General features: G+C 32.0%; 1 protein-coding gene across 1 annotated transcript; it reads left to right on the top strand.

Annotated features, from left to right (window-relative positions):
- The first annotated feature begins 12,555 nt into the window (after positions 1 to 12,555).
- Positions 12,556 to 13,995, top strand: LOC110654971 (probable membrane-associated kinase regulator 4). Its single transcript, XM_021811115.2, has one exon. It carries the CDS (start codon positions 12,690 to 12,692, stop codon positions 13,779 to 13,781), a length of 1,092 nt encoding a protein of 363 aa, XP_021666807.2. The 5' UTR covers positions 12,556 to 12,689; the 3' UTR covers positions 13,782 to 13,995.
- The last annotated feature ends 37,527 nt before the right edge of the window (positions 13,996 to 51,522 follow it).

Below are 51,522 nucleotides of genomic sequence, written 5' to 3' on the forward strand. Positions count from 1 at the left end.
AAAGTCAAAATGGGCTAAAACTTCCCGGGCAAAAATTGGACAAACCGCTCAATGGATTTCGGTGTTCTTGGTGTCTATGGAAAGCTCTCGACGAGTAGATGATTTTAGACACAAGACCTAGTCCGATTGGTGGCCGGATTGGTCGGATTTTGGTCGGGAAGTCGAGGAGTCGCGCCGGCTGCGTCATTCTGAGCCGTTTCGGCGTTCAGTGGCCGGCCGTGGGGAGGCGAGGTGGCGCCGGAGTGGTGGAGAGGCAGGGGAGGTAGCGGGGCGGCAAGGGGAGGAGGGAGGAGAGAGAAAAGAGAGAGAGAAGGGGAGGAGGTCGGACGCGTGCGGGGAAGTGAAGAAGAAAAAGGAAAGGCCAGTCCGATTCGACTGGTCCGATCCGGTCCGGTTTGATTCGGCCGGTTCGATTCAGGACACAAAATTTTGAATTTTTACTCTGCCTCGGGATCGAAAACGAGGTCCAAAAATTCCGAAAAAATTCCAGAAAACTCAGAAAAATTCGTAGACTCCAAATATATTTTTAGTTTTGCCATGTGGTCTTTAAATTAATTTTTAAAAATCATCAAAGTTTATATTTTCGGAAAATCGAACCCGATTTTTTAAATTCTGAAAAATCTCAAAAAAATTTCTAAAATTTAAATAAAATTAAAATACCAAAAATGCTCATAAAATATTAAAATTTAAAATTTTGGGGTGTTACATTTTCTGCATAACTTTCAAAACTATAAAACTTTACACCAAATCATAGTCAAATACTTTTAGGCCAATATAGATATTTAAAAGAAAATCTTTTGAGGGATTGAAAATAAGCATCATTGACTTTTACTCCTCAATTCTTTTCACAAGTAATCATAAAAATAAAACTTAACTTCTATACTATATGTACCTTCAATTCTGATTTTCAATGCAGCCTTAGAAGGTAACATTTTCTTCTTTTATCTCTTTTGATTCGTCCTGTGTTATCCTTAGAATGTCATCCTTTCTTCAGAAGCACGAATCCATCATGAAATCCTTGTGTCTTTTCCTTTTGTTCTTTTGAGAAGCACAACACTTAAAACAATGTTAGTTTGATTCTAGTTGAGTTTTGGTATCATCAAAATCTATGCTCCTTTGAGCTTGTGGGGTCAACAATCTCCCCCTTTTTGATGATGACAAAACTCAATTGAATCACCATGTAAATGTTAATAAGTGTGAGTATATGTATGAATGTATATGTGAGAATAACTCCCCCTATGTATGTGCTTATATCAACAATTAATCACAAATAACTCCCCCTTAATAATTTCAATGAAATATTCATAAGCATTTTCTTAAGGAGTCAAGTGTGACTAAAGATACTAACTAAATATGCACAATATGCACACTAATCACAAATTGTATATCATTCACAAATTATATCAACAATATGCACACCATAAAGTTATATCAACAATATACTAATCACAAACTATATCAACCACAAGTAATCACAAACTATATCAACCACAAGTTATATAAACTATATCAACCACAAGTTATATAAACAAGATTACTCATTTATTTTCTCCCCCTTTTTGTCAGCATAAAAAAATAATGGGAGAAATCATGCATATGTGTATAAATCAAAAGTCAGTTTAAATGCAGTGAATAAATAGTCAAAAAAGTAACTGATATAGCAAGCTAATTAAAGTTCAGAATAAAACTAAAAGTAGCAAACTAAGTAGCAAATTAAGAGACAGACTGTTAGACAAAATTCAATCATGCAGAATGGTTGTTTATCCTTTTAGCCTAGAGCTTCGTTTGATTGGTTTTGGAGCAGCCATCTTCAACTTTTTTGGCTTGACAGGTTTATCACTCAAGGTTTAAAGAATTTCAGCAGCCATTTCAGTTCCTGGTGTCAAGGGAATAATAGGGCCATTGCTAACTCGATTCAGTGATAGTACCGGTCTGTTAACTTTTTGTCAGTTTTAGTCTTTTTGCCAAATGGTTTACCAGTTGCCTCTTTTTGCTTGCTTCTTTGTTCCTTTTGAGCTATTTTTGCCTTGTCTTTTGCAGGAACAGTAGGAGCAGGAGTCTGTGGTTCTGCCTCTGATTCTGAGTCACTCATATCCTTCCCATTTCCTTCTTTACTGCCTCCATTACCATTTCCATCATCAGAATCATCTTCATCTTTTTCAGTTTCATCTTCTTCCTCTTCTTCCTTTTCTTCCTCTTTCTCTTCTTCTTCTTCTGTTTCTTTTTCTTCCTCTTCTGTTTCTTCTTCTTCTTCCTCTTCTTCTTTCTCTTCCTCTTTTTCTTTTTCTTTCTCTGTTTGAGGAACTGAACCAGTAGCAGCCTTACTGGTTTCTCCAGCTTCAGTACTTGAAATACCCAGATGAACTTTGATTTTAAATAATTCTTCCACAATTTTATACATTAACATCAAAGTGCCATCAACTTTAGAATCAAGAGCATTCATAAGAACAGTTTGAAAACCTCTAAATTTCTGTAGCTCTCCAAGTTCAATTTCAACAAATTCCCTTAAGTTGTTCACTTCTTCTAGAATTCCTTCAACATTTACAATACCACTTGCACTATCCTTGGAACTAGCACCTTGTTCAAATCTAAGTTTTCTGCCATCATCATCTTTTTGCAGACTTGTAATTGGGATCATATTTGTCCTAAGTTTCTCGGTTTCCAGAGGGATCCCAAAGTCTCTAAACAGACCATTAAGAAGATGGGCATAGGGTAGCTTGTAAGGTGGTTTCCATTTCATGATTTGCTTCAGCATAAAGTAGGCAAGATTAAATTCAATTTGATTCACAATATGCCAAATTATGCAGAGATCAAGGGTACTTAAATAATTTGGATTGCCAGTTCTAGGATTCAACACATAGATGATAAAACTATGAAGAATTTTGATGTGTTGATGAGCATAGGTAATGCTAGTCTTATCCTTTACTTCCCCTTTAAATACTTCAGCCTCAAAATCTCTTTTATTAAATCCACCAACAGCAAAAACTTCTTTGTGAGAATAAATTTTATTCCCACTGTTTGGGATTCCTAGGGCTTTGGCTAATCTATCAACCATCACTTCATAGACTTTCCCTTTCATTTTTACCTTAAAAGATTCATCTCTGTCAGAATCATCAACCCTTAAATTCTTATAGAATTCTTGAACTAAGTCCACATATGCTCCTTCAGTGTCAAAGCACAATTTGTCCCATTTTTGATATTCAAACAAGGATTGTAAAGGAACAGAAACTTGAAAAGCGAGCCGGTGGATATACAGGTTCATGAATGGCCCTTTCCCTATGTATAACTGGAGCTTTTGAAGTCTTTTTCTTTTTGGTTCCTTTTTCTTGGACAGGCTCACTAGTTCTTTTCTTGGGTGTTTCTTTTGATTTTCCAATTACCAGAGGAGCATCTTTTTGCGGAGGAGGAGATGCAGGAACACTTGCATCAGTGGAATCCAAAGACGATGAATATGTGGTTATTTTTGCCTTGCCTTTTCCTTTTTCCCGCGCCATAACCAACCAGAAGAAAATTAGGCCGAAAGGACAGTGAAAACTGAGTTCACAAATTCAACGATGTGAGCAGCCAATATATAATCATTCGAAGCACATCAACATATTTCTAGCACAACTTAGCTTAATGTCATAAAAATAGAACAGACAGCAAGAGATACTCAGGTTTTTGAGAATCTATGGCAATCGATTTATGATTTAGTTATATACCATATTTTTACGAAATGCTGATATTTAAAAAAAAATAACAGCTCATAGCAAAAGCAAAACAAACAGAACAGTCCCAAAAAAAATGTAAAACACGATTCCATTTAAGTTTTAGATTCAATACCTGAGACTTATAGAGACAGAGAATACGAATCGATACCAAGTGCGTCAAAAACCAAAAAATTAATTTAACAAGAAGTGGTTTCTTTCGGCAGATTTAGACAAATAACGGGAATGAATAAAAAATTTTGGGGGTTTTCTAACTTGAAACAATCGATTTGATTCACAGCCAATGGGTTTCTGAAATATTTAAGAACGATGAAGGGAGACGATGGTTTGAAAGGTTGCGAACGAAATGGGTTTGCAAGTGGAGAGAAGATGCACTCATTCGGTTTTTGGAAGGCGATGCGACGAAGAGAGAAGGGATTTTGAATTTTAAAACTGAAAAGACATAAATGGAGACATTTGCAGAGAATGGGTACCGTGTATCAGTGGAGAAGCAGTGAGAAGATTGATGGTTCTGAAAAAAATTTTGAGTCCCGCGCTAGCTTATATGTTAAAAGTCCATTTTGCCCTTAAATCACATAAAGATGCAATGCTCTAAATAGAGGGGTATTGAAGTAATATGCTCTTTAAACATTCAGAATAGGAGCTCGAAAATAAGAATACTTTTAGAGTTTAAGTACAATCAAACCTGACTTCCAGTTTGCCAATGAAAAGTTAGGAGCAGTGGTAAAGCATTTAGCAATCACGAAAATTAGCAAACAGATTAGTATGCCACTGTGATCAAATTCTGCAGAATACTGTTCATATCTGATAAGACCCAGAATTTTTCAACTTGCACCAGAAATATCAGAATGCATTTTTAACACTACAAACCAACATATATCACTTCATTTTTATATAGAAACATGAGAATGCATCAAAACTTAATCAAGAGCATCAATCATACCAAGTTCTCTTCTTATTTTGTAGAAAATTTCCTCATTAAGTGGCTTTGTAAAAATGTCAGCAAGCTGTTTTTCAGAAGGGACAAATTCAATTTGAATATCACCATTCTGAACATGATCCCTAATAAAATGATGTCTAATTTCAATATGCTTGCTTCTAGAGTGTTGGACAGGATTTTTTGATAGGTTTATAGCACTAGTATTGTCACATCTTATGGGAATGTGATCAAATTTAATTTTAAAATCTTCAAGCTGTTGTTTCATCCACAAAATCTGTGCAACACAACTTCCAGCTGCAATATATTCAGCTTCTGCAGTAGAAAGTGCAACAGAGGTTTGCTTTTTACTGTGCCATGAAACTAATGCATGACCTAGAAATTGACAAGTTCCAGAAGTGCTTTTTCTGTCCAATCTACTACCAGCAAAATCTGAATCACTATAACCAATAAGATCAAATGATTCACATTTTGGATACCATAAGCCAATGTTGTGAGTGCCAATGAGGTACTTAAAAATTCTCTTAACTGCTACAAGATGAGATTCTTTTGGACATGATTGAAATCTTACACATAAACATACACTAAAATGAATGTCTGGTCTAGATGCTGTCAAGTAGAGTAAAGAACCAATCATACCTCTATAAAGTTTGTTATCTACCTCTTTACCTTTTTCATCTTTCTCCAATTTAACTGTTGAGCTCATGGGAGTTCCGATACTTTTCATATCTTTCATTTTGAACTTCTTTAGCATATCCTTTATGTACTTGGACTGATTTATAAAAATTCCATCTTTCATTTGCTTAATTTGCAATCCAAGGAAGAAAGTAAGTTCACCCATCATACTCATTTCAAATTCACTATTCATCATGTTTGAAAATTTTCTACAAAGAGAATGGTTAGTAGCACCAAAGATAATATCATCTACATAGATTTGCACAATAAGCATGTCTTTTCATAGTTTCTTAATGAAAAGAGTAGTATCCACTTTTCCTCTTTTAAAATCATTTTGAAGCAAAAATTTACTAAGTCTCTCATACCATGCTCTAAGAGCTTGCTTTAAACCATAGAGAGCTTTAGTAAGCTTGTAAACATGATTTGGAAAGTGAGGGTCTTCAAAACCTGGAGGTTGAGCTACATAAACTTCTTCATCAATGTATCCATTTAAAAATGCACTTTTAACATCCATTTGATAAAGCATGAAATTCTTAAAACATGCAAATGCACACAACATTCTAATAGCTTCAATTCTAGCAACCGGAGCAAAGGTTTCATCAAAATCAATACCTTCCTCTTGGTTGTATCCTTGAGCTACTAGTCTAGCTTTATTTCTAATTACATGCCCTTTTTCATCCATCTTATTCCTAAATACCCATTTAGTTCCAATAACAGAATGCTTTTTAGGTTTAGGAACAAGTGTCTACACTTTATTTCTTTCAAATTGATTTAATTCTTCTTGCATAGCAAAAAGCAAATTTTCATCATTTTGAGCATCATCATATGTTTTGGGTTCAAATTGAGAAACAAAAGCAACATTACCAAAATATCTTCTAAGTTGAGCTCTTGTCATCATTCTTTGTGATGGACTATCAAGAATGTCATCTTTGGAATGATTTCTATGGTACCTCCATTCTTGTGGAATATCTTGATGTTGAGGTTCCTCAATTTGTAGTTCTTCCACATTTGGTTGGGAGTCATCTTGAATTTCAACATTTGTGGAGCAAGGGAGTTCTTCTTCTTTGTCATTTTGATCATCCTCCACTAGTTTTTTTGAATCAAGCTCATCTTTATTTGAATTCTTTGAATTTAGAATCTGCTCAATTTCATCATTACAAGAATCTTTCCTTTGCAAGGAAGTGTTAGCATCATCAAAAAGTATATGCATTGATTCTTCCATGGTCAATGTTTTTCTATTGAAAATCCTATATGCTTTGCTATTTGTTGAATAGCTTAGAAATATTCCTTCACAAGATTTAACATCAAATTTCTTGAGATTTCTGTCTTTGTTATTCAAAATGTAACATTTGCAACCAAAGACATGAAAATATGCAATATTGGGTTTTCTTCCTTTCCATAGTTCATAAGGAGTTTTCTTTAAAATAGCTCTAATGGAAACTCTGTTCAAAATGTAGCATCTTGTATTCTGACTTACGCAGAAATATTTTGGTAAACTGTTTTCATTCAGCATTGTTCTTGCCATTTCTTGCAAAGATCTATTTTTCCTTTCAACAACTCCATTTTGTTGTGGAGTTCTAGGAGCTGAAAATGTATGATAAATACCATTTTGAGAGCAAAAATTTTCAAACAAATTATTTTCAAATTCTTTTCCATGATCACTCCTCAAAGATGTAATGCAATATCCTTTTTCATTTTGAGTTCTTTTGCAAAAAGCTTCAAATATATCAAAGGTTTCATCTTTATGAGCAAGAAAGAAAGTCCATGTGAATCTTGAAAAATCATCAACAATTACAAATGTATATGCCTTGCCTCCTAGACTTCTAGGTGTGATTGGGCCAAAAAGATCAAGATGTAATAATTCCAATGGTCTAGACGTAGTTACAACATTTTTTGATTTAAAAGATGATTTTGTATGCTTACCAATTGCACAAGCTTTGCATTGAAATTCTTTTTCAAATCTTAGCTTTGGAAGTCCTCTAACAAGGTTTCTTCTAGAGAGTTTAGCAAGTGTATTCATGCTAGCATGTCCTAATTTTCTATGCCATAATCATGCACTATCATCTGAAGTCATAAAGCATGTTTCACAATTTTCTTCAAGACTTGTTAAATCAAGTAGGTAAATATTATCTATTCTAGCACCAGTAAACATAACATTGTTTCCATGAATCTCACAATGTGTAGAAGTAAAAATGACTTTAAAACCATTATCACACAGTTGACTAACACTTAAAAGATTATACTTTAATCCTTGTACTAATGCAACATTCTCAGTGTAAGGATTTTTACCAATAGTTCCACATCCAATAATTTTAGCTTTACTTTTATCACCAAATTTGACATAACCTTCTTCTTTCAAAGTAAGAGAGGAAAACTTGCCTTTATTTCCTATCATGTGCCTAGAGTAGCCACTATCAATGTACCAATGTTCTGTTTCCAGCATACTCCTTAGGCAGACCTGAAATCAGTTAACTGTTCTTAGGTACCCAAGCAACTTTGGGTCCTTGAGTGTTAGTAATATTAGGTCGGGTTCCTTTAGGCACCCATACTTTCTTTTCCTTAAAGGTTCCTTTCCTAATAGGACAAGCATTAATCATATGACCTTTATGATTACAATAAAAGCATGTAATACTTGGTTGAGAAAAGGATGTAGCTTTAACAAAAAATTATTTGTATTTTCCATACTTTATAAATCCATCATAACCAATTCCAGATTTTTCATTTGTGGATCTTTGATTCCCAAGAAGTATATCAAGTGTTTCTTTTCCTTTTGTAAATTTAGTTAAATCTCTTGTCAAAGACTCAACTTTTGCCTCAAGAATTCTGTTTTTCTCAAGAAGTTGTTCACACACTTCTTTTGATCTTTGAAGCTCATCATTAACTTCCTTAAATAATTTCATTTGAGATTTGTAAAATTCATTTTCCTTTGAAGCCATACTCAAGGATATATTTTCTGATCTTAAAGCACAATTTTCATGAACCAAAATTTTGCATTTCTTTTTAAAAGTTCTATATTTATCATATGTCTTCACAAATGCAAGTTCTAATTCATCAATATTAGAAAGTTCAAGATTTACCTCATTTTCACTATCTTCGATGTGTGAGCTTTCACCTTTTTCTTCAGTTGCCATCATACAAGTGTTTGCAGCTTCTTTGTCACTTGTTTCATCATTTGATGAAGAGTCACTATCACTCCATGTTGCTGCCATTGCCTTTTTGCTTTTATCCTTTCTAAACTTGTTTTTCTTCTTCAATGTAGGACACTTTGCTTAATGTGGCCTGGTTTGTTACACTCATAACAAACTATTTCACTTGAATGATTTGGAGTCTTTGGAGCATATTTCTTTGTGAACTTCTTGTATTTGCTTCCACCCTTTCTAAATGCTCTTTTGAATCTTTTGACTATCATAGCCATATCTTCATCATCATCACTTGAAGCACTTGAATCATCACTTGAACTAGCTTTAAAAGCAATACTTTTCTTTTTCGCATCTACCTTTTAGGATATGAAGGCTATACCTTTCTTTTTCTTTTGATCACCTTCATTCTCATCTTTCTTATAGATCATCTCATGTACAATAAGAGAACCAATTAGCTCATCATAGGTGTATTTTCTGAAATCCTTGGTATCTTGAATAACAGTGGTCTTTGCTTCCCATGACTTTGGAAGAGATCTCAAAATTTTCTTTACTAGTTCTTGTTCCTCAAATCTCTTTCCAAGAGCTTTAAGAAGATTGACAAGATCTGTAAATTTGGTACTCATTTCAGCAATAGTTTCACCAGGTTTCATCTCAAATAACTCATAATCACGGATGAGGAGGTTTGCCTTTGACTCTTTCACCACATCAGTCCCTTCATATGTGACTTCTAGTTTGTCCCATATTTCTTTTGCAGTTTGACATCCTGAAATATGATTATACTCATTAATATCAAGAGCACAATGAAGAATGTTAATAGCCTTGGCATTTGTAGAAATTTTCTTCCAATCATTATCATCAAATTCAACTTTAGCTTTAGGAATTTGTACAGTTCCTTCACTGGTTTTATAAGGAATATAAGGACCATCTTTAATTATTCTCCAAGCATCAATGTCAACAGATTGTACAAAGTTTCTCATTCTAGTTTTCCAAAAAGAATAATTTGTGCCATTAAAAAGTGGTGGTCTAGTGATGGAATAACCTTCAGCTAAGGGGGCAGGTATACCAGCTGAGTTTCTAGATGAACTAGCCATGTGTATGGATCACTCTAAGGGGTTTAATCCTCAAGCAAGAGAGACAAGCTCTGATACCAAATTGATGTCCCAAAATATGTCCAAGAGGGGGGTGAATTGGACTTTAAAAACAATTTTCGGTTCTTGCTCAAAACCTTTGAAAATTGTAGCTAGGTTCAACTTAATTGACTAATGTGAAATATGAACAATACAGCTCTATTGACAAGTTGATTCAAAGTTAGGCTATATGCTATCAGTATACTGATCTAACAAATTATATCAGCATTCAGCAGAGATATCAGTAATCTGGATAAGTTTTTAACACAAGAACGGAGCGAGATACGGATAAACTAAGCGTGACAGATCAAACAATAAGCAGATTAAATCAGATATCAGCAGATTTAGCAGTAAACTAATTTTCTCAGTTTGCAGCAAGGTTAACAGCAAATGGCCTCAACTTTCATATCAGCAAAAGCATATCAATCATAATGTTAAAATGCATAAATGTAAAGAGCAAGGGTTGAGAAAATGAACACTGAAATTTTTATAGTGGTTCGGCTCAACTAGCCTACATCCACTCTCTCAAAGATTCCACTTTGAGTCTTCACTTCACTATTCTTCTCTTTTAAAGGCAAGAGACAAAAACTCTTTACAAATCTTCTCACCAAAGCTTTTACAAGTAGCTTCACACTTCTACCAAGTGTTATCCCAAACACTTTTCACAACCAAGCTTCAATAGGTGCTTGAATGACCTCTTATAAATGATAATAATGTGTTTAAAACTCACTCTCACTCAATACAACAGAATTTATAAAGAAGAGTTGAGTAAATAAGCCAATGATGAGCAATAAAAACACTTTGAGCACTTTGAATGAAAGCTTTTATGATTTTGAACAGTGGAGAGACTTTTATTAAGTGCAAAATGGCCAAAGGTAGGTGTATTTATAGCTTTGGAACGTTTTTGACCATTTGAGAACTCATTTGAACGTTACAGTTACGAATTTCAAGAAAATAGCTGTTATTTTATCGTTTTCTGCAATGTTGTGCAGAGTTGAGACAGTTAGCATACTGGAGAAAATAGCAAATCAGTTAGCATACTAAATAAGTAGCAAACCAGTTAGCATACCAGGAAAACTTTTCTGCATAACTTTCAAAACTATAAAACTTTACACCAAATCATAGTCAAATACTTTTAGACCAATACAGATATTTAAAAGAAAATCTTTTGAGGGATTGAAAATAAGCATCATTGACTTTTACTCCTCAATTCTTTTCACAAATAATCCTAAAAATAAAACTTAACTTCTATACTATATGTACCTTCAATTCTGATTTTCAATGCAGCCTTAGAAGGTAACATTTTCTTCTTTTATCTCCTTTGATTCGTCCTGTGTTATCCTTATAATGTCATCCTTTCTTCAGAAGCACGAATCCATCATGAAATCCTTGTGTCTTTTCCTTTTATTCTTTTGAGAAGCACAACACTTAAAACAATGTTAGTTTGATTCTAGTTGAGTTTTGGTATCATCAAAATCTATGCTCCTTTGAGCTTGTGGGGTCAACAAAAATTAAAAAAAGTAAATTATCAAATCAAATATCATGCTAAGAAAAACATTTGCCCATTGGCCCATCCTCTTGAAATTGAACTACTTACATAGTTTATGTGAGAAGAAAGTTGACTAATTATGTGTTGCACAGATGTTTGTGGTTAAGTTGATGTAGAACGACAGACCCATTGAGAAGTCCAAAGTAGATAGACAAGGTGCATAAGTCGTAATGTGAGATTGGAACCCCATCAGCACCTTGTTGATCTGTAACTGTAAGCATATTATATATCCTTGTCTTCAACACCTGAATAGAATTACGTTTGGTATGTTACACTGCATTGAAACTTTCAAGAAAAACAAGAGCTAAGCTTAGGCACTGTCAACATCTTCTCTTTGTAGTGTATTGAGATTCTCCCATTCAGAACAAGAATCCCTTTTAAATTCAAGGTATTAACACAGCCCCAGAGGATGAATATGTATAAATGACTTGAAAAACATGCATGCATATACATCTAACACCCCCTGCTCCACTCCAGCTATAAACCATATCTATTTTAACTACTCTACGTCCTTGCATTATTGAACTTTGACAAGACTGTTCAAGCTTCCTATGGGCCAGCTCACCACCTCACTGCATGTCCATAGTTTGTCACCTCCCACCAAAATACTCTTTTTAGTTCCTGGAAGTTTTGATAGGCCTGGTTACACAGTGACAAATCTCTCATTTGCTTTTTCCAATCTCATTATGCTCAATAATTTTATCATAGTGCAAGTTTGACGTTTAATTAGCAACTTTTCATCCTCTTTGTGTTCTGGAGCTTAAGAGCTTGTGCACCCAAATATCTCCCTCAACAGCAAACGAAGCCTTAGTGAATAAAAATACATAAACTTGACCACTTTGCATAAAAAATAGGTAGAAAACCAAACCTATTATGCCCGGTTCATGATGAATTGGGTTTAGGTAAAAATTTTCTTTAAATGTAAACCAGGAGCCTATCTAAAATTTTTGTGTGCATGTATTATGAGACTAAACTTTTAGTAGAATTTGCTTACATGGATTACAGTTATTATATATATGAATTCCTTATATTTGTGTTTTGCATGCCTGATGAATTAGGCAAGAATTTTCCTTAAATGTAAACCAGAAGCTTATTTAAAACTTTTGTCTGCATGTGTTATGAGACTAAACATTTGGTAGAATTCGCTTACACTGGAACTCAGAATTTGAAATGTTATACCTACACAGAGTAGGTAAATTTGAATGCTAAGATAAAAAATAAGAGAGAGGAAGCGGCTACGTGCTACAAGCCGTGTAACTTTTTGATTGCGAAGCAGGGGTATGAAATGAATGCATGAGTGTCAGTAATTGACTGCTTGGCTAAGGGAAAATCCATTAACTTTCATGACATTTTATTATTTGGAACCATTCAAGATACTCAAAATTTAGGAAAAGTTTTTTGCTTTTTCAATTTGTGACAAATTATTTAAATGAAATTATTTCTAGCTTGGTACCATCTTCACTTTAAAGGATGCTCTGCTCTTCGTCTTCATCCACGCCAAGCTCAACCCTCCATACACAGAGAGACAAAGAGTGAGAGATAGAGTACAGGTTAATGGCCGTAGACCAATCTTATTCCTGTGGCCATGCAGATGATGACTACATTGACATGGAAGTGATAAGTTCCTCTCATAATTTCTTTCACTACTCCATTAGCTCCCCACCTCAGAGCAGAGAGTTTGAGTTTCAGATGTCCTCAATTTCTAATGATAGAGAAACTACCACTTCTCCTGCTGATAAGCTCTTTTACAAGGGAAAACTTCTCCCTCTCCACCTTCCTCCTCGCCCGCAAATGGTTGAAAAGCTCCTTCAAGACTCCACAACCAATACTTTTGAACCTTTTGAAGAAAACTATTCTATTCCTTTCATTAATCCGAGCTTCTCTACCACCACCACCTCTCTGGAATCTTGCAATATCTCACCTTCAGAATCTCGCAGGGTTATTAGCGAACTAAACCCAGATGAGTATTTCTTTGAATTGTCAACTGAACTTAACAGCTTCATTGGATACCACCCAATAAAGAAGTCTTGGACCAAGAAGTTGAAGCAATCCGTACTGGGTCAAAAACTCAAGGCTTCGAGTGCCTATCTCAAGTCTTTGTTCAGTAAATCTGGCCGCACAGATAAGTCCTGCACTAAACCAGCACGCAATGTAGAACCAGAATCTGCCCCTGATGGTAAACATTGTCCAGGAAAGTACAAGGAGGTAGCCAAGAAAAACTCATTTAGTGAAATTGATAGTGAGAAATGCAAGATTTCAAATACTCTCATGAAAATCATTGACAAAGAAACGTTTAGAGATGGTTTTCATAGCCAAAGGAGGTCCTTCTCAGGGGCTATTCAACGGCATTCTGAAAACAATTCGTTATCATTTTCTTCTGGTTCTTCTTCATCTTCTTCATCCTCATCTTTTCCATTTAGTTCATCAAATGGGTTTTGTGATTTACAATTGCTCAAGAGAAGTAGCAGTGCGAATTCAGAGATAGAGAGTTCAATCGAAGGAGCTATTGCCTACTGTAAAAAATCTCATCAGCAGCTATTTGTTTCTAGGAAGACTGCAACTGAAGTTGGGGTTTGTTCATTATCAGCTGCTTCAAGAATTGCAGCTTCTGGGGATCAAGAAAGGCCTAAACTCTGCACCATATAAAGGTAAGTGAATGTTATTGATCGATCGAGATGGGATATGATTGATTTCATTCTCATTTCTGATCAAACATTTTAAACGCAGTGTGATTTTCTTGAAGATGTAGTGGTTTCATTGTATATCATCTCGAAGATTTTCTTTTGGAGTGTCCTTGTACTTTGCACAAATCATCAAGTTGTTCTAGTAAGATAAATCCAAAATCTATTTCTTGGCTGGAGATTTTTTTTATTTCTTTTTATTTAGTTCAACTCAAAGCAGGGAGAGGGGGAAGGATTCCAATTTTATATAAGACAGAAAGCCTATCATTGGGTACTCCGCGATAAAATGTATAGTTTAATAATCAAGCTCTTGCGATAGTTTTTTTTTTTTTTTATATTTATATTAAAGTTTCGTTTATTTAAAAAAATAATTTATATATAAAAAATATTTTTTTATGTAAATTATTTTCTGTAAAAATATTTTTTATAAAAATATTTTTTTTAGTTGATTGTAATAGTAAATTAATAATATGTGTTTATATGAAATATATATAAGTGGTTTTACATTTTAATAAGATTGTCCATATTTGAAAAATAATTCCTATCTTGAAGTCAGCAAATTATTTTCCTTAAAATGGCTTAATTTCCTCTTTAATTAGGAAAAATACTTTATATTAATCTATTTTCTTAGTATCTCAAACGCTAAAAATATAAAAAATATTTTTCAGAAAAATATTTTATGTAAAATAAGAAGATGCTAAGTTTATTTAAGATACTTTAAGAAATATTGTAAAAGAAAGAATAAATATAAATTAAAAATAAATATAAAAAATAAATAATAAGATCCAATTAAAATGTATATAAATAAATTTTTAGAGGATGAAGATAAAAAAAATTTGGATTTGAGAATAAAACATTGTTTATTTCATCCAAATTAAATTAAAGCAACATATCAAAATTGGAGAGACCTATTTCATTGACAGAGTATTTGGGACTAGATATCACAATATCTACCACACAATAATAAGTAACTCATTGTCATGGAGTATTATTATTATTATTATTATTATTATTATTATTATTATTATTATTATTATATTAGTGAGAAGGTCATTTAAGATTGCATAACTTGCTGGGATTGATTAGACTAGTCACATAGGATGGTAACATGCTTTGGAAGTTTTTTCTATATTTGATAATTGTCTCTCTTTCTTCTTTCGGTTTAAGCAAAGATTAAAGCAATGCCACTCCTTTATATTTATCTCTTGATATAAGAGCAATTTCGTAATCATAAATTGATTGGTTCATTTTGGATTCAAGACTTTTCTTCGATAGTTGGCATTTTTAATTTTTTTAATCTATAGTTGAAGAAAGTATGTTTCCGATAACATGGCAATTTTAAGACACCCAATTTTAGTCAATTTATTAAGGAAAATTCTTCCTTCATGATCAAGTAATGAGAGTTTGGTTTAAGGCTTTGCAACTTGAGTGTAGACAAAATATTGGGTGAGAGTATAACACTTTCTTTTTTTGAGGTGTAATAATAAAATGAAACATAGGATCTTGCTTTATATATTTGGATATGAATATGAATTGAAAGTGTGAAAATTGTTGAGTTTTTGTACAATGTACCTTATTGATACTTGTGCAAATTATTCTTTATCTTTTTTCAATGTCTTGCATTGTGCACTGCTGAAACGTGTAAACTATAAATAAATAAAGCAAACAAACCACAATAATAAGATTTATATGATTCACCCTCTCAACATAGGTTTACATTTATGGGCATGCTATCTTCTACTATCTTCAAATAATCATATTAATTACAAGCTCTAAACTATACTACCCATCAGCCCAATTACACCTACGAGAGCCCTCACTACATAACTGCTTATAGTAAATACATTAGTTAGTTTTCTTAGCCTTCTTTAGATATAACCCAATATATTTATCACTTAACTACCTTACACACCATAAAGGATGTCTGCAACTACATGGGCAAGTGCCCTCTCACCAATAGACAAGAATTCCTTTCTCTTAAATTCTGTTCTTTCTCCATTTTAGGCCGAAGTCTCTTTCTCTCTATGGGATTGCAATGGGTGAGAGCCCCCAATCAATGGGTAAAGCTACTTCTCAGTAATTAGCAAAGCCACTCACTCCATGGGCTAAAGGCCAAATAATCTTTCATCATTCTCCTATTTATAGTGTTAATTTCCTTAATCCTAATCTAATTAGGAATTTCAGTTAATTTAAGAATAACATAGTAGTTCAAGATAATATAAAAAATAATCCTCCACCTATTGATGATATTTCTTTCACTTAAATAAGAAAAAGATATCCCTCCAAATTCCACTAGGATTTTGATTCATAATTCTAACAATCCGCACCTAGACTCAAAATCCATTAACTATTACATACCTCGAATTTTTGGGTGTCTTCAATCATCAAATCTCCATGATAGAGCTTGAATCATTCAAATCATTAATCTCTTCAATTTTTATCTTGGGTGTAACTTGCTTTTTCCTACAAAAAATCTTCCTGTCATCAAATTTCTTGATTTTGCATCAAGAGCTCCACCGTAAATTCAACTCTTCACCACCTTGAACTTGCACACCATCATTGCATATATGACTTTGTACATGTCACAATAGCTCCACCTTCAACTAAACTCACCATGATCACCCTAAGCTTTGATACCAATTATTGTGCACCCCGAAAGTTTGTAAACTACAAATAAATAAAGCAAACAAACCACAATAACAAAATTTATGTGGTTCAACCTCTCAACATAGGGTTGCATCTATGGGCATACCATATTTTAGCTTATTCAAATAATCATATCAATTACAAGCTCCAAGGTATACTACCCATCATCCCAATTACACCCAATAGAGCCCTCACTACATAACTGCTCATAGTAAATAAACTAGTTAGTCCTCTCAGTTTTCTCTAGACATAACCCAATATATTTACTACTTTTACTATCTTATACACCATAAAGGATGTCTTCAACTACATGAGCTAGAGTCCTCTCACCGATAGATAAGAATTCCTTCCTCTTGAATTCTATGTCCTTTCTTTACCTTAGGTCAAAGCTTCTTTCCTTCCATGGGACTGTAATGGGTAGGAGCCCTTCATCAATGGGCAAAGCCACTCCTCAGCAATTAGCAAAGCCACTCACTCTATAGGTTGAAAGCCAAATAACCTTTCCATTATTCTCCTATTTATAGTATTAATTCCCTCAATCCTAATCTAATTAGGAATCCCACCCAATTAAGGAATAACACTAAAAGACGAGTTTTACATAGTATAGAAAATAATTCTCCACCTATTGAGGAATATTTCTTCCACTCAAATAAGAAAAGTTATCTCTCCAAATCCCACTAGGATTTTGGGTTATAATTCTAACAATCTCCATCTTGACTTAAAATCTATTAACCATTACATGCCTCAAATTGTTGATTGTCTTTAATTATCAAATCACCATGCTTGGGCTTAAACCCTTCAAATAATCAAACTTTTCAATCTTCATCTTGGATGTAAATTGCTTTTTTGATCAGAAAATCCTCCCATCATCAAATTTCTTAATTTTGCATCGAGAGCTCTATCGGAAATTCAACTCTACACCACTTTGAGCTTGCACACCATCGTTGCATGTGTGACTTTCCACATGCCACTATAGCTCCACCTTCAATTAAACTCACCATGATCACCCTAAGCTCTTATACCAATTGTTGTGCACTGTGGAAACTTATAAACTATAAATAAATAAAGCAAACAAACCACGGCAATAAAATTTATATGGTTCACCCTCTTAATATAGGGCTACATCTATGAGCATGCCATCTTCTACTATCTTCAAATAATCATATCAATTATAAGCTCCAAGCTATATTACCTATCATTCCAATTACACCCAAGAGAGCCCTGGCTATATAACTACTCATAGTAAATATATTGGTTAGTCATCTCAGTCTTCTCTAGATATAATCTAATATATTTACTACTTTAAATACCTTATACACCACAAAGGATGTCTTCAACCACATGAACAAGAGTCCTTTCACCAATGAACAAGAATTACTTTCTCTTGAATTCTATGTTCTTTCTTCACTTCACTCCGTGTTGTGCAAAATCCCATAAGTGCATGGGTTGTTAGCAAGTAATAAAGTGTTGAGTAAAGTATTGTTTTCATGAGGACCATGTTGAGTACTGAACTACACAATAATTACAATTATCTAGACGATCAAATTATAGAAAAATAATAATTAAATCTATATTAAATGAAATAAAATCTAAAGCAATTAACTAAACTTGAATATCAATTAATAAAAACAATCTAGAGCTGGGAGTTCACACTTCTATCAATTATAGGCTTTATCCAATTCATTCAATAAATTGAAAATTATTAATTTAAAGGAAATTAATCTTAAGTTATCTTAAGTCCTCTCTCAAGAAACTCAAGTTGTATCTTAATCAACTTAAACCCTACTTTTGAGGTGATTAAATTAATTAAAACCCATTAAGTTCTTGTGATTAATTGTTAGATCCATATAGAATTTCCTCTTCAATATTAATTTTCACCTTTCAATTAAGAATCAATATTAAGTACAGTTCAAGACAAAGCATGCATTAAAAATATAAGAGATTGAATTAAAGAATAAAATATCCAATTTATTAAATAGAATCAAATCAAATCCATAATTAAATAGAAAGTGCTACATCCTTAACCATAGAATAAAGGAACTACTCACTCATGGTGAGTTTTATAATTAGAAAATAATAAAGAAAATACATAAAAAGAAATAGAATGAAAGAATCTAAATGGAGAATTGTAGCCTTGGACTTCTGTAACTTCAGATGAAACTTCCTTTAAAAACCTTGTAGATCTGTTTCTCCTTTCGCTTTTCTCAAAGGTGATGTACTCTTTTGAAAGTAAAAAGGTTGATTCCCCTTGAAACCTTAACTCCATGTATTTATATTTGATGAAAAACCCTTATTTTAGAGTGCTAAAAGCCTTAGAAGTCCTCTAGGAATGGATGAGAATAGAGAAAAGTCAGGTCTAGAATTCTACCTCTTAGTCACCACATGGCCCATGTAATTGCTTTAGCTTACATGGGTTTGCCCTATATAACTTCTTGTCCCTTAAATTTTCAAAATTTCTTTAGCACATAGGATTACATGGGCAAGGGAAATTACACGGGTCTAGTTACACGGCTCATGTAATTAAAAATCTTTAAGAACTGATTTACACGAGTCGTGTAATTTATTACACGCCTGGTGTAATCTTCAATGAACTCTAAAATTGCGTTTTAATTCTCCAAATCCTCTATAATCCCTTCCAGGACTTCCCAAACTATCAAAACATACCCAATAAAGTCCCAAAACATGGGATCAAACCCAATTTAAACAAATCTCAAATGATAACTAAAAACATATAAAAATAAACCAATAAGTAACTAAATACGAATAAAATGCAATGAATATGATTTCTAAATGCCCATCTGATGTGACTACATCAAATACCCTCAAACTTGAGAGAAAAAGTTCTTTTGATGGTGAAAGCACCATCAATATGCTAAAATTGATGGTTGTACCAATTTCCTCATCCACTAATTTCTCTTTTAATTTATCTTCAAATAAACACTCTTTCAGTGACCCTCCAACTATAAAGTAGTTGTTTTCTTGAACTTCAGGTTCCACTTCTTCTTTAAGTAACTCCTCTTTTTATGGGAAATCTATAAGTAAGTCATCTTCAAAAGTATTTTGTTCTTCCAATTGAGGCTTCACTTCTTCTGCATATTGAAATTCCTATGAAGCTTTTTTATCATTCAACTCAGTGTCCCAACTTTGATTGTTTAATTCCTCCTCATAAAGTTCACTCATCATCTCGATTGATACCTCATTTTTCTTTATTGATGTTTCAAGATCTTCCATTTTAGCTAACATTTCTTTAAGTCTCACTCCCTTCTCTTTTTTTTAGCTCAAGTGGTTAGTGTGTAATATTGAGTTGGTAGTGGTACAGAGGATATTGGTGACTCCATTCTTGTAGTGAAGGGTCCCAATTCCAGTGGTAATTAAAATCTACCATGTCATTGAATAAGTGAATGATATCCTCACAACCTTTTTGAAGAACATGATCACTAGTTGTCTAGGCTCCATAATTTACCCAATTTCTTGTCACTTTATCCAAACCATCGTAGAAACAAAGATTAAAGACTAATTTGAAAGATTATGATGAGGAAATGTCCTCATCCATTCATTAAATCTTTCCTAAGCAACATAAAATTTCAAAGTGTTGTTGAGCAAAACTTGTGAAGACTTGACAATGAAACATCTCAATGTACCTCACAAGATAAAAAAAAAAAAAGCAAAATTATAAGCTATTAAAAAATAAATAATCTATAAACATGTTTAGATTAATCAAATCACTAATCGTTCAATATCAAGCACTGGTCCTCATCAACAACACCAAAAACTTATTGTGTGAAATCCCATGAGTACACAGATTATTAACAAGTAATAAAGTGATGAGTAGAGTATCGTTCCCATGAGAACCGTGTTGAGTATTGAACTAAACATCAATTACAATTATCTAGATAATTGAATTGTAGAGAAATAGTAACTAAATCTAAATAAAATAAAATAAAATATAAAGCAATTAACTAAACTTGAATATCAATTAATAAAAGCATTCTAAAGCTAGGGGTTAACATTTCAATCAATTTTAGAGCTAATCCAATTCATTTAATAAATGGAAAATTATTACTTTGAAGGAAATTAATCCTAAGTTATCTTAAGTTCTCTCTCAAGGAACACAAGTTGTATCTTAATCAACTTAAACCATACTTTCTTAGTGATTAAATTAATTAAAACCCATTAAGTTCTTGTGATTAATTATTAGATCCACATAGAATTCCAGCCTATCTCTAGATTACGAAACCTGAGTTTAAAATTCTGTTATTCCAATATTAATTTTCACCTTTCAGTCTTTCAATTAATATTTACAATTAATATTAAGTGGAGCTCAATACAAAGCATGCATTAAGAACACAAGAGATTGAATCAAAGAATAAAATATCCAATTTTTTATATAGAATCAAATCAAATCTATAATTGAATGGAAAATACTACATCCCTAATCCCAAAATAAAAGAACTACTCACTCATTATGAGTTTTACAATCAAGTTTATAAAATAACAAAAGAAAAGACATGAGAAGAAATACAATGAAAGAACCCAGACAGAGAATTATAGCTTTGGACTTTTGGAACTTCAACTAAAACTTTTTCTGAAAACCTTGCAGAGTTGTCTCCTCTCACTTTTCTCAAAGGTGATGTGCTCTCTTAAGAGTAAAAAGGTTAATTCCCCAAGAAACCTTGACTCCTTGTATTTATACTTAATGAAAAACCCTTATTTTAGAGTCCTACAAACTTTAGAAATGCTCTAAGAATGGATAAGAATAGAGAGAAGTTAGGACTAAAATTCTACCTTCGAGTCACTACACGACTTGTGTAATTGTTTTAGTTTGCATGGCTTTGCTCCATGTAACTTCTTGTCTCTTAAATTTTCAAAGTTTCTTCAGCATATAGGATTACACAGGGCAAGTGAAATTGCATAGATCTAGTTATATGGTTCATATAATTTAAAATTTTTAAGAACTGATTTACACGGCCGTGTAATTTATTACATGCTAGGTGTAATCTTTAATGAACTCCAAAACTACATTTTAATGCTATAACTTCTCTCAATTCATTCCATGTCTTCCTAGACTATCAAAACATACCTAATAAAGTATAAAAATATGAGATCAGACCTAATTTAAACAAATCTCAAAAGATAACTCAAAACATATAAAAATAAAATAATAAATAACTAAATATGAACAAAATGCAATGAATATGATTCCTAAATGCCTATATGATGTGACTACATCAGACCGAAGTCTTTTTTCCTCCATGGGACTGTAATGGGCAGGAGCCTCTCATCAATCGGTGAAGTTACTCCTCAGTAATTAGTAAAACCACTCACTTCGTGGCTAAAAGTCAAATAACCTTTTTCTCATACTCCTATTTATAGTTTTAATTCCCTTAATCCTAATTTAATTAGGAATCCCATTCAAGTTAGGAATAACACTAAAATAAGAGTTCTACATAATGTAGAAAATAATCTTCCACCTATTAAGGAATATTTCTTTTACTCAACTAAGGAAAAAATATTTATCCAAATTCCACTAGGATTTTAAGTCATAATTCTAACATCTTGGTTATTATAATATCTAAATATTATTTTGTAGGTTTGAGAGAAAATCTTAGTTGAACATTATATCTTCTATTTGTGTTAGGAGGTGGTTAGTTTAATTTTTGATGATATTAGTTTATATAGTTAATAATTATGACCATTATTTTTCCTAGTATTAGTTAAATTATAAATATTTTCATAACTTTTTTATTTTTATTATAAGGAATTAAGTACATGATTTTACAATTATAGTGGATAATAAAAAGATGGCTTGTGGATTGTGTTCTGAAAGTAATTAATTTAATATAATATGTTATTTTATTTTAGTTTATAATAGAGTGATAATATGTTGTAGCCATTAAATGACTCTACAAGACATAATATGGATTTTATTGGTGTTAAAATAGTGCATTAGATAGGAAGAAAGAGCACTAAAATAACGATCGGGATTTTTCCCTAAAAGTAAGAGATGGTTTAATTCCACTTTTTCATGAAGAGGTGTAAGTGATAAATGTAATATATTCATGACCAATAGAGAAATAACATTAAGAGAGACTACATGATAATATTTGACCAAACGAATATAAAAAATGGGTTCATATAATACATATTTTACCTGATAATAGTGTTTTTATTTGGATATCCATTTATATGCATATGCAATATTGGCATATTGCACTTAAGAATGAGATGCTAAAGCATTAATTTAATATTCCTCACTGTGGTATGTTGGAATATGCTTCGAGGAAACAGAATGCCCACTTGAAATTGGGTGACAAGGAATCTAGTTAAAGTAATAATGAGGTAAAAAGAGTAACTAAATCATTAACTGGAACAATGGGTAAGTTACGGGATCCTTAAGTATACAATGATGAGGTTTCTTCAACTGTTGAAGAATTTAACTTTAGCTATCGAATATGAGAAGACAAAAATATAAAAAGGAAGAGAACCTTAGATATTTTCCTAAAACCCATTTCCCCCATATTCCAGAATCTTCCCATTCTCCTTTTTTCACATCCAATCTCTCTTCCTCTCTAAACCCATGAAAATGAGAGAAACCCAAATAAATTATAGTCCTAATAATGCTAAAGAGAAACTAGAAGGAAGATTCCAAAGTAAGGGGAAAGAACACATCAATAGAAACCCTTGAAGCATGAACAATTAAGGGCCTTTTTATCTGTACTCCTTTCAATTAAAGGATATGAATAATAACATGATAAGTAGGTAGGATTGTTATAAAGTAGTAGTTGATATTAAGGATTCAAATGAGTTAATTATATTGGGAAAGAATGAAATGATTAATTGATGGAAAATGAGTAATAGTGATGTAAAAGTTTACTTAAATGGAGAAATAATGATAATTAACTTTAAGAGTGTGTTTTGGAATAGCTAAATGGGTGAAATAGAGAAAGAACCTAAAATGGGTATTCTGGGAAATGCTAGTTGCTTCGACAATTGAAATATGTAAACAATAACATAAACAATAAAAAACACCTACATGCAGCTTTAAAAGCCAAAGATCTCATGTTCGATTGTCAAAGTTGTCTATCTTTCAAATAAATAACTTAACTTTTATGAAATAGTTAATTGAATATATTTTTATATGTTTTCTCCTTATAGATTGAGGATAGAGTTACAAATATTAGAGTTGAAAGGGGATTAGCTAATCAGAAGTAAATGTCAACATAAAAAGGGACTATTGTCCACTAAGTAGAAATTACAAAATGTTTTTTAAAATTTTTGTTTTACTTTACATGTGCAAACGTGCATCATTTTACTATTTTCATTTGTTATATCTCTTATAGGAATTGCATTTATAATTATATATTATTTAACTTATGAAGATGCTACATTATGTTTATCTATGTTGTGTTAGTGGCTATTGATGATCCAATGGTTCTTAAGAGGAAAGGTAAAGGAAAGAGCATGCTTGCATTATGAGCTCATTTATGAAAGAAAAGAAGTTAAGGGATGTCTAGGTAAGACAATTTTGTGTCTTTGGCATTTAGACTATCTGGGTAAAGCAATTCTGTGTCTTTGGACCCATTGTTTGACATGATATGTTAAGAGAAAGTCCTGAGGAACTCCTCTAGTAGGCCAAGAACTTTGGATTTATGATGTGATATAAAAGTAAAAGGAAAGGGGAACATTTAATGATATAGTCACCATGTTGAAATTGTTTATGTTGTGAAGGAATATATGTGGATGATGCATTCACGTGCTTTGAATTTATTTTATTACTATAATTTCCTTCTTCGTGTAATTCTTTACTTACTAGGTGTAAAACCCTATTTTTGGAACCTTGTAGGATTTGCATATATGAAGTAATGAGAAGCCCAATGATGAAAGCTCTAAAAGGATCCAAAGTTTTTGAAAGCACTAAAGAGATGAAATGAGATGTTTTACCTATAAAAATGATTAATAAAAAATAAAATAAAAAATAAATAGGTTTTATTGGCTCAAGAGGCCTGTTGCTCAACTAGGCTCAACCTAGGGCATCATTGGCCTAAATTAAAGTAAAGGGAGTTCTAGGAAGAGCTTGACCAAAACAAGGCCCATTAAGACCTTGCTTTAAGGCCCGCTCAGCCATGGGAGGGAAGAATAAGGTGAATGTAGCTTCAATCTTGCGCTTTAGGGAAAAATAATGCATTTTAGGGAGCAAATAAATAAAAAATAAGAAGAAAAAAAAATCAAATAGGCAGCCACAATCACTCTATCCAAAATGTGTGTTTGTGTGTGAGAGAGGGAGAGAGAGAGAGAGAGTCTCTAAATTAAGGGAAAGTGGTCAAATTGTCAAATCTTCTTCAAATATGAGTAGGATTTCTTCTTAGTTAGGAAAAAACTCTATAAATACCTCTCTTAATGCCGTAAAAAATGTGTCTAGAGATATCTAAGAATTACTATAGCAAAAAACTCTATCTACCCTAGCCTCCCACATGCTGACTCTCTCTCAAGCAGCCACACACATGCCACACTCATCCTAGGGTACCCAAATACCTTGTTCTTTTTATTTTCTTCTTTTTCTTTTAATTTTTAAAGTTAATAGCATATAATGACATAGAAAAAGCATGTAAAACATCTCATTCACATCTTTTTTAGGTTCATGTAAGGTTCTTTAAGTATGTCAACTAAATTGAGCATAATTTGAGAGCAAGCTCACACACTCTATGTTAGTTTTGGGGCATTTTAGCTACTGCCTAGTCTAAAACTCATAGCTAAGTGATTTTTCTAATCCCGAAAGTATTTTTATTAGATTTTACATGAAAATCCATGGAACTTTCATGTTTGGCTCATCTTATCTAAGTTTTGGTTTGCAAGTTATGATTTTTCTCATTTTTTTACATTTGATTTAGGTATAATTCTACACATATGCAAAATTTGCAGATGCATAACTAGATAAAGCTTTCACCATTTTAGGTGATTCTTGCACCTAAAATTAAGTTTTGATGTCTATTATCTTTCTTGTGTTTTGAGTTTCTTAAAATTTGGTATGGGTTTGTATGCAATTAGTTTTCAAAATCAATGAACAGAATATGGACATATTTGACAAATAGTAGCTTTGTAATTCAATTTATTTTTTTAGTAGTTCTTTATTGCTTGTTTTTTTTTCTAAATTTTTATATGATATCTGAGGAACTCTAAATAAAATTTCACCAATTTTAATGCATTGTTACTATTTTTTATATATTTTTCTTCATTCCTGCCACTGTACAAGGAAGGGTAAAAGTTTATATGATTTAAGTCTTTTAGTTGATTTTCACCTTGTTTAATCCAATAATAACTTGTTCATGTGTTTTGTCATGTTGTTGGGATTTCTTTGACATGGCTTAGGTGAAAAGAGGTGGTGGCTAAGGTTGAATGATAATCTAGCCGAATGGTAGTGTGCCTTAGGTCATATTTCCTTTTTTTTTTTCCCTATTTGTTTTAGTTATTTCCTTAATTGTATATATTGTTTATGGTAATTATAAGTATGGTAAGTAGTCTATATATTTTTTTAATTAAACATGGTAAGTAAATTAAATATGGTAAGTGCATCAAATATGGTAAGTGGGACCCCTCATCCAAATAAGTCAAGTGTACACCAAAAGAGGCAAGTAGAATAAAGGACCAATATGGAAACCTAAGGTGCACTAAGACACAAAGGAAGACAACAAGGCCTCTTGCATGAGGTTTTAGGCTAAATAAGCCTTTTAATAAGACATACTCTATTTTATGAAAAGGTTATGATCTTTTATCCTCACTTTATTCTTTGGTTGTAGGTTATGGGATGTAATCTCTTCTCCTCCCCCTTTTTATGATTGTTTATTTATCTTTATATTTTGGTATCACCAATCGCATGTAAATAATTTAGTAACTAACTTAGGAAAACTTGGTAGCTTCAAATGAAAAGGCATGATAGAGATATGGTATACCTGCTTAGGGGTGTTATTAATCTTGATCTTAATTATTTCCCTTATGTGCAAAATCAACCTTAAGCAGGCAATGAATATAGGAACATGCTAAATAGGGTAATAAGGTAACTAAGGTAACAATTCCTAATATAGTGATGAGACATGACTTAAGGCTATAAGATGTGCATAATATGGTTAATATTTGCTTCAATGAATAACATGTGTGTGTAACTTAGATTTGCATATTGTACAACCAAGAACCTTAATAAGGAAATAATAAGATAAGCTTTAAGAAACAAAAGTTGAGGTTGGCCTCCATTCAAAGGTAAGTCTAGGAAGAAAGGGTACCTAACACATTCTCTCTTTTGTACTTACTATCCCATTGGGCATATAGTAAAAGAAGGGTAGTGGTCCTTTGCAAGGGATAGAGTCATTGCCCACGTCCCTTGTAATCTTTGTCCTAGTTCTCATCTAAATGGTGACTCTAGTCAATCCTTAGCCTGCAACGCATTAATATCCAAGCTACATGGTAGTTGTAATGGCCTAATCTAGGACCATTGTTTGCAAGAACCCATAGCTAGTTTGAACATTACTTTAACACTCATTTATAGGGTCATTTTCTATCATAAAACATATTTAAATATACAAAATCATTTAATTATATCATAAACCATTGCTTAAAAGCATAATAAACCTTTATACAATCACTGTCACACCCTACTCCTCGTAAGATGTAACATGCTCCCGTAGTACACCTAATGAACTACCGTACTTCGTCTACCGGTAACCCATTAAATATACTACAAGGGATTTTGAAACAATTTTCTTACTATTGATAAGTGGTGAGCATTTTCTAATAGGTATTAAAATCATTTATTCGAAGTTGAAACTAGTTAAAATTTTTAGCCCATTTTATTTTTCCGCAAATTTTATAAAAATTTTGGCAGAGTGCCATTTGTATTTTGAGAAAATAGTTCTTAAAATTCCTGTAAAAAGCACTTCTAATAATTTTTTCTCAACAACTTCTTCAAAAGTCACAATCATCTCAATCAATTTCAACACATTTATCAACTTCCAAAATTCAAATTCACCATTTCCAATATCCAACAATTATCAAAATATCATTAATGAATTTCATTCAATTTAAAATAAAATACTACCAATTATATTTCATTAATGACAAAATAATTTATATATACATCATACTAGAAATTTACATTAAGAAAATCTAAACTAAAATTTATTACAACTTTATACAAACTTTGTACAAGCTGCTCAAGACCGATTTTACATGTCCAAATAATTACGTGCAATACATACATCAAAATGAATATTCATAGCCAGGGTATAAATTATACTCGATAACTTCAAGCAGGTAGCTCCTCTGTCCTCAGCAGCTCAATCTGCTGCTCTCTAGTCTCTATATCTGCGACAGCGTACAAAGCTATCGCTGAGTGGTGAACTCAGTGGTGCACAAACTAATAATTTAAAACTTAATACAAATTATTCTTAACAATTCATAATGAAGAAAAATTTAAAATTTCTAAATTCTTCAAAATCCATGACATACAAAAATCATTATTTTCATTCATGCAAATTATTCATTTGAATAACATTTTGATTAATTAATAACTATTTATTTACATTTCTTTTAAATTCTGAAACAATACAAAAATATTTTGAATCACTAACAAATTATTTATTTCAATCACAATTTATCAAATTATGCATAATTTAAAGGGCGTGGCCAACAATTCACACAGTTGATCCCATGACCCAAAATTTAAATAGATGCCATGTTGTACACTACGACATTTCACATTCTCCCAATAACCGAGGCTAAAAGGGAGAAACAAAGACTAGCTAGTATATATGAGTACTCATTTAAATTCTTCCCCAACTGGCAAGCTAGAGAGGAAGTAACTCGCCCCATCTAGTGGAGGAGATATCTCACTAGACAAGCTAATGAGAATTCATAACAAATTTTGCCATGTCAACTGTGGTTTCAAATCATATTCAAAACAATTTCTATTTACAAAGTGTTTACAAATCATCAACATATTTAATCATCATAAATTCATGCTCAAGGTTGGCAACACATCAAACTTAAAATTTACAATCCTCAAAACAATGCAATAAATCCTTAAATGCATAAGAAAATTTATATTCAAATTATACAATTTCATTCAATAAGTTAAAATTCTCAACACAACGAAAATCATAAATCATACAATAAATTTATTTCAAATCAATTTGGAATCGAAAAATAACAAAAGAGTTAGTTGTGCACAAACCTTAAACGAGTCGCCTCTTGGCCTTGACTTGATTCCTCGGGTTTTTTTTTTCAGTGTTCTTTTCAACTGAAACACACAGTTTCATAGTGTTTCAGTATCATAACTCATCATTAGTCCAAAAATAAATTTACATTCACTTATACCTAGCTCTAATGTGCTAAACTTGACGTTCTTTAAATTTTGTATTTCGGGGTTACTATTCATGACACTATTCAAGTCAATTTGTTGACTTTCTAAGGCTTAATAGGTATGGAAATTCCAACTTCACCCACATACCATATTTTGGTCACTAAATTTGTTGGTTTTGGTTGTTTATTCAAATTCTAAGTCTTTTAGGCAAATTTACAAATTTTTAGTTTTAGTGTCTTAAGTTTCACTGTTCCATTAGTCACTTTTCTGTTAGAATTTGGCAGAACTTCCCTCACAGAAAATGTTCCCTATTGTCTTAACTAAATTCTCCTTTTTGAATCACTCCAATTGGAGTTTTGTAGCTCAAGTTATAGCCATTTGAACCATGGCTGCCGGATTGGACTTAACCCAGATTTTCTGGGCAATTTTGGTTCTGGCAATTTTAGGTCACCAACTTGGAGTGGCCAAATGACTTAGTTAATGGCATAATTTGGGTTTGTGTTCTTCATAAAAGTTTTAGGTCTATACCTCACCTGTCTACTGGTTAAATTTCAGGTCATTTAGACCTACCTAGCTCAAGTTATGGCCAAATGAACAAACACTATTCATTTTGTCAGTTTGTACAGGGTAGACTAAGATTTTCTAAGTTTGGTCAATTTGTTCACTAGGTTTTGGTCATTTTTTGGGCATGCTTCCTGAATGAAAATTGTGTCATCTAGTGTCTATTTTCATTCCCAATTGGTCTCATACTAATTGGACTTGTAAATTTTCATTTTTGGTCCCTCAAAGGGACCTTGGTCATGCTGCCAGCAGCATGACCACACTCAATCTGAATTTGATCTCAACTCCAACACTTCCAACACATTTCATTTGTTCACCATTGACCATTTCCTACTTCAAACTAGGTCAAATACATCATTTACAAGTTTCTCACATTTTTTTGTTTCTAAACCCTAATGTCCAAAACCCTAATTCACACTAATTGTTGCATTTAACCAATTCAATGCTTTTAACTATAATCACTCAACTAATTGAGGTTCATATACTCATTCAAATCCATCAAACTATGCAAATCACACTCCCCATCATGCTGGCCAAAATTTTAGTTTGGTCCTCCGCACATATTTTTATTTCATTTCATTAGCTTCTAAGTTCATTTAAGTAACTAAACATGCATTTAAAGTAGAAAATTGAAAGTTAGCATACTAACCTTAGGTGAAGTCTTTGATCTTCACTCTTTGTTCCAATTTCTCCCTTTTTCTTTCCTCTATTCTTCCTTTTTATGGTAATTTAGAAGTTTTCTAGGGTTCAAGGTCTAAACTTATGGGAAGGATTCAAGTTATTCAAGCTTGAATAACTCATCAATGGTGGACAAATATGGAGGAGGGAGAGAGAGGGATTTCTGCTAGCAAGAAGAATAAGAAGCAAAAATTATTTTTGTCTCTTTATTTTGGATATTTATCCTTTAATTGACTTAGTCAAATTATTAAGTAAATAAAAATTATTTATGACCTCATAGGTGATGTCACCATGATGATGTCACTACCTTTTTAACTTTTCTTTTTCTTCTTCTTTTTTTTTCTATGTATTTTTCTATTAGTTCTTTAATTTAATTCCCGACTCCAAATTTTTCTTTTCTCCGATTTTATTTGACAGTTAGGTCAGGAGTCAACTTTCGGGGTCAATTGACCAAATTGCCCCTCGCCGGTTCAACCCGGTTTGCAAATAATTCAATATTTCTTCCGGCTCCCTGACCTAATTATTTGACTGACTTAACAGTTCTTTCTCGTGATTTTCTCTTTTCCACTGTGTTCGTAAGGGTCCTAAGGACCGCGTCGTCACATTTTATGGTCAAAATTCGAGTTTAAATCAACTTTGCAATCCTTCCCGAGAAGGTCACCCATCGCTGTCACTCTCGGCTCGTTTAACTTCTTATGTTATGTTTTTTTTTATTTATACTTAACTAATTAACAATTACTAATTATTTGTGTTTATGGCATCTCTAGTTGTCTTAAGTGTGGTTCTAATCCCCTTAATTGTCCGGACCGACACCGGTCACCGGAATAGTGAAATATACCAAGCTATGCAAATAGGGGTGTTACAATCACATGTCATAAGAGGAGTTTCACATATCTTATATTTCTTTTCAAACATAATGAGGCAATAATTTCTAGAACTCATAACCTGAATATGTTGAACTCCATCTTCAATTCTTATTATTGAAAGGGGAAGAGAGAGAAAAGAGATGAGCTTGGGGCTTAGTGAATAAAAGCCTTCTTAGGGAATAAAACATATAATAAAACAATTTTATTCAAGCATATGCAATGCATCATACCCATGATGGTTTCACAACACAAACAAGCCACATCAAAGAAATTCATGTCATCAGTAGTTTCCCTGCCATTTCATAATCATAGAATAGTATTAATAGGTTTGGCCAATTAAAGAAGCTTCTTAATTTTTCCTCCTAACATTTACATAACAGATACCAGGGTCTTATCTAGAGGTTCTATTTTTGGAACCATCGTATCTGAATTCTAGAGACATAAAATTATCTTATCTGACATTTCATAAGTGATCTTATAATGCATGCTTGCCATAACCTTTATTTTACTTTCCATTTCCAACGGGAGCTAATGGGTTGTCCATGAATTTCCAACACAACATAGTTTAATTATGTAGCATATTTGTGATAATGCAGTGTAAATTTATATAAATAACCCTAATGATGCATTCATTTCTAATAACATATATAGTGATGCATGGATGCATATGTATGCAGTAAGAAAGCGTTTATTTAAGAGAGTTTGGAAGGTTTTACTCACCTTGGGTTTATTAGATACTATTATCTCACTACTTGTTATTAGGCCACAAGATCCCTTTATTATATGCTCTCTACTTTTTATCTTCATGTCCACAAGGTGAGGGATTTAGAAGTTCTTAATTTAGGACTAATGCATAATTAATTAGATTTGGGATTCTCAGTCAAGGCATGTTCGATGACTAAAGTCTTGAATTTTGGCAACCAAAGTGGCCATACACTATTTATGTAACTACTTAAATAAATCAGCTACCGAATGTTGATGGTCCGATCACCAAACTAGTTTTACCCAAAATTCATCCACAGAGCAAAAAGCTAGGGTTTCAACCCTTAAATCCAAACATCAGGTCCTAAGTTCTCATTCTAGGTCCATTTCATCATTTTAGAACTTAAAAAATTATAAATATTTATTATTAACTTAAATATTTGGATTTAAATCCAAATCTCATAACTTTTACATAAAAACCGTAAAACAACTCTAAGCCAAATATAAACACTTCTCTTATAAAATGTACTACCTTAGAACTTTTAAACAAGCTAAAGAGAAGGAGAAGGAAGCTTAACTCTCTTAGCTAGGGTTTCCATTGGGAGGAGTTTCTCTCATTTCTTCTTTAACCCACATATAAAAAGAAGAGGAAAGGGTACTCTTTACCTTTTAGAGAGGCTTAAGGTGATTCTCATTTATTGAGAGGCTAAGGTAGAGAGTTTTAGGGCTAGGGGATAAAGGAAACAGAGGGAGAGGAAAGAAAAGGGGAGAGAAGTGGAGAAAATGGGGAAAAGGGCTGATGGAAGCTCTAACCCTTAAGTTTATATATGCTTTCCATACCAACTTTGGTGGCTAAACTTATTTAGACATGCTTATTTCAATTAAACCCATCTTTTCTTATTCTGAACTTATTTGGACATGCTTGTTTCAATTAAACCCCTCTTTTCTTATTCTTTCTCTAAATACTCCATTTGTTTTAGGCTTTCTTCTATTTGAGACTTCGTGGAACATTCCCTCTTTGGTTATAGATTCCAGTTACCCTAAGTATGGGGTATTAAAATCCCCCCCTCTTTAGAGCATTCATCGCCAAGTGTTCAACAAAATGGGAAGTTTACACTTAAGGGTGATGCTCCCTCAACTTCACTACTTATCAAAAGGGTCCTTTACAGTCCTAGTCTTTAACTCTTTGGGGTATGGCATCCTTCCTAGAATCACTATTGGTCCTTGGAGCTACAAAAGCTCTAATGGGGCTCTCTTTGAGTTTAGTATACACTTATTTTCTTAAATCTAGAAGTCTGTGAACCCTCAACTCATGTTCCATCATCCACTTCTTCGCATCTTTGGTATATAGGTACTTCCACCACCTTCATGGAATTGAGGGCTATCAGCCAACTTTGTTCTACCATGAAGCTGCTAGGCTATCCTTTATCTATTTGTGAGGACCAGCCATGGTACTTACTTGATATGCTTCTTAGGGTTTCCTATTTCTGAATTTTGTCCCCTTTCTATAACTTCCTTTTTTGTGCCTTCTAATCCATGCTAGTGTAACACCCCCGTTTGCATAGCCTGGTAGATTTCACTGTTCCGGTAACCGGTGTCGGTCCAGACAATTAAGGAGATTAGAGCCACACTTAAGACAACTTGAGAAGCCATAAACACAAATAATTAGTAATGTTTAATTAGTTAACTATAAATAAGAAAAACAGAACATAAGAAGTTAAACGAGCCGAGAGTCACAGCGATGAGTGACCTCCTCGGGAACGACTGCAAAGTCGTTTTAAACTCAAATTTTGAACCGTAAAAAGTGACGCTGCGGTCCTTAAGACCCTTATGGACACAGTGGAAAAGAGAAAATCACGAAAAAAGAACTGTTAAGCCAGTCAAATAATTAGGTCAGGGAGCCGGAAGAAATATGGAATTATTTGCAAACCGGGATGAACCGGCGAGGGGCAATTTGGTCAATTGACCCCGAGCGCTAACTCCTGACCTAACTGTCAAATAAAAACGGAGAAAAGAAAATTTCAGAATCGAGAATTAAATTAAAGAACTAATAGAAAAAAATAAATAGAAAAAAAAAGAAAGAAGTTAGAAAAGTCAAAGGTGATGACATCATGAATGATGTCATAAAAGAATTAATTAAATATTTATTAAATTAGATTTTTTATGGTCTTCCCTAAGCCTAAATAAATAAAGGAAACAAAAGAAAAAAAAAATTAGAAAAACCCTTCTTCTTCTCTCTTGTTGCCGCCTCCCCTCTTCCATAAATCCTCCATGAAAGCTTTTCATTTAAGCTTACCTTTAAGCTTAATTTTTCATTACCCAACCTTAATAACTCTCATAAGAACTTCATTAAAAGCTTGTAGTTGCATCTTGAGAAGAGAATTTCAAGAAGAAAGAGGAGCTAAAGATAGGGTTTTGAGGATTTAAGAGAGGTGAGCATGTTAACTTGTTACTTTCCATTTTTAATGCATCATTAGTTGTTGAATTAGCTTGTAATGTGTTAAAATGAAATAAAAATATGGGGAAGGACAAACTGAAATTTCGGCCAGCCATGGATGTAGGAAATTTTGATGTATTTTGAATGAATTAAAGGTGTAGTAAGTTTGTATGAGTATGGTAGTAGGATAGAGATGCATAAATGTAGTTAAATACAATAATTTAGTAAGTTAGGGTTTTGGGACTTAGGGTTTGTGAACCAAATTTTTGAAGAAATGCATAAATGATATCTTTGACCACTTGTGAACTGAAAAATGGTCAATAATGACCAAAGGAAATGTGTGGGAATTGTTGGAATGAAAACCAAATTCGTAGGTCCAATGGTCATGCTGCTGGCAGCATGACCAAACCCACTTTGAAGGACCAAAACTCAAATTTTACAAGTCCAATTGATATGCCACAAATTGGGGATGAAAATAGACATAAAAGAGCACAATTTTCATTAAGGAACGATGCCCAAAAACTGACCAAAACTAGGTGAACAAATTGACCAAAGTGAAATGAGAGCAGGCTGCCACTGCACCAAACTGACCAAATGAACAGTAACTGTTCATTTGGTCATAACTCGAGCTAGGAAGGTCAAATTGACCTGAAAATTTACCAGAAATTAGATAAGGTATAGATCTAAAACTGTTATGAAGAACACCACCCCAAATTATGCCATTAACCCATTCAAATTATTGAGCAAAGTTGAGTTACCGAACCTGCAACTCTGCAGAATTTCTATTGAGCAGTAATGTTTGAAGGGTTATAACTCTCTCTACAAAACTCCGATTTAGGCGATTCTTGAACCGATGGAAACCTAAGACATAGTAGAACATTTCATATGAAGAAATTTAGGCCAAATTATGAACTTAACTTAATCAAATTACTGACCAAAGTTGGATCAAAATCTGCCAGAACCCAAAATCTCAGCATGAACAGTGCACATGAACAGTAATTTTATTTGGGCCATAACTTGAGCTGCAAAACTCCGATTGAGGTGATCCAAAAATGAGAATACACTTAAGACAATAAGGAACATTTTCTATGAAAGAAGTTTTGTCAAATTCCAACAGTAGATTGACCAATGGAATAGTGCAACTTAGAACTCCAAAACCGAAAATTGGCAATTTTGCCAAAATGACCTAAGCTTTGAGAAAACGACCAAAACCAACAAGTTTAATGACCAAAATGTGGTATGTGGGTGAAGTTGGAGTTCCCATACCTATTAAGCCTTAGAAAGTTAACTATTTGACTTGAATAGTGTAGTGAATAGTAACCCGAAACACAAAATTTCAAGGACGTCGAAATTAGCACGTTAGAGCTAGGTATAAGTGAAGTTAAATTTATTTTTGGATTTATGTTAAATTATGGTACTGAAACACTATAAAATTGTGTGTTTCAGTAGAAAAGAATACCGGGACAGAACCCGAGGAGTCGAGTTAAGGCCAAAAGGCGACTCATTTGAGGTTTGTGCACAACATTTCCATGCTTTAAAATTCATTGATAAAGTGAACGAAATATGTATTTTACTTGTGCTTTGGAATTGTTGAAAGTTTAATTGTGACATTATTTATGATGTTTTGATTTAAACTGTGAAAGTTATTGTGTATATTTGAAATGACAATGTTTAACAAATTGTTAAGATAAGTTTTGAAACCACAGTGTCATGACCATATATTTGAACACCTCACTAGCATAACTAGTGGGGGTAATTAGTTTCGATTTTTGATTCATTCTCTGGAGAAGTATTGAGGTGTGCCAGTAGAAGAGGATGTGAATGGATATCCATATATTTGAGCTAGCTAGCCTTGTGATGTGATTTCTCTTTAGCCTCTGGCTATTGAGATTCTATTTGTTTTGAATGGCATGATTTAACTGTGGGTTTTATGAAATGTATTTTGATACTTCGAAATGAATGTGGTTTGCATTAAAATCTCATAATTCATGTTTTGTGTTTAATGCTCATGTTTAGTCAAATTTTTGAATAAATATGATTTTATTTTTGCATAAAGATTATTTTAGTATGTTGTGCACCACTGAGTCCTAGTACTCAGCGATAGCTTTTATTGCTGTCGCAGATACAAAGACGAGAGGAGCAGCAGACTGAGCTGCTAAAGATTGAGGATCATTCAGCCTAAAGTCTTCGGGTATAATTTATACCATAATTGTAAATATTTCTTTTGATGTATATATTGCACATAAATGTATGGACATGTAAAAATAGGTCTTGAGCAGTTGTATAAAATTTGTATAAAGTTGTAATATATATTGTAGTTTGAAATTCTCTTAATGTAAATTTTGTAATGATCTATTCAAATTGTTTTATTTCTAATGAAATATGAATGGAACTATTTTATTTAATTTGAATGAAATGGATTGTTAGTATTTTGATGATCATTGGATACTGGATTTGAAATTGAAAGTTGATAAATGTGTTGAGAAATTATTTGAGATTGAGTTTGAAATTGAAGCAGTTGTTGAGAAAATTTTTAGAAGTGCTTTTTATAGGTATTTGAAGAACTGTTTTCTCAAAATACAGAGGGAACTCTGTCAAAAGTTTTATAAAATTTGTGGAAAAATAAAATGGGCTAAAATTTCCAACTAGCTTTCAACTTAATTACATGTTTAAAATACTTATTAGAAATGCTCACCACTTATCAAAAATAAGAAAATTGTTTTAAAATCCCTTGTAGGGTACTTAATGAGTTATCGGTAGGTGAAGTTCGGTAGTTCATTAGGTATTCTACGGGATCATGTTATGCCTTACAGAGGGGTAAGGTGTGACAGCTAGCCTTTCTTTGTCATTCTTACTGCTATTGATAGTATCTGGGCTTAGGGTATTTCTTTTGGCTTTAATCCTCATTAGGAACCTTGATATACATAGCTTACCTATTGTTACATCTTTCACCTCTTATAGTTATTTCTCGTCTTCATATTTCCCTTAACTTATCATATACCCTCCCCATCACCTCTTCCATCACGAAAGTCCTACTTGACAATAAACGAGGTTGGCAGAGGTTTGAATTGGTCATCATTGAGCTTGTAAGGCATATATAGATCTTTCATCTTATCTTTCATAATGTGTCCACTATGGGAGTTTTCATTGGCACCACCCCATGGTCCATTGTACCTTATGAAACTCCTAGAGCATATTGATACATAGTAGGGAACTTAATTAAACTGTTAATCACTATAGTTGACACACCCAATGTGAGCTTTGTTGTCACATAATTCCCTACCTTTCATGCATCATAGCCTTTCCTCTTTTTAAATAGATGCTTTTTTAATTTCCTTGGTTTGGTCGTTCCCTTAGTTCTCCTATTTTTGGCTGATGCCAACTTTACTTCTCATAAGGAGATACCTTATGGCAGATCGATGTAAAAAAGGGCATTCCCTCCTCTTTACTGCATGCCTACATTTCAACCCTTCTGTTCTACAGCTATCTCTTAATGTGTAGTCTCGGGATACACATATTTTATCACATTGACATTAGGAGGGTCATTATCTTTTTTTTTTTTTCCACTGTGGTTACTTTGATTAAGCTCTTTTATTGACTATATCCCACTACTAGCATAAAGCATCTCGATCTGGGATAGACTCTTTTTCATTTCCTCTTTATTTGACTCATGATCCCAACTAGTGAAATCGCTTTTACTTAGTGGCAATCCTTTATGGGGTGCAAGCATCACTTGTACTTAAAAAGAGAGGGAATCTCTTTCCCTAACCACATTATATTGTGATTGGATGAATAATGTTTATTCCAGCTCTTGGACTTGCCCATCAATTACATCATCTTCATCTATTACCCTTTCTTCTATGGCTTTACTCTTTGTTACATTCTATAGAATGCCTTACTCGACATGATCTTCCCCTTTCACCAAAAGCATTTCTACTTCATGATTAGGGTTTCACCCCTCATATACTTTGGGTCTTCCATTCCTCCCCTATTTTCCTATTCATCTCAGCACCTATGCTACAACTGATTTAAGCTGACTCCTATCCTCTAACTAATCATCCTTTTATCTTCATTGTTAGGTCTTCACTTATTTAAAGAATCTATTATTTTTACTTTTAGAGATTGAATGCGAATATATTTCTGGCACCATCTCCCAAACCTCTTGGGCATAACATTTCTATCCTACCTAAGGATAATTCTTTAGGGAGTCAAATCCCTAGGTAGTTAGAGAAATTTTCTTCTCAGGTTTCAACATACTATAAATTGATGAGCGCTATTTCATCCTCTTCTTTAGGGTGAGACTCCTCATCACTTTTCAAAACTCTTAAATTCCTAAGATCTTTGTGCCTTATTCGTGAAATGACCTATCCCGGGTTACTGGCCCTTTTTCTCACTATCTTGTCTTCTTCCTTAATTCCTATCTATTGTTGTCATTGCAATATGAATCTCCTTAGGTTCTAAGTCTCTTTTTTCCTTTTGAACCCTTAGGCCAACCTCACTGAGGTCCACCATTCACTAGCTCTTTCTTTTTATTAGATAAAGCAGTTCAACTTATCATTATACGCCCTTTATCTTAGCCTCACCTACCCTCTTTTATTACTATGCCTTTCTTGGTGGTTGCTTGTTATTGCTCTTACAACATAACGAAAAACCTTTACGCCTTTGCCTTTTTTCCCCTTTGAACCTTTGGCCAACTTCCTTTACACCTATCATTTGCTAGCTCTTCCATCTCATTTAATATGACAATTCAGGATATCATTGTATGCCCTCATGTTTCTAATTAACTTATAGGCGTTTCTTTCCTAATATTTTAATTCTGCCCTCGAGCTAACAAAAATCTTCTTCCTTTTTCAGTCCTTATACTTGGGGACGAGAGGTAGGAAAACTTTCAACATGAATTTAGATCATATTGGTCTCTGAAGTCACCTTCTATTTTTATTGGATTCATTCTGATTTATATCTCTTATTAGTCCCCTTGTCTGCTTCTACTACCTTGTCTTAAGTAGCATCCAATTACTCTACTTTTTATATCTATGTTTTTTATCTTACCTTGAAAGATTGGCAATAATTGCTTCTCATGTAGTTGTTGTCAGGCATCTACATCCTCTGTATTATCTAGGATTTAGTATTTGATCATTTGTCTCATATTCAAACTGGCACCTAGACTTTCCCTTGTCATAATTAGGGTCTTAGTTGCCTTGCTCATCTCTTTTGTGTTCCTTCCATCTGCCATCATCTTTCTTACATTCAAAGGTGGCTCTCAAGAAATATCTTCCATCCTTATTTGATCATTAAAATCTCTATTTCAAAGGGATAAGTTCTTGACCCTTATTGCTCGGGTCCTTCAGATTAGCCCTTCAATCATTTTGACTCCTTTTTCATTTTCACAACTTACGTTATGCCCCAATAACCACAATTTGGTTATCCTTTTCTTTCTTTCTAAAGAGATTTTTTTTAGTCTGGGCAGCAAAAGCAAGGAAGGGATTCAAGGGAAACACTTGCTCTTTCTCTTTCTTTGTCCCAATTACTTTTGTCTTTTTCCTTTTTGTAAGGGGCTTCCATGAGGTATTCCTTGTGTTTATTCCTTGTGTTCATATACTCATCTTCCCCTAAAATCGAGGTTTGGATACCTAGATCCACTTCTTTAAGCCTTAAGGCTCCTCACTCATTGCTCACTTAAGCATTTTACTTTATTTCCTTGGGCCATTTACCACCTTAAGGCGCCTGAGACATCTACTATTTCTAATCCTCTGGCTATTCACTCCAAGATGTCACTTCATGGATTATAAACACCACCCATAACATTTCATCTTTCTTAAGGCATATAACCACGCTTTGCATGGCAATGACATCTAAAAAAGGGGGTCATCCCTCTTAACTTGGTAAAGCAACCATCATTATTCCTCAGTTATCCAAGGTCCTTTACTAAAGACTGGACACTCTCACTAGGGTGACAAATCACTCATTCTAGTTAACTTTTTCTATTATTTCTATCTTGCTACCCTGGTGGGTTGTAAACTTTCATTTAAGAGTCCAAGGCTCCTTTACAAAGGTCTACTTATACCCTACATATAACAATGTTAGGGTAGTAACTATTGTACATACACATAACCCCTCGGGATGTTTACTTTTGGTTCGAGTCTCTTCCCTTTTATACGGCCCTTAAGAGGGTACTATCTTACTAAGCTTTAGGTTGGACTGCTACTAAGGTGCCAAAACTTTCTGTGTCCCACCCTAGCACCTAATACGCATTTTAACATGAATGATCATTTACTCTGGCCACTTTCTTCCATCATTTTTAATCTTCTATTGTGAGGATCATTATTGCTTACTAGGAGTTTTCTAACTCAATTACCAAAGCATTACTAAACTATAGTGGGAACAAGCCACATAACACTTGGATTGGGTTCTATCAAAAAGCATGCAGCTCTATACAACACCCCTGTGTCGGTACTATAATCTGCAGCTCATAACATTAACACTAGGAACATTGCATAAGTGGCTACCATATTTCCTAATAGACCTTGATCCTTTACTTCTTAACTTTCCTTCTAACATTTTAAGTGAAAAACTTGCCTTGGTAGGGCACTCTCATATCATTATACCCTTTTTGGCAACCATGGCCTCTTCCAGGGCAACCATGGTAACTTACCCAAGTTTCACATACTTGTACCCTTCATTAAACAAGCACCACATCACCATGTGTTTTGCTTTACTGTCTCTAAGGCCTTATTCTATTCATTTCTATACAGTTTTCCTTTCCCTTTGGTGTTGAGTTTGTTTGAACTTGGTCTTACACATATGAAGTGTCACACCTAAATTTGATAACCATTGTTCATCTTACTTTCGACATATCTCTAATCATATTTTATATTTATTTTATGTTCCAAAAGGTGTCATTTTTTTTTTCTCATCATCACCTTACTAAGCCGTGTTAAATTTTGAGCACTCATCTTGGTAAGTGAAATTACCATTATGTGTAATTATATTTATTTGGGATATATTGAAATCTTGATTTATAGGTGAAAGATTACACTAAAAATTTGGCAGAGCCTCCCCTATAAATGGGATTATTTTTTTAGATAAAATTTGGCAATTCATTAATAAGAATAATAAGATGAGTACAACATAATGTTCTCATAAGAGAAAAATAAAAATACAAATATCAATAATTAAAATATTATATTTAGAGATAATCTGAATAAAGTAGAATAACCTTCTGGGTAGTAACTGGTCCTTTTTTATTTTGGACGATCAAAAGAATCTTCTGCAATACTACCCTTTCGGGATCTTGTTATTTCTGTAGCTTACAGAAGATATTAAACCACTAAATGTCAATGGAGGAACATGCTGCACTATTAGGTTTTATTGATAAAAGATCATTACCCATACCTGAGTCTTCAATACAAAAAAAAAAAAATCAACGATCTATGTTATATTTTGAATTGCCAAATAACTCATTCAAATATTAAAAAAAATAAACAAAACCTTGTCAAGGGGATAAAAAACAAAACCCCAATAAATAGGAGAAAACAGGACCCCAATACTAGAGAGAGAACTTCATATCTATTTCTACAGGACACAAATTTGAGGAGAGAAATTCATATCGATTCCAAATGGACACAGATTTGAGAGTTTATTAGAAAAAAAAAAAACAATAAAAGGAAAAGGAAAAATGATCTAGGGTTAGCCATGGGTGAAAAACTCACCGATGGTCATCCAAAAAAACAGAAGATCTGAAAGGAAAAAGAAGAAAGATAAAGGAGTCTATAAATGGAATCTTAAACCACCTATGAATAGCAACAAATTCTACACAATCTCAATTATTCTCAACAATACCTATCTCAATTAATACTCAACCTATATCACTATTACCATATTACTAACTTGACCATTTATCATGAATGATATTTTCATAATTCTAAAGAATTGCATATCTGAAAATAATTTACATTAATGATTTAATCTATACTAAATACAAACATTTGGAACGTTACATATAAAAATGAATTTGTACAAATTAATTTTACATATTTGTAACAATAAAATAATTTAATAAAATTAATTATATTCATAATAATAAAATAATTTTTCTAAAAATTAATCTACAAAATAACAATAAAAATGTATTATTTTAATTGAAAATAATTTTTTTAATAAATTTACAGATGGATTGTAATATTTAATTTTCTTTTTTTTTATTTTTCTTTCAGTTTACCAATGAATATTAATCCATCGGTAATACCAACGGAAAGTCGGTTGGTAATCATGTGGTAAATACCAACAAATTAAAAACCATCGGCAAAAAAGTTATCAATAAGATTCACCATAATCAACCGATTTCAATTATCAATGGAGTTTAAAGGAATATCAATAAATTTTTTTAATCCGTACAATTCTTATAGTGTAAATAAGTGAATGCATCAATATAATAATCAATAATAATTTTTTTTTTATAAATTAATTTTAATTAAAATTTAAAATCTCATAATATCAAAAATAACTCTAATATCACTCTGAGATTAGCTATTGAGGTAATCATTAATCAACAACAAATGTCACATCCAAAAGAAAGAAGCTATTATTGATTAATAATATGGGATGCTCTCTCTTATGATTCTGACTTAACATTAACTTAGCCAAACATGTCCGCTTGATATTTGGCAGGAATGAAAGAGAGAAATAGAAGCAACAAAATCAAATATGGAAAGACACCGTGAATAGACAAACACATATCTTAGCCACTACGAATCCGCTTAACCAAAAGTGCACAACAAATGGCCTGGGTCCTTGCTAAAGAACTTTTTCTTTTTGTTTTTTAATTTAAAATTAATTGCTAAAATTTTTTCTTCCTCTTTCTTAGACGCTTGGGTTTCATTAAACACAAAATAATTTTGAAAAATTTCCCAAACCTAGAAGAAATTAGCTCACTTTTATAAAAGTTAAACAACATATTAGTGGTAAATGGATCAAGTCCAACAAATTTGAATTCAAATATTTAGAATTTGAGTTATTTTAAGTGATTATTTTAAATCTTAATTTTTTTTTTTAAAGATTGAATCGAGTTGTTTGTTACTATTTGATTGAGTTATTCATTGAGTTATATATATATAAAAAAATAAATTTTGAACTAATTTTTGAATTACAGGCAATTTTGAATTAAAATGTTAAAATTTATTAAAAAAATTAAATTATATTAATTCTATTAACCCTCAATTGAACTCTCAGGATTTCTTTGAAATAAATTGTTTGCAAGGAAATAATTCTATTGAATTTTTATATAATTATATTTATTTTTTTTATAAAAAAATTTTAAAAAAAATTAAATTCTTTAATTTTAAATGTAAGAATTGATTTAAAAAAAAGAAATTAATTAAATTAAATTATTATAAAATTTTAATTTTTAAAATTTTAAATTAGTATAGTATTTAAACAAATTATTAGTCACTTTAAATCAATTAAACTGATGAATTAAGTTCAAATTTATTATCTTTACAATGTATTTACTTTCTTAAAGAGTTCTCCATATTATTAGTACATTTTAATCTAATTAATAATTATAAATCCAAAAGAATTTGGAGTTGAATTTAACTCGAATTTAAAGAATTAATAAGTATATCACATAGTTTTTTTCTTATATTTTTTAAAGAGAAATGATAATGGATATGGCAAACGTGTGATTGGTGAGAGGCAAGCATGTGAGAAATGATAGGGTGAACACGTGACGTCAACATGATTTTCCTTCAGATACTTTTTGACTAAGTAAGTTAGTTTGCTAATTTGTCATTTTCTTGCAATTTTTTTTTTCCTGAATTCTTCATTAAGTACCGTTTCCAGTTCTTCTTTTCCACTTTTCATTTTTTTTAATTTTAAAGTTTATCTATAAATATAGATATTAATTTAATAAAAATATAGATATTATAATGTAAAAGAGTGGAAATTCGTCTCCTGCCTAACCGGCCATCAAGCAATCAACTATTATCAGGAGATAAAGATCAATCAACAAATCTCTTTATATTAAACTAATTAGTCAAAAAGAACGTACTGACCACTCAAACTCGTGCGAAGGCATCCTATCAAATTGTTACAGCAGACTGTCCTCTTGTCATAATGTAGTTGTTCCAAAATCCCAAAAGCTTCCCCGGTGTAAAGTAATCAAAACGCAATCGATAAGAGAAGAGCCACCACATGCTTATAGCAAAAACCCATCTCGCGCTCTGTAGGAAACATTTAAAAATCTCTAGAACAAAATTCTGCCAATTTGCTTCCAAATTAGCTTGTTATCTTGTTACCCATTTTCATTTAGCTTTATCATGTTTTTGCTAGTGTTTAATTTGTATTCTCTTTGCTCTGGGCATTTTGAGTTAGTGTTCTTGCTCTTGGATTAAAGATCCTAGAGTGTACTTATTTGTTGTTACTTTGTTTCCTTGTTTTTACTCTATATGATGAAATATTGGGCCACACATGTTGGGTTAAGAATGCCCGAAAACCATCTTGATGCTCAAAAGGAAAATGAAGTCCAAGCCCATGATATTAGCTAAAATGGTTGGTAATAAAACTGCATGAGCAGTTAAGGAAGTTATTAGTAGTATGCCCTAGAGCATATTATTTATTATGTATCTTGTACATGTTTTTATTAATAGAAGACATTTTCACTTTTTCGTTTACATAATATATTTATGTGTAATAGAAAAGGTCCATTGATATTTTGTTAGAAATTCTATTCTTAAGTTGTTAAGAATATGAGTGACAGTATTTCTAGTACAAAGTATCATAAATAGGTTCACAATCGATGATACTTCACAATAAGGACATGACTTATCCAAAAAGATTATATTCATGTTTGTTCCTAAGTTATTTATATGAGATATAAATAAGATAGAATGGTGAGTCTCATGCCATATAACAAACATGATAAGCACTTATACATGATAAGTAGGCCAAACTAGTGACACTTATGACAAACACATGGAGTTTACTCTTGTTAATGCATTGTCATAAATCATATTAATGCATATAATCTTTAGACCTGAGATAGCACAGTTATCTTGTATATAGGTGATTTGAGTTTGATACTGCTTTCATACTTGTACTGTGTATGAGTATATGGGCATGTGTTGGCTCTTACTAGTTATATATAGAGGTAAATGTTGATCAAGATGGAATCTGTTCCTCAAAGTAAATAGGGATAAAATCCTATGTTTATTTAATTGTTTTTGATGTTTCAAGTTCCTGGCCAGGACAGATAGATTTAATTAGAAAAGAGTTTCTGATGAGAAAATCTTTTTAATCAAGAACTGGAATTAAATGAGAACATAATATTTATAGCAAATGGAGTTTGACATAAACCATGACTCCAGCTCGAATTGAGATTTTATAACAGAAAGATTCTAGTGCATGGTAACATATGATTATAGGTTCATTTAAGGTAAACCTTATGACTAATTGGGTGGCCATGGCATGCTATGCTAGGTGTTAACCATAGTCTATGAGGTGCATAAAATGATTTAGGGAAATCATTTATGGTAAGAAAGAGTTCTGATGATATTAAGAGTTGATATCATGTCTAATTGCCAATTAGTGATGAGCCTAGTAAGTCACACACATACACAAGTAATCATCAAATTAAATATGATTTAATTAATTAATTAAAGAGTTTAATTGATTAATTAAATAGGTTTGATTTACAATTAGATTGCAAAGTCCCTAGCATGGCTTGAAACCGAATCTAGGTTATTAGATGTATAGTATAAGTTAAATTTATATTTAAAGTGTTTAAATATGGATTTAATTAATGAGAAATTAATTAATAAAGATTAATTAATTAATTTATATTTGATATAAATTGATTAGAAGAAGAGAAATAATTATTTTGGGTTAAGAACTCAAAATTAAGACACAGGGGTATTTTGGTCATTTCACAGGGTGATATGTGGCACCATGAGATGGTGACACTTGGCACTACATATAAGCTTGCCAAATGTCTTTTAATCATGTAAGATGATCAAAGTCAAGATTAAATATAGGTTTGACACTTGGCACAATGTGATTGGGTCAATTAAACCTAGAACCAGTCAGAGGGTGGCATGTGGCAAGGGTTTTAAGTGGTGACCTAGCTATATAATGTGTTGTTATGAAAGAAAATTATAACAAGGCTGCTGCTCTCTTTGGTGCTGCCACCCAAGAAGCCTTCCCCTTCTCTTCTTCTTCATCTCTCATCATTTGAAAGAGATTAAACAACAATCTCTTAAATTAAAAATACTAGAAATTGTTTCTAGTGTTCTGTTTATATCTGTAATATCTCAAAAAGCAAAACTTAATTTTCTAATTTATAGAAAAAAGCTTTAGAAGCTGTTCAAGGGCTGCCATAGGTGATCTTGGTGTGGACAAGCTAGAGGGACAACATCTGGTGTCTTAAGGCGCATCTCAAAGGTGTCAAACACTCTGCTGTGCATCAAAAAGTTAGTGTACTTGTTCTTGATCTAATCTAGGGTTCTAATAATTAATCTGATTAATTCTAAAAGCTTAAATGGCAAATCTAGATCCAAAAACATATTAAAAAAGTTTTAATATGTTGTTTATCATTGAAATCAAATAGATAAAAATGAATCTTGCATTATGCATGTGACTTTAGGTGAAAAATTTTGAATTCAATGATATAAACTTATGTTTTTTATGCTTCCGCTCCTTCAGAAGCTTCCATGAACGTAGGATGTAAGGTAATGATCCATGTATATTTCTTTAAATATATTTAACAGAAGTTGTTTCTTCTACTATTACGTAACAAGAGGATCAAAAGCTTATCTTGCATGTGATAACATCTCTGGAAGCTTGGGTATAGAATTGAAGGATAAGAGCATTGTGTGGCTTAGGGAATTTTGTGCTACTTGAGTACAATATCTCTTTTTTTTTTTCTCAACTTGAAATTTTTGTGAAAAACATTGCAATTCCAAGTGATTCTTAGACCGTGGACCGTTAGTTCTTGATTCATTTTTATTGTGACCAAAGTTAAACCATGTGATACAAGGTTAGATTATAGAGAGAATATGCATGTATAGGTTATTTTCTTTGATCCTTGGCATGTTTAATTTCCCTAATATTACCTACCGGTTATTCATGGTCTTTATTTGATGTTTAATGTGAAACATATATACTAGTATGAATAAATGGCATATGGTTTTTTTTTTTTTTGTTTCAATTCTCTCTCTCTCTCTTTCTCTCTCTCTCTCTCTATCTCTCTCTCTATATATATATATATATATATATATATATATATATATATATATATATATATATATATATATATATTATACATGTTCGGCATGCTCACTTTGTGGACATATATCTCTTTATGTAGTTATCCATTGTGAATCTTGTTTATGCTATATGAAACTAGGGATAATAAGCCTTTCGTAGGTATACAGTATGCATAATTTGAATACAAATGAGAAAGATATAAGCATTTGAAAATCATAAAAAAAATTCTTCAAATTTTGGAAATTCTTGAGCCTAAGTGAGGAACATAAACACACTTTAGGATTAATCTCAGTCTCAATTTATGATAGTATGAATTCAAACGTCACTTTAGTGCTATTTTTTCACGAAAAGAATTATTCCAAAATGATCACATCGTTTGAAAACCTTTTACCAAAACAATTTTTATCGCCAAAAATCATCTAGAGAACGGCACGTGGCATACAAGCGCCATCATCAACAAATATCAAAATTGAATGATAATTTAATGCGTAATTGTAAAGACCATATAAGTGCTAGGGTCTTAAAGAAAGCATTTTTCTATATGCTATGACTTTTGTGCATTTTTCTAATTTTATCTTAATTTTATAATTTAGATAATTTTATTTAATATTATAAAATTAACATTAATTTTATCTAATTGACTTAAATTTATCAAAGTTGAAATGAATTATTAATATTTTTATTAATTATTTCAAAAAACTTACTTTATTTTTATTTATATGCTTATTACATTAATTAAATCTTTTTATGATTATTTTATCTTTATTCTTTTCATTATCATATCAGAGTTTAACAGTTTATTTAATGATAATTATTAAAAAAATAAAATTTACGTAATAAAAAGAAAAATTATGATAAAAATTTTTAATGAAGAAATCGTTGAGGTTAGGCTTATTTCTTTTTTAATAATAATAATAATAATAATAATAATAATAATGATTTATGAAAGCCTCTTTTTAATCTGAGTTGCCTCTTATACCCGATAAAAGAAAAAGAGGAATTAGATTTGTCATAAATTTTTATAATTAAAAATTTTAAAATATAAATAATTAAATAAATAATTAAATATTAATAATATTATAATTATATTAAGGATATTTTTATCTGTACAAAAGTTCGCTCACTCATTCATACTTTTATATCATACTTTTATACATAATTAAAATTATAGATATAGATTATAGATAGATAGATTATAGATTAGATTAACTTTTATTTATACCCTTTTAAGAGATTAAATATTAATATTGTGAGATTAGATTAATAAAAACCCTCTTTAAAAGTTAAAACTTACAGAATTAATATTTAATCTTTAATTTTTTTAATTTTCTATTAAACACATTTTTAGAAATAAGCTTAAAAAAATGTATCATATTTTATAATTCACACGGCATAACAATTAAGCCTTCTGATTTACTAATAAATTTAAAAATTTTTATATGTCATATTTTGTAATCTATATTTGGTAAATTGTTAAATAACATCCACTTGGCTTTTATACTGATTACTTTAAAATTTAGTTTATCATTTATAATTTTTAAAATTTAAAACTTATTTTTCATTTTCCTTTTTTTTTTATCCATTTTACTTTTTTCAAAGATTGTGAAATTTTCACTACACCTTTTTTTCTTGCCTTTTATCCTTATACATGAACTAGTTTAAAATATAATATAAATAGTTTATTAATAATTTAAATTTTAAAATTAAATGATATTTATATTGATTGCTATTAAAAAATTTAATTATTAATATTTAAAAATAAATTAAATTTTCTTTTCTCATGAATATTAAGTATATGACTTATTAAAATTTCTCTCTTTTTCACATGCTTATATTGGTACTTTAATTGTTCTTTTTTTTTTAATTTGCATAATTATTTTTTAATTATTTATTATGTTTTGTTTTTCAAATCCATTATGTTTATATTTATAATGATAAATTGCACATTTTTAATTCTTTTTCAATTAGAATAACTCTTATTATAAATAGAAAAGGAATTTGTCGTTATATCAAATTCACATAGAAAAACTAATATTTCTTTTCTCCTAAAAATAGGAAAAAATTTCAAATTCTATCTATTTGTGTGGATAACGTATGTAGAGTTTGAAAACCAAATGACCAAAATAAAAAAGTAAGTTATTAACTGTACAACTTTAAAATATTGTCATAAGAAAATGCAAAATATTGTATAGTAAAATAATAAAAACTTGCAATTACGGAGAAGTATAAAATATTTAATTTAAGAAGAACAAACTCAAAACCTAAAAAAAATCAACATGAGAAGAATAAAATGAAGATCACAAATTATAAATTATTTGACATTTTATTATTATTATTATTTCTTAAATATTAGTATAATATTTAAAATTTTATTTTTAAGCATATTTTGTAACACCCCTATATGCATAGTTTGGTACATTTTACTGTTACGGTGACCGATGTCGGTCCGGACAATTAAGGGAATTAGAATAATATTTAAGACATATAGATAAGCCCTGAACTCAAATAATTAGTGATTGACAGATATGTAAGTATAAATAAGAAAAACAAAGCATAAGAAGTTAAATGAGTCAATAGTCACAGCGATGGGTGACCTTCCCAGGGAGTGACTACAAGGTCAGTCTTAACCCGAATTTTGAACCTGAAAATGTGACGCCGTGGTCCTTAGGACTATTGCGAACACAGTGAAGAAGAGAAAATCACGAAAAAAAATTGTTAAGCAGGTCAAATAATTAGGTCAGGGATCTGAAAGAAATATCGAATAATTTACAAATCGAATTGAATCAGCGAGGGGCAATTTGGTCAATTCAACCCTAGAGCTGACTCCTGACCTAACTATCCAATAAAATTGGAGAAACGAAAATTACATAATTGAGAATTAAATTAAAGAAACTATTGAAAATAAAGGGAAAAGAAAAAGAATTTAAAAGTTTTATTACATCACTTTGCCCTAATTATGACATCACAAATCAATTTAAAATTTCCCACAATTTTTGACCAAGTCAAATTGACTTAATAAAAGACAAAATCCATAAAAATTAAAACAAAAAAACCTCATCTTCTCTCCCATGTAAATTCGGCAGCCACCTTCCCTAGCTCCTGCATTGCCAAATCCACCATTAAAGCTTGGGTAAAGCTTGAGTTCACCCAACTAAACCCTAAATTCCCCAAAATTAAACCACAAAAGCTTGTTATCTTCACTTGAGGAGGCATTAGAAGAAGGAAAGAAAAGAAGTAAAGGAAGAAAGTGAAGAATTGAAAGTCAAGTGGAGGTAAGCAATTTAATTTGAAAATTTTAGTTTATTATGTGTGTGTTTAGCTCAATTAACCTAGAACTTAACTTAAAAATCAAAAGAAAACAACTATGGGGGATTAATATGGAATTCGGCCAGCCATAGGAGGGGTTTGAATTGAATGAATTTGATGCATTTGAATGGTTGTTTAGGTTGAATTATGTATGTAGATCATGGATATATACTTTGATTTCATTAGATTTTAAGTTTGTGTAATTAGGGTTCTTGAACATTTTCAAAATTTGGGAAAAATTGGAGAAATTGGTCAATTGAGGCAATTGACCTTAGTTGAGTTGAAAAATGGTGAATTGTGACCATTTGTGGTGTGTGTGAATTGGTAGAACCAAATTGTAATTCAGATTTGTTAGTGTTCATATTCTGGTAGCTTGACCTAGGTCCCTTTTAGGGACCAAAACTAAAAATTTGCTAACCTAATTGGTGTGAGGCTAATTGAGAATGAAAATAGACACATAATGACATATTTTTCATTCAGGAATCCTGCCCAGAAAATGACCATAACATAGTGAACAATTAGGTTAAACTCGGGTGTAGTGCACTGCCACTGTACCAAAATGACCAAATGAATAGTGTTTGGTCATTTGGCCATAACTTGGGCTATACAGGTCCAAATGACCTGATTTTTTATGGCATTGGAAAGATATGACATAGCACTATAACTTTCATGAAGAACACCAAACCAAATTCTGCCCATAACCCAGTCATTTTGCCACCCAAAGTTAGTGATCCAAAATTGCCAGAACCAAATTAAGTACCCAGAAATTCTGGATAGACCAATCCGGCCAGCCATGTCAAATGCCATAACTTGGGCTACAAAACTCCAAATGGAGTGATTCAAAAAAAGGAATTAAAGTTAAGACAATAAGGAACAGGTTTTATGAAGAACACTTTGTCAAATT

This window comes from Hevea brasiliensis, chromosome 3 (assembly GCF_030052815.1).
Source record: "Hevea brasiliensis isolate MT/VB/25A 57/8 chromosome 3, ASM3005281v1, whole genome shotgun sequence".
Classification (NCBI taxonomy): Eukaryota; Viridiplantae; Streptophyta; class Magnoliopsida; order Malpighiales; family Euphorbiaceae; genus Hevea; species Hevea brasiliensis.

Bases quoted from the DNA above. Each gene is read 5' to 3' on its own strand.
- LOC110654971 (XM_021811115.2), top strand. From the start codon at position 12,690: ATGGCCGTAGACCAATCTTATTCCTGTGGCCATGCAGATGATGACTAC.